The sequence below is a fragment of the Epinephelus lanceolatus genome, chromosome 23 (assembly GCF_041903045.1).
Source record: "Epinephelus lanceolatus isolate andai-2023 chromosome 23, ASM4190304v1, whole genome shotgun sequence".
NCBI lineage: Eukaryota > Metazoa > Chordata > Actinopteri > Perciformes > Serranidae > Epinephelus > Epinephelus lanceolatus.
In genome coordinates, this window is record NC_135756.1 from 29,738,458 (window position 1) to 29,799,405 (window position 60,948).

At 40.6% G+C, this 60,948-nt stretch overlaps 1 protein-coding gene and 1 pseudogene across 2 annotated transcripts; both read left to right on the forward strand.

Annotated features, from left to right (window-relative positions):
• Window positions 1-23,075: 23,075 nt before the first annotated feature.
• On the forward strand, window positions 23,076-49,581 carry LOC117249300 (NXPE family member 3-like; annotated as a pseudogene). The gene is made up of 6 exons (XR_013490372.1): window positions 23,076-23,499; window positions 24,886-25,345; window positions 29,840-30,132; window positions 36,058-36,128; window positions 48,119-48,325; window positions 48,407-49,581. The product of XR_013490372.1 is annotated as an NXPE family member 3-like (transcript).
• A 2,505-nt stretch (window positions 49,582-52,086) lies between these two features.
• Window positions 52,087-55,120, forward strand: LOC144461824 (zinc finger BED domain-containing protein 4-like). Its single transcript, XM_078165502.1, has 3 exons — window positions 52,087-52,221; window positions 53,697-54,372; window positions 54,615-55,120. The coding sequence occupies exons 1-3, from the start codon at window positions 52,087-52,089 to the stop codon at window positions 54,998-55,000; spliced, it is 1,197 nt and encodes a 398-aa protein (XP_078021628.1). The 3' UTR covers window positions 55,001-55,120.
• Window positions 55,121-60,948: the final 5,828 nt, after the last annotated feature.

Sequence of the window (60,948 nt, forward strand, 5' to 3'; positions counted from 1 at the left end):
AGACTCCATTGCTTGGCCTGAAACTCCACCTTTGCCAGCTCCTCTTTACTCAGTGAATACCAGTGATCCAGCTCACAGCACCTTCACCATTCTCCCAAGGAGGGGAGGAGGACAGTGGCAAGTAGGGGATCAGCTGGAGGTTATGATAACAATGTCTGACTTCCATGGTCATCCCAAGAAGTCTGGGGGGGACTTCTTACTCGCCCGGCTCCACAACCTGAAGCTTGGTGCAGGTGTAGCTGGGCAAGTGTTGGATCATCTCAATGGGAGCTACTCTGCTGTGTTCTCTTTACTCTGGGAAGGAGACGCACAGGTTGAGGTAATGCTAAAAGCTATCATGTTGAATGTGGTTGTACTGTAGGTGTGTAAATCTATCTTCAGTGGTGGCCCTGAGGGTCAAAACACAGAAAAACACATCATTTTAGAAACAAAATTACGGCATTTCACAAAACAATATTTCCCAAAACACTACAACATTTCAATCAGGAGATACTCATTCTAAAAGAAAGTAATATTTATTTACATATGCACATAAGTATGAGAAATGACAAGAGTCTTTGGCAATTAGACCCCATCGTGATGTCATCTATTCCAAGAGGGTGGTAAAGACATAGTGAATTAGGTATCTCCCCCCATGGAGTCTAGATGCTAGTGGTGGTGGTGATGAAATGAGATGAAAAGAGCTGAGGATCTGGATGTTAAGAGGAGTGGGCTTTTGATGAGCTTGTCCTGTCAGAGCATATGATGACAGCAAGCCAAACTGATTTTGTGACAGACAGAATTACAATCATATGAGTGCAGAGACAATGGGTATGAATAACAAGCAAAAAGGCAGCAATGACAGAATAATTGTCTTCATTAATGTGACTTAACATGACTTGGATTTGGTGAAAACTCTGGTTCTCTGTCCAATCAGGTGATGCTGGTTCATCCTGGTGAGGCCATCTCCGTGTTGAAAAGGCTGAACAGAGAACATCCTGACAGGGTTTACTTCAGGAGCCTCTTCCGCACAGGCTCACTCTCTGAAACTACTGTCTGTAACGTCTGCCTACGTCCAACCCAGCAGCCGCTGTGCAACTACATTGACCTCCGGACAGGTGAGCCTTGGTTCTGCTACAAGCCAAAGAACCTGAGCTGTGATGCCAGAATCAGCCACACCATGAAAGGAAAAGGTGGCTTCACCATGGCCTATGAGAGGAAGCTCTTTCGGAGGTGAGGGAAAAGAGAGACAGGACTCACATCTTTTATAACTTAAAATAACATTCTGCTTAAAGAGCAGCTGGAAACATAGCAGTCACTTGCTACTATTGATGTATAAAGAGACCTGGATATAGCATTGTCAGCAGGGCCCCAGTTATTCATATGAAAATTGCTCAGAAAGTGGTTTAGTTGTCAAATGATCACCCAAATGATAGCCAATGCTTACACATTGTGCGACCCATAGAGCAGGCACACTGGAGACTTCTGCTGGCTGAGCTGGCTACTTCTGGTTAAATGCACTGTTGGCATGAATTCAGTAGTCCAGCTCTTCTCGACTTTCTCATTGTTATTTGACTGAATGGATTTAATTCCTGTAGTAAAATGAGTCATTTAGCAGGGGTTGTGACAAAAAAATGTCTCCACTAGTTTACAGAGGTCTCTTTCTTGCTGTAATTCAATGAGAAAAAGTCTTTTTGGGCCACGGGGCATCATGTGACAAACCTGGAAGTTGTAATTCTACTGATTGGCCACCATGAAAACTGGCTGGGGTCCTGGTCACTACAGAACACCCACTTTTGGTGCCTACAAAGCCGCTACAAAAACAGACATGACTTCCTGTATCACAACTGGTGTCATTGTTTGTTGGCCTTGAACAGATATCACACCATTCACCATCTCCTCCACCTCCAGATAACAAAGTCATCTCATATACAAAGTTACTTTTGAAACATTGATATGATAGATATGAACCATGGAAATGTAGCATGTATACAGTGCCAACATTTTTCTTCTGGCCACTGGGCTGTTGTAACTACAGGCAGTAAAGACTGAATCTAAAGATGCCTCAAGTTTTAAAGATGATACAAATAAAACTCAGTCAGAATCACGCTAGTTGACTTAAATTAGGAAAACTTTACAAAGTGTTCTCCAGGAGAGAATTGTTTGTGGGTGGGATTTCATTGTATTTTCAGTTTGCAGTGTGTATGTGTTTTCTCTTTTTTGACTCAATTGAAATGCACCAGAGCAAATCATGCCTCCTGGGCCTAGAGGACCTCCCCTTGCAATTTAGTGCACCTGCAGATAATCACTAATCAGGAGAGGCTGCTTAAAATCACCTGCACCAAGACGGTGCGAGAGCAGAGCAGAGTTACGGCAGGAGGAAGTCGACCCTGCACGGTGTGATTGGCAGAGGAAAGGCTGTTGGCTGGGTGGAGGATCCAGCATAAGCGGGAGAGGCGAGTAAAATATCACATGAACTATTGAATGCTTTGTCCTGTGGAACTTGTAGCACTTCACCTTTTCCTCTCCCTGAGGTGGACACCAAGCTGACTTGCCAGCTGAACAGACTGAATCGGTATGCTGCATACCGCCATCCGCACTGGAGGAGCCGGACAGCGCACAAGGCCAGGGCCGTAACCACGCCATCCATACTCCTTAGCCACCCCAGCCAACCACCCCCAGCCTTCTTACCCTCCTGGACTTCACCCCTGGACCCAAGACTGCTAAGCAGGTTTCTTTATCGAGTTGGCCAACAACAGAAAAAACAAAGAACTTTATTGTGGTCCCCCCCCCATCTCCATCTGAACTGTTATAAAGAACATTTGTTGCTGTAGTAATTAAACTTTTTTTTTTTTTTAGAAACTGAACTTGGACTCACTCGTGTCTGTGTGTGTTGCCAGAGATAAAAAGAAACCTGAGACATATATTTTACAAAACTATAAAATTTAGCAGTTTAAACATTAAATATCTTATCTCTGTACTGTATTCAGTTGAATGTAGGTCAGAAAGGATTTGCAAATCATTGCACCCCGTTTTTATTCATATTTTACACAGTGCCCCATCATTTTCTGAATTGGGGTTGCATGTTTAATTGTAAATTCATACATTTCAGTTTAGGTGTGGTCTTCTCAGAAAGTTTAAGATGAATGTTTTTTACCACTTTTGTGCAACAAGCTAGAAACATAACAGCGATATATTACATTTGTTTTCACTGCATGTCATCGGTCCAGGCGTTGGCCATATTGATCATACTAAACATCAACAAAACAACCAAACATGTGACTGTACCCAATTTTTGTTGCTTAAAATGATATTATGTTGTTTTTGGCTTGATTAATCAGTTGGCTCGCAAAAAGCATCTGGATAACCACAGATTGCCAAAAGTTTTTACAAATCATGGAGAAGAGTGCAAAAACTTGTCTGAGGAAAGGAGGCGGTTGTGATTGCCTAAACTGTACCACAACTTCCTGGGCAAGAGCCTTGATGACATTTGACTTAATTTGCATTACTTGTCAGGAAGGTAAATATAAATAACTAATTTTATGGTGTCATAAAATGCAAGCATATTCATATGTTTCATGCATTCTTGACTGAATATCTGATTCTGATCCAATTTCATAGCCTACTCCTACTAGTACAAGGTTTCTATAGTTTTTGTCAAATTTTACTAAAATGTAGATGTTCAAAAGTGTGCTATATTAATATGTATATTAGAAATAAGATTCACAGTGTTGGGATAGAAAATAGGCAGGCTGCATTAGGGTCGTCATCTCAAGATGGACTGAGCCAGCTTGTAGGATCTTCAACACCTATTAACCGTAGTTCTCAAAACATCTGCCAGGTGTGTTAAATTCTAATGTTGAACCACTTATGAAGAATTAGTGTGAGATCTGTCACTAGGGGGAGCCATCGGTTCCAAACAGGTCAATTACAGTTTGCAAATTTGGCCATGAATCAGTGAAAGTTTGTTCCAGCATCAGTAAACTTACTGAACTTTTCTAACCAAGCCATTAAAGCATATCCTCAAAATGTTTCTGTAGTCCACAAATAGGATGCAACAATGTTTCCAAAGAGTAGCATGGCCCGGTAGAGACAAAGTTGTTGTGGCCAAAAAGCTTTTGAATGTCGATGGGAATATTCATGTACATAAGGATTAAATGAAAAATAGACAGTGACAGAATTTTACATAAAAGAACAAACTAAAGGCATGGCCAGTGCTTAATTTGTAAAATTAGAAGTAGGGGAACACTTTGGGACTCTGAGAGAGCAGTGTTCCCCCACTCTCAAAAGTGGGGGAACACTTTTTTAAGCGGCACCCGAGCCGTCCCACTGCACAACTCCGAATGGAATGGTTGTGACATCTAGTGTTGTCACGGTACCAAAATTGGGACCCACGGTACGATACCAGTAAAAGTATCACTGTTCTGAGTAGTATCACGATACCACAGCGAAATTGAGGCAGATGTGCCTTTTGTCATTTATAAAAAGATAAATCACTTTTCTATAATACATCAATGATATTTCAATGGAATAAATTACTTATTGACTTATTCATACTTCAAAAACAGCATCAATAAGTGATTAACATAGGGGGGATCAAAATAAAATGAATAAATAAAATAAAAATCAACCAGCCACCCTCCTCCCCCTGACAAGTAAAGAACAGTCCCTTCATAAGTAAAGAACAGTCCCTAAAGTGCGGTGAGGTTTGTGGGCCGTTACTGACACAGAGAGAGAAATGTGAGCGGCACGTTTCTCCTCAGACACGCCACATACCTGTGTGCCACCATGGCTCAGCTGTTCAGGTACTACTGGGCAGTCATGACGCCAACGAAAGAGGAAATTAGGCTACTGGACCTGGAGTCAGACTTCTCTGTCGCCGGTAAGCCGTTATTTTGCGCCGCGGAGCCACTGTAGGCTATTTGACCGCTGTATTCCTGTCTGTGACCCCCGTTCAACCCACAACCGGTAGGATTCGCCTTTCGTTTTTGCTGCTGGTTGAAATCTGTACTCGCACAGTGTGCTGAATGATTTTTTTTGCTCGCACAAAACTATTTTTAGTCGTAAATGCCGTTATTGGACGGCGCATGAACACTCACCCTCTTGTGATTGGACTTTGAACTTATCCCACAGTAGTGGTACCTGAGGCAACATAGTACTAAGGTACTCCTACTCCACCCTGCAACACTAGTGACATCAGCCAATACTGTATGTAGTTTTTAGATGTGAAAAGTTCTAGACCCATGCAAATTAAGCCTACTTTACACTACATGGTTCAAGTGACCCAATTCCAATTTTTTCCTCTCAAGTGGCACAGATCGGATCTGTAACATGAAAAATATATCAGATATGAATCAGATATCTGACAATAGGTCTGTAATCTAAACAGACAGATCGGATATTTCCTGGCAATCCACGTCATACGTCATGAATAATGCGACAACAGCGCATTTTGATGATGTGCTCATGAGCGAGGGAAAGGAAGGAAAGCCGAATAAATCGCACGTTAATCAAAAACTATGAACCAAAAAAAGCACAATCTATCCCGAGTGAGACAAACTGCTTGATCCCCGTCTCCAGTGTACCAGCAGAAAACCTGCAGAACCGAATCAGCGAAAAAACACACCAGGCTACACAGCCTCTCTACCTGAGCAGCTGAAGCTGCGGCTCGCACCCTCGACACACAGACACACAGACGGTGCTTCTGCATGCCAGCCAAACGTGTGCACAACTGTGAGAAATAAATATATGAGGTGTACGCTGCTTTTCTATCTTTTTTTAAATTTTTCTTTCTTTTTTTCTGTCAGTGACATACACTCCTAACACAGGACGGGCTGTTTTTATTGACTGAGTTAATTATTAAGCCATAGTGATGCGCGGATCGGCTCTGATAGCACCCGAATCAGCATGTACCTATCAATCATCCAGCCGCACCCGTCTGCAGCTGCACGGACATTCCCACCGCTCTGTGTAGGCTAAGTTACCTTTTAAATTATGTGGAGCAGCGCCAGCTTTCTAGGTGATTTATTCTTTAACGATTAACTTCAAATATTTAAAGTTAGTCCTTAAAATTGCTTTCAGTAATGTAAACATTTTCATGCGTGCAGTAATGTCGCTGTAGCAAACACCGTAGGACATTTACACCGTGGTCAAGAGTGCTGGACCGGAAGTGTCGCACAAAAAAAACGGAAACTGGCTGCGTTCTGTTTTGCCTCCGTGTCTCTGTGAAAAATAAGGTGAATAATATGTAAACAGCAGTCAGGAAAAATCGGCTATAGGCAACAAATCGGAACTGGGCATCAAGACATGATAATGTAAAGGCTGCCTTAGTTCCGAAATGCACCAGGGCCTTTTCTGAAAAGATCCTGGTATGCGTTCCAGTATGTTCCTGCTCAAATTAAGCACTGGGCATGGCAGCAAAACGTTTAAAGTAAACGGCTAAAGAAATTCCCCAACAAACTTTAAACAAACAGCCACATTACATTAAACAATTGAATTAGCAGCATTCAGTAACAAGACATTTGCATCTGGGGGCAAATACTCCTCTGTCCTGTTTTAGAATCTTACATGCTCATAATACAATCTTGTGTAAGGTAACTTTGTAGCTGACACCAAAATAAGGGAACAAAATCTTTAAAAGACCTTTCACCAAAGACAAAGTGGGTTTGAGGAATGACGTACATAAGTTGTTCACATGACTGAAGGTTGTTACTGATAGTTTTCGGAGTCAGTAAAGAACATAAATTAGAAGGCAGTTCATGTAATATGGCATTTATAAAGACAAATGTACCAGTGTTACCTCCTACAGTTGTTTCAAGAAGACAAATAAACTTTCTCATATGAACTGCAATGATGTGTGCAGAAACCTGAATCAGAGACGAATCACAGCACAGCATGGTATACTGAATCCAACATTTTCAAGGAAGATTAATTTGAAATATTACAATAATAAACTGCTGATAAAAGCGTCACGTGAACCATTTGTTTTTTCTAGCACCTAATGAGAAACAGAATTAATTTCTATAATAGAAACCAAACTTAATCCTGAGGGTTTTTTTGTGGGACATTGTATAATGTTTAAAAGACAGATTGTCTTGACCCCTAAGAATAACCCCACCTATTACTTCCTCTCAGGTCAACCGGAGGTGAAGAGTAGCAGTGTGACATCTGGACCCTCTGGCCAAGGTTGGGAACAAATTTGCCACAACAGATGTCTCCACTGAGTTTAATCAGGATTGCTCTTATACAACTTGAGTTATGGCCTTTTTTTTTTTTTTTGCTAAGCCACACCCTCTGCAAAGGCTTTTTGATTCATGGCAAAAATGTTGTTTGTCCAATCTTGCTTATCTATGAAACTGAATTGGGTGCCGTAGCATTGTTCCGACCTCTCATTGGTCCGACGTCCCGTTGTTCCGATATGTGATTATTACTGTATTTGTGTACCATAGAGGATCAGCAACGCGACAAAAGTAGGCTACTGGTCGAGATACAAGTGTCATAGAGAGGAGAGAATGAAACACCATAACCTCCTGTTATTAACTCTGGGGTCCGGGTTGTGTGGGGAGCTCTCCGCGGTGCTGAACGGCTCCCAGCGGGTGTATTTCTGCCTTGATGGTGCGCCGCGACCGGCTCTGGGTCAGCTGGGAGAGGCTTGAGGCGAAGCAGGCTCACGGCTTATGTGTTTGTCACTTTCTTTTTCTTTTTCATTTTAACCCACACCATGATCTTTTCCTGACCCTAACCAAGTGGTTTTGTGCCTAAACCTAACCAGACCTTAACCACAGGGCATCATGATGATTTCGGAACAATGGGACTTCAGAACAATGGGTTTAATATGGTCGGAACAATGGGATGTCGGACCAATGGGCTGTCGGAAAAATGTGCAGACCCCCTGAATTGAAACTATGTACATTAGCTAAAAATCAAAGATTTTCAAATATACTTTTTTCAAAATGGTTTGCTGTACATACCTATATGCAGTTGGTAATAACTCATATAAAATTAGTGCAAATAACAAACCTGCATGTCAGCTGTCCTTCTCTCCTGCAGGTCCTGCATCCTCCTTTGGTCATCTTCATCGATGTCTCTGTGCCTCACACTGCTGCCTCTCCCTCTCCCCCTCCCCCTGCCTCTGGATCCCACACCTCCCCTCCCCCTACCTCTACCTCTCCTCTGACTTCTACCTCCAGAAGCTGTTTCTCCAAAATCAGAGGAGGCTGAAGTCAAGGTTGAATCCTAACAATAAGACAAAAGATAAGTGTTGTAAAAACAAGCCTCAAACATTGTGACCAATGCATAAAGCGCTTTGGGGTTGCATTTGATGTATAAAAGGCGCTATATAAATAAAGTTTGATTGACTGATTGATTGATTGATTGATTGATAAATAAAACATTACACAACAAAAGTAAGGTTGTAAACTGTTTATAGACTACTAGCCAACAATGACATATAATGGTCTAACTCACGGCTAATTAGAAAGCAACAAACGAACGTTAGGGTGTAAAGTTGCATCCCAAAAATTATTATTCATAACACATAGCGGCGTATGTTGTAAACTAGAGCTATCTGTGTTATCATTGTATCATGTTTACGAGATTTCCTGGATGTCGGGAGTTATCTAATCCAACTTTGGTCGCTGGTTTACAATCAAACAAACAAACAAACAAACAAAAAAATAAATAAATAAATGTTACACCAGGAAGTTGGCTTTGTAATTGTCTTTCCACAGGTAGCCCAACCTTTACAAGTTTTGACCCTTAGAAACATATGTCAACCAGCAAGTAATAAATTACCCTCTCTAATGTAAATGCCGTGATGTAGTCGTGATCTGCAGACATCAAGCCAACATTTTGTTTACATACTAACATGCTCCACATGCAAACATTATGCTAATAACAGGCTAAAAATGCTAGGAAAGTCACATTTGTGCCAAAATCCGGTAATATTACTGTACCTTGTCAGTCGACATTGCTCCTCTTTGTATTTAGAGCGTCAGGTTGCAAACAAATACACAGTGTTTCTGAGTGGGAGGCGACGTCTCAGCCGGCAACAGCGCTCTGTGTGTTTTACGACAGTGGTGTTGTGCTTGTACTTGCTCTAGTGGCCTTTAGTGGCCGCTAAAGCGAACGGAACTGGATTTCTACATAATGGGGCTTTGAGCTGCCCTCAAGAATGAATGAATAAATGAAGAAAAAATGATCTGTTCACTCATCACTTGATCGTATGATTTAATACCTTGCACTAATTTCTTCAGTCAGTGTTTACTTTTCTTTAATCATCCATTGGAGGCCACTTCTTTGGGCCAGGACACACGTGGCAGACATGTGACATCTGCTTTGCAAAATGAGGTCCTAACATAATCTTGATACGAAACATATGTAGAAATATGATTAATCGGATTATATTCACAGGAAGTATGAAACAAATAAAAACATCAAGACATTACACTAAATTGTGAGGGAAATATGTGTATGTAAAATGTTCCATAAATGTCTTGTGAAAGAGGTTAAAATGTTAAAAAAGTGTTACAAGTGTTGAAAACGCTTAACAGTATAGAAACATTTACCCGCCGGATGAGTTAATTAGTCTTGCTTTCATAATTGCTTGTTTAAAGTGGAAGTAGAAAACTTTTCTACACTATAGCTCACTAGCTAATGCTCTCTGCTTATCAACTCCTTAATCATGGATCATTACAGAATATAGCAACTTTCACCACTGTTCATTTTAGGAGGATCACCACAAGGAAACATGTTCTTTAGATTATCAAATGGACAGTGGATCAGAGACATTTGTTTGTGGCTGCAAGTGTTAGGTGGCTGAAAAGTTGTCTTTTTCCAGTTGTCTATTTCTTGATTAAAACGTTGCCGTCCGTTGATACTATGACTTGAATTAGTGCTAAAATGGATGGTCCACAAGAACAAGTCTGCCTGACTGGAGGACAGGGGCACAAAACCTCCGGGTAAAAATGTGACAGGTGGCCTGGCACTAAGCCCCTAAGGATCTTCAAGCAAACCCTGCTAACTCGGGCTGATTTCTGCCTCTCTGCTACAAGGTCCAGAGGAAGGGCAGGATGTCCACACAATGTCCATGTGAACTTTGTCATTTGTTTTCCCTGGGGTTTTGTGCCCCTACCCTCCAGACTATCGATTCTAACATTAACCCTCGACAAAGTATGGGAACTTTTATTTTGAGGTGAAAAGCTAACTTAGCTAACAGTGCTAGCTACACCAGCTAATGCTGGAAGCCAGGAACAAACGACTATGATGCATTGTCTGTTAATCGTCCGATAATTTAAACAAAGAACACATTTTCTTGTGATGGTCTTTCTAAAATGAGCAGTGGTTGAAGTTATTCTCTTACAACTAGGGAGTTGATATGCAGATGCTAGCTAGCACTAACATAGCTAGCTATATAAATGTTAACTACGCCCACTACTGAAGTGATTAGGTATGAAATTAGTACTATTTATGCTCTTGAACTCTAATATATTTGCTAATGTTTAGTGTTTGCAAGTGTTATTTTAATTTAGTTAGATTTGCTCATTTGTATTCAGTAAGCAGTAGCCTAAGCCAAACTGTTTTTCCTCAGTGGTCGATACTTGTGTTCTTTTGAGCATAATAAAAAATGATGAGAGTGGATGAAATACTGGACACTGAGTATGAATTAAAGACAAAGAGGCCATACTTCATTCTTAAATCTGTCAATTTAATGCAGTATAATACAAAATCCCCTGTATGCAGAGGTGGAAGAAGTATTCAAATCATTAAGGTAAATAAAAGTGGCAATAAAGAGCGCCAGGAATTAGTCCTAACACCTGGAAATGAGTTAGCACTCCCGGTTCCCTTGTCTCAAAAGTCAGTGGGTTTTTAGAAAAGGTTTTGGTTAGGTTAGATGCCTGAAATAAGATCTGTGTTTAAAACAAGTTTAAGAGACTTTCAAATTTTGTTCCATGGCATAAGGTTTATTTGTTGTATATTAACATTGGACTGTTTTAATTATTGAAGTATTAAGCATCACAGAGACTTGTGATCAGTGAGATGTGAGGATTCTTAAAATAACATCTGTACAGATATGAAACCCTGACTATATCTGAGTGATCTTTAATGAAAGCTGATGTATTTTATGTCTTTCCTCTGTGTTTAACTGTAAGGCTGATGTTTTTAATTTATTTATGTAGTTTGAGGGGGGCAGGTCTGATATGATGCAGATGTACAAGAGAATTAATATAAAATAGAAGTTGAACCGTAAACACAAACTACAGATCGCCTGTAAAGCATTTTAATAGGTTACTCTGTCATAATTAAAATATCTGGAGATTGTAAACAAACTGAATTATGGGTCTGATAACATTTTAACAATTGGACAACAGGATGTGAGTGTTTCTGTGATTTCCTGTACACACTGAACGCTGCTGAAAACTTTCCGACTTCAACATGGCTTTTTGTCACCGCCTCCTGCTGCATCCTCCTACAGTTCATCTCAAATGAGCCCACGGCTTTACAGTCTTGTTATGGTGGTGATGTTAGGTCATGTGACCATAGTGCAATTAGCATGTTAGCTTCTTAACATCTTTCGATTGCACTTAGACTTCCATAATCATGAAAATGGCCCTCATTTGTAAAAAATTATCTTGCTGGCTGAAGAAAATGCGTCAATATCTGTTTGCCACAGAGCTTATTTTCAGCAATAATCCAAAATCCAACTGAAAAATCCCACAGGCTTTTTGATGACAGAACCAGTGCAATGCTAACATCTGCGTCAGCCAACAGAATAACGTCATCCCTGGAGCACTCTATACCAGAGTGTGAAAATACTGTGATACAGGTAAAAGTCTGGATTCAAAATGTTGCAGATACTTTGCAGATGAAAATTTTAATAACCAACATGTCAGGCGGGAAATATGCCAAATAAATGAAGAAATAAATACATTAATAGTATATACTGTGTAACCTTTAACATGATGCCCAAAGAGCCTAAATATTACTGATGTCATTGAGTGTGGTTACATAATGGCTTCTCATTCGGAATGAAATAAATCTGAATGAAATCATTCGGAATTAAAGTTTTTCCAGGTAGTTTACATGGGAAATATTCATTCCGAATGAGGGTTTACACGGGAGATCAGTTCAATCGCCTTTTAATCACACGCACGGTCCGCACAAGGTTTGGGGCAGGGAAGGTTTCTGATTGGATAGGGGGCGGGACGGATGTTACATGTTCACGTTTACTTGAATAAAACACTGTAGTCCTCGTTCTGGATAACAAGATGCTTGACGATGCTGTTCTTAGTGCCTTTTTCAGCTTTGTTTTGCTTATATTCTTGAAGCAGCAGTGCGACAACAACCTTGTTCTGCTAATGCTTCGTCTGTTGAGGAGGAGAAGAGAGGTAGAAGACCGTGCTTTGGCGAATAGAAACTGGTTAGTGCAACGAGTCGTGCGAGCTATATATATGTCATCGCGCCAGAAGGGCAAGGAAACGAGCATGCGCAGAAAGACCGGAATGAACTTAAAGGAAGGAATGAGTGTATACAAGTGCGAGAATTCTTTCATTCGGAATAAGAAACGGAATATTCCAGCCCCTTACATCGCAATGAATTTTCAATCGCATTGGCCATTTTCATTCCAAATTAGATGTTTACAAGATCACTTTTAATTGGAATGAACTTTCATTCTGAATGAAAAGGGAATTAAACTGTCCATGTAAATGCACTCATTGATTTATATTATGCAGACCAGAATTTCAGATATTAATTGCCAACAGATCTATTTATCCACCAAAGACTGTGTCCTTGCAGAGCAGAGAGCAGAATCACTCGCTGACCAGCGTGGAGAAATGCGTTTCTGGTGTGAATTGCCAGGCGACTGCTAATGGGCGGCTGTACAACAATTAACAATTTGGGGCGCTTCCGCATCCAGTATGAACATGGCCATGACGCTTAGTGCACCCAGTCCTTTTCCTCCTTTGCCTCTGCTACTGAACCTGTGATAAGTTACTCTGTTCAAGTGGCCGCTTCTTCATTTAGCATATTTCATTTCATTGCCGTTTAAATGTAAGCTGTTATGTGGCTATTTAAAACATATGGCGGGCAGTTGTTCTATACGGCCAGAATTCTGGAATATTAATGGCCATATTGGCTGATTAAAAAAAAAATGTTGGGTAAACCCTGACTCAGGCTTATTGTATTGTATTCATCATAACAACTTTATTTTGTGTGCGTCTTTGTAGAATTTCAACCAACTTAATGTTCTTACTCAGAGTAACTCAATTACTTGTAACACAGTTGATGTAATTTTATTTGTGTATCTGAAAGTGGAATAAATGCATTGTATTCGTACACAATATATCTTAGGACCCCAATTCAAGTTTTCTTTTTTAAAATTTGACTGGGAAAAAAAATTGATTTCAATACTGTTTTGTATGGGTTTACCAGACACGTTTTAATCAGAAAAAACCTTTATACAAACTGTCTTGTATTTGATTAGGTGGTTCAGGAGGATATAACGTAGCTGAAACAGAGCGTGAGGACTATTAAAACATCAGTGTTTATCATCAGGGAGGAGGAGGATCTTTTCCAGCCACTAGTATTGTTATTGAAGGGGTGGAAGTCCTTAATGTAGGCCATGTAATTGGCCTCAGATAGCTTCACAAATATAGAATGAAAGAAGATGACACACACAGTGTGCAGTCTCTGTCAAGCACAAATATTGAATTAATCAAAGAAAGACTTGTAGATACAGTATGTTATTTGTTTTGTTTTATAGTTTGTATTACAATTCATTCCAGGATAATGGGAGGGGTTGTTAAATGGAAATGAGAGAGAGAAAAGGACTTTAATTCAAAACTGACCCTAATTTCTGATTGGCTGATCAGAATTCTTTTGGTGGTATTAATATTGTGGCAAACACTCAGTATCACTGATGGCTGTTGGGATATACGTAGAGCTGCTTAACTTATATTAAACAGAAAATTTTTGTTTTGCTAACATGTATTTTTATTTGCACTTAAACCTATCAAACCAAAAGGAAGTTGTAAAAATACCATTTCGTTATTTGTTTTTGGAATTGTTGACTCGATGCAAATCTCAAACACTTGATATAATTGAAAAAAAAAAGATTTAAAACTAGTTGTTTAATTCTGATGTAAAAGGTTTTCAGAATAAATGTTATGAATTTTACTTTGTGTGCCTGTCATATGTTTTTCTGACAGTGAAAATGCATTGTATGCGTACACAATATAACTTTCTAGTTGTGTAAGATGATAGATAGATAGATTATAGGTTATAGGATAGGTTATGAATTCTCTATACAGTGATCTCAGCTCCTGTCCAAAAGATATTTACACAGACAACGACTTGGCGATAAATGAAGATTTATTTAAGCTAAATAGGTAACAACTGAATAAATGAATAGCAAATGATGATTATATGACACAACACAAAATTAACAATACATAAATGGAATGAAATGAGAAGTAACACTCGTGTGAGTTAGTTTGGCGATAGTGGGAAAGAGTATGTTAAGATATATTATAAATGGGGAACGCAGGAATGCGCAAAACCATTCACATAGGCCTAATGAAACCTAAATTACAATCAGGATAATTAACTAAGCCTCCTGCTCGACCTCACTCTTCACCGCACAGCGGCTCACTCAAGTTATGGAAGTTCTTTCCTACTTTTAGCAGCGGGGATCAAAGGCGAAGCTCCTCTTGGGGCCCCGGACTGTCGCTTCGCAGCTCCTGGTCTTTGCAGCAGAGTGGAACAGGCTGTCTCACGGCAGGGTGGGAGCGGTTGAATTTGCGATGTCCTGCGGGTGCCCCAATGGGTTTGTTCACGCTGCAGAAGGCCTTTGGGCTTGGCACAAGGACCACTGTGGTGAGTGGCTGGCAGCTGCTGGTTCCAATAAATCTGGAGCGAAGAGGTTGGTCTGCAGGTGCTGGTCTACTTCGTTCTGGTTACTTGCTTATAATAATGGTGAAAACAATATCGTTGGCCGTTCGATATTGTTGTCGATATTGTAAGTTATTATTACGCACAAAAATGTTGAAAACACTGGAGATAAAAGAGAACTGGATCGACAAAATGTAAAAGTTCAAAGTAACTTTGATCGTGAACACAAAAGATTTAAGAGAGTAATAAAAAAATTACGCACGACAAGAAGGTAAAACACAAATAAGCACGGCAGAACTAACAGCAAGAATAACAGGGAATAACTAACAAAAGACTCTAAGGAGAACTAAGAACTGATGAGGACCGGAAAAAGACTAAGAACAGAAGAACTAACTCGAGCCGCGCCGAGCGCACCGGTATTTGACTGGTCAAAAATGGGCGGATTTGATCAGGGAGGCTCCTCTTGTGATGAAAAATAGTCTCACCATGTGATATATCAAAGAAACTTAATGTTTTCCTTATACCAGGTCGTATACTTTGATATGTTACATGTGAGGGATGCATACTCTTCCCACTATGGTCAACATTGATTCTTAACATACAATTAGACATACAGATTAACATTAAATCGAAATACAATTATTATGCCGTGGTATCAGCTAGCCTACGTCAAATACACACACTCTAGATTAACTCAATGACAATATATAATGAAAACAAAATGAAGAAGCACATATTCATGCAAACAAGTTGATTAATAATCCCAATTATATCTTTATTCAAAATATATAAAGTTGACTTCCTTGGGGTAACTCTTCTTAACTCTGCCACAAGATGGCAGTATGACTTCATGTTAGAGAGGAGTTAACAGTTGAAACTAAATTAAATTCTGCAACTTATCAATCTTTTGTTTTAACAGGGTTAAAGCAAAGTATCATTCAGATAAAAACATGATTATGCACGTGTACAAGTCAGGACATGGTAAACAACCAACAAAGAGGAACAAAAAGAATAATCTCACTTCCAACATACATTTCAATTTTATCACACAGAAGCATTTGGTCAGAGAGGGGATGGCGTACCCCCCCCCCCTTGGGGTCACAAGAAGTGGCAGGGCGGAGAAGGGGGACCCTTTTATAGGTTAATGACTTACAAAGTCATTTGGACCATCTCAGATGATCTCTTTTTGGTGCCAGGAAGTCTGCATCTCTTCTGACTGGAGTAAGTTCAGGGGCAGGGTAATAAATATTTGACCCTGCTGAGGGTGGACTTTTCAATATGCCCCTACAATACATACCTCTCACAGCCAACTTTACTGCAGACTGACAAGAGGCTGGAAGTAGCGCAATACATCTCACAGTCAGCAGAAGGCCCAGTCACAAATACAGTATTCACACTACCAAGAAGGCTAACTTTGAAACAACAGAACAAGTGAGGGATTTTGGTAAAGTCACTAGATAATATAATAGAACACATACCACATTTCCGCTCATTTTTTAAATTTTTAAATCTGCTACATTCAGAAGAAAGTCGCGGCTCAGTCCATAGGGACTTGGGTTGGGAATCGGAAGGTGGCCTGTTCAAGTCTTCGTCTGGACCAAATATGGAGCATGGACTGTAGCTGGAGAGGTGCCAATTGACTTCCTCGGCACTGCCGAGGTGCCCTTGAGCAAGGCACTGAACCCCCCCCCAACCACTCGGGGCGCCCATCCATGGGCAGCTGCCTCACTCTGACATCTCTCCACTTAGTGCATGTATAGGTCCTGTTTGTGCATGTGTCTATTTCAGACCTGTGTGTAACTGACAATGGAGTGAAAGAAAATTGAATTTCCCCTCGGGGGATTAATAAAGTATATATATATATATAGATAGATAGATAGATAGATAGATAGATACGTATATGTTAAAAAAAACACACACACACACACACACACACACACACACACACACACACACAAAAAAAAACTCTGTACCACTACAGATAAATGTCACTGGTTATGTTGCAGATTCAGATTTTTACTCACAGAATACATCAAATAAAATATGATGCATTACTATGTATGAAACGATCCAGCATTATTTAAGAATCAAAAGGCCCATCTTGAAGAAACTTTAAGTAAATTTAGGTACATTGTGTTGATAATAGGTCGACCTCTCCTGACTGAGGGAGTTTGCTTTAGAGTAGGCCCTCTAATTCTACAGCCTCCAAAATTCAACCAATATTAACAGTTAGATAGAGGGTGAAAATAAAGCAAGTTTGTCCAGGGCCCCAGGCCCCAAAACTACTAAATCCTCCCCTGATAATAATAATGAAAACACAGCTAAGACTGAGAGTCTGACTAAAACTAAAACTAAAACTAAAACTAAAAGAAGCGCTCTGTACAAGTCTAAAAAAGTCACTTTCCACTGCTGAACATATGACACTTTTTTAAAATTCAGACATGTTGGTGCTTTGCCTGCCTCTCTCACTGCACATCGTGATCATATCAGCGGTTGCACATTCATTTTTCTCTGTGTGGAAAAATGGACGTGTGGTGTGCAACATGTGAGAAGTGTCAATTAACGGTCACGCATTGACCAGGAGACCGAGGTGAAGTTAGTTTGACAGTGGATATTCGACGGATATTCGGATATTCATTTTGGGTTCAACAGTGAGCACGGTTACATGCGCACAATAATCAGATAACTGGGAATAATCAGGTAATGGTAATAATCCGATCTGATGCGTTTACGTGCACTTCAATAATCTGATAATCAGAAAAACCTGGTTTACATGATTCAGTCCTTCAGTTGGATTTCTCCTCAAGTACATGACACAAAACTCAAACTTCCTGTTACAGTAGGTACTCATATCCTTGAAAAACCTCGAAAAGTACGCAAGTCATATATTTGCAAAATAAAGCACTCATCATGCTGACAGCTTATATTCTTACAGTACTGTTTGTTTTTATCATTAACAAATACATGTGAGAGCATTCTAATATGTAGTTTAATGTGGAGCCAATTTTACACACTTTGGGTAGATTCGGAGTAAAAGTACTGCAAAGTGCAATATACAAGTGTATTGTATATAAACTTGTCACACAAAGTGCATAACATATAAGTAAGATAAAATAAAAGTGACAATTTAAACACTGAGAATATAAAAATATATTATTTTGTGTTAAATCTTTATCTGAAAGGAAACAAAAGCTGTCAGATTAACGTAGTGGAGTAGAAAGTACAATATTTCCCTCTAAAATGTAGTAGAGTGGGAGTATAAAATAGCAAAATCCGAAAGAAACCAGATTAAAGGGTATACATGCACCGAATAATCTGACTGTTGGGGAAAAAGCTAGATGTGTTTATCTGATTTCTCATAATCAGATAATGGCTTTTATCTGATAAAGCCTGTCGGATTATGCTGTTTACATGACCACTTGAATAATCAGGTAACTCCAGAAATCAGATAATGATTGGTTTATTAGTGTGCATGTAAACGCACTCACTGATGTCCACCTCCCTCTCATAGGCAGAAAACAATGAGCAACATAGAGTGAATTTTTTAAACAAATGTCATAGGTTTTCAGTGAAAAAGGTCTATTTTCTTCAATAGCTTCAATTTTATACCTTTATTTTTAAATGGTGTTTGTTTAAAAAATTCATATAAGATAGAAAGAGCATGAAACCCATTTATAAAGAGGTGGACCTTATTAGGCCCACTTGGCCAAAGCATTCTACATTGTTGTGGGTTGTCTGGGTCCAGTAATGTCAAAGCTACTTAAGAAAATAGACTTTTTTCATAGCAAACCAAATTAATTTTTTGGAAATTCCTATTAAATAGAAACCCAGATAGCACACATACATCTGGCCGACGCCGGCCCCATGTATCAAGTTTAGATCGTTTAGAGGTAGCAGGGAGAGCGTTTGCTCATTGCCAATATGTCGCTGAGATGTCGGCCTTTAATCGAAAATGACCACCACGCAAAGTTCAAACGATCAATAAAAGAAGCTGCGCTCAGTGGGCGCTCCTTCATTAATATTCATATGCTTCGTTAACTACCTTCGTCGAATATCCAACGTCAAACTAACTTCACCACGGTGACCGAGCAGGTGCTACAGCAGCGGAAGTTTGCGGCCTGCAGCACAGAGAACAGGCATGATCCCGCACCAACCAGCCAGACATGAAACGCCGTGGAAGCGCATCATACTCAGTTATCGAATAGTCACTGTGGCGTGAGACTTGCCTTGGTTTGTTCAGAGCGTGAGACAAAGGTGACTCAGATATGTGACAGCTGGCAATCCTGATACGTGGCCTCATTGAATAGAGCCTGTTATACCTGTTGCCTCCACCTCCTGAGGTGATCGCTGATGAGATTTTTTTGGCAAACAACACTATTAAAAATCCAGCACTACGCAGAACAGGCACATAGACAACATTCTTGTTACATTACTCTGTACAATATGTCTTCTGTCTTTTATAAAGGATTTTTTATGATTACATCATCCTTCATTCAACATTAAAATGGGTTTAGTGTTTTATAGTCACAGATGTGCCTTCAAAAGCGACTCACCCCACTGAGACGCCTCATTTGGCACGTGGGAGTGTTTAATGTTAAAACAAGGTGGGATACTCTTGTCTATTACTGCTGTGAGCGTGCTCCAGTGCTGTCTGAAGTCAGACAGTGCAGAACCAGCTAAGATATCATCACTGTGTTCTCTCTGCACGATTCTCTGCTGAGGTAAGACACATTATATGCTCAATTAAAGTACATTTAGAGTTTACTTTTATAGATATGTGAAAACTAAATGTTGCCACCAACCATTCTAATATACATGTGAACTTCTGAGGTACTTTTATTTTACTTTCATACTTAAGTTTCATGATACTTTATACTTTTGCTCTACATTTCAGATAGATATTGTTCTTTGTTCTCAATTGCATGTCAGAACTATGTATATTATTGTATTACAATATATTAAAACATTATGTGCATATCACTTTAATATTGCAGCTGCTAATGGTGGGGCTAATTTAAATACTTTGTATAATCACCCACAGCGATATATTATAATGTATTTGATAAGTACACCTTGCATCAACCTGAACCTGTGAAGTAAGTAGGAACTATAACTTTGAGATAAATGTAGAGTAAAAACTGACACTTAAAGTACAATGTGCTGCTAATACATTTTTTTTTCAAACACTGGTTTGTCAGCAGATAATTCAAATTCCATTTATTTCATTTAGTGACTGGTTCAGAGAAAATGGGCTGTTTCTGAAGCATGATACCTTTATACTGTATACATTCAAGCACAAAGCTGCAGCAAGCTGAACTTCTGAACGTCTGCATTCTTTAGATCAGACTGTCTGATTTCTCTTACATCAACTGCATTTGTTGTCTTAGCAGAAATATGTTTGAACAATTTGCAGAAGGCTATTCTGATCTGTGTCATGAGAGGGAAAACACGTGTGCAACATATGTGTGAGACTGCAGTGTCAAATGGATTCAAATTTGACATGATGTTGCAAAGTGTTCCTTGTGGGTGTAATGAAGAGAGTTATCAGTGACAGTTTTGCCTTGTAAATATTTCACAGCTGGGCTTGGATACATGCACTTTATATGGACAACTTAACAAAGTGCTTCAGTGATTGTACTTTGGACTTCAGTTAATATCTTACTATATAATGACGAAAACTCTGTCTGTGGGTGTGTCTGTTCCACGTTTTTCTAATTTTTGGTATGACTAAGTCATGGTATGGTATGCTGTACATAATCATGGAAACTGTCAGTGTGTCATTCTGTCAGTCAGTCATTCTGTCTGTCCCACATTTTTCTACTCACTGACGAGGTCAATCTATGTGAAACTGCACATAGGCATTGAGGATTGGCATAGGCAGAAGGTGGCAAAGCTACCAATGGGTATGGACTAGTATACACTTTATTAGCAGGACTTGCACAGAATATTTTGCACATTGCATATTTGCACATTAGAATCAGTTAATTAATGGTTTTATTTAATGAATATCTAACGCCAGTATTTACAAAATAATTTAAACCATGATTCATTATGTGTCTTGTGTAAGGTGCTGGAATGAGTACTCGCCTCGCCTTAAAGAAAGGGCAGTTAAAAACAAGCTTGGATCATGCGGTGCATGTGTGCTCATAATTTAATAAGCATCACTTAACTTAATGAGAGTTTGTGTGGTAAAAAATAGTCTGCTATATTGTGTAACAAAGTTGCTCTATTGTTTAACTTATGCAATAACGCTAGACTGTAAAAGTAATGAAGGTAGCCACCGTGACATCACCCATTGCTTGTGGCATAGCACTTAGGGTACGTCCCAAGTCTCTTAATTTTATACTGCTAACTCCTAACTCCTTACTTGAACCGGAAGTCGTTCGGGGCCCGCCATCTTTAAGGCCGTCTCATGTCTCTTATTCCTGCCAGTAAGGAGTTGGCGTTAGGAGTTAGGCGGGATCTGTGCGATGAGTAAGGTAACATGAGAGGTTCTTAACAGGAAGTCTTTTTCAGCTTGAGGCTCTGACGTATAAATACCCGCCCTCTACATCTGGCTCATTTGAACAAGATGGCAGAGAAACAGCGTAAGTGTACACGTTACATGCATTCTTTGCAATGAAACGCTGTAATTCACATGCCTACGTGACTACAAAGAGTAACGTTAATGATATTTCCTGCAAGACTGTCATGTTGTAATTATGTTTATTTCATTCACAACCTGTTGCGGTGTTCAGCGGACTGTTGGTGATGTGTGGCTGTTAAATGTGCAGCTGCTCATGTCCAGAACCACACGTGTTGATATAACACCCCACACACACACCCACACACCCACACACACACACACACACACAAACACAAACACACAAACACATTTGCCTATCATTAATTGTCCTGCATGTCGTGTGAGTGGTAATATTAATTATTAATATTAATATTAATTAATATTATCACTTTATATATAACTTTCATTAATGTTGTTGTAAGCTACTGTCATCACCGTCTGTCCTGCATCTCTCTCTGTCTCTATCTCATTGTGTCATACGGATTACTGTTAATTTATTATATTGATCTGTTCGGTACGACATCTATTGCACGTCTGTCCGTCCTGGAAGAGGGATCCCTCCTCAGTTGCTCTTCCTGAGGTTTCTACCATTTTTTTTCCCCATTAAAGGGGTTTTTTGGGGACTTTTTCCTTATCCGCTGCGAGGGTCATAAGGACAGAGGGATGTTGTATGCTGTAAAGCCCTGTGAGGCAAATTGTGATTTGTGATATTGGGCTTTATAAATAAAATTGAATTGATTGAGGTAGACTGACAGGTCTGATATGTCTTATTCACTCAGCAGCTGACTTGTTGAATGATGGCGAGTGGATTTAATAATAGTGATAATAATAATGATGTTGATAATAATAATGATAATGATGCTCATCACAGTCACAGTAGCAGGGCTACGGACCGTTCTTTAATTGCGACAAACTCCGGCAAATGACTCAGTAATAATGGTAATACATGCAAAAGTGTGTGACCAAAGTCATGACGGCGGGGGGTGGGGGTTACGGCTTTGATCAGCGAATATAATGTGACTTGGGATGTACGCCAAACGCTGGCTCCGTTATGCAGCAGATCCAGCTGTGCCGGCATCATCAGAAAAGGACGCCGCTTTACGTGACGCTTCAGAGTAAGGCCGTCTCATTAATCAGCAATCCTCCCTCCTCACTCCTAACTCCTGACGCCTTGCATGTTTTCCTAAGTGGGAGGGACTAAACAGTTAGGTAAGGTGGTTAGCAGTAATTTTAAGGGACTTCGGATGTACCCTTACCTGTTTGCTTCAGGGTGTTCGTGTAAAAGAGTTCCCCGCAGGTACGAACACCAATATAAATGTTCCAGGAGGAACCAAAAGACAAGATGGGAGAGGATGGTGTTGGCAATTGGTGTGGATGTTTAAGAATTATTATTATGTTTATGTATGTATTTGGTGATGGGGGGTAAGTAGCAGTAGGCATGTCATGGTAAATATTATGTGTTAATTATGTCTAATATTTAGATTCTTTATGTTAAATACAGGGAAGACATAATATATTTGAATACCTGTTCATGGAAGATAGTAGAGTAGTGACACAGTATTATCGACGCCAGTTTCCATCAGTCTGTGTTGCTGGTTAGATCGCCACTACCTGTGCATATACCATGCCTGATTCAAATATTTACAGTACTGTACGTCATGTACAGTACATGATGTTGTACAATATTGGGTTTCCTAGCTGCAAGAGAGAGAGGCTGCTGTCTTTGGTTGTGGCTTTGATTGATGGTTGATCAAAGGAATTACCTGTAAGACTGGATCTAGTCATGATAGCTGAAAGTTGGACATGTCACACTACTTGTATAGAGAGAATTTCACAATTAGGTTCAATATTCAGCATAACAAGGTTTCAGTTACCTCTTTGTTCTTTGTTTTTTTTTTATGTTTCATTCCAGTACCAGAGGAAGTGGTTACAGTGCTGTATTACGGCCATAGATTGGGAGTGTCATGAAGGCCAGAGCTTGTACAAGAAGGCAGTACAGCGCCATCCTCCTCATTCTGGCCGTGGCTGTCTTAATCTTAGTGCTTCGCAACATGGACTTTCTGGAGGTGAGAACCTGTTTTTAGTGGGATCACTTGAATGATGGCTCCTATTTGAAATGTTTAATGTTACCCACGGCAACAGCAAGCGTGGCTGAAAGTGAAATTATTATAGTGGTTCCAAAAACATGAGCAGCTTCAGTGGTGTGGAATAAACTGTGGCATTGTTAGACCTGGGTGTCCTGAATGTTTTATGAACTTTACCGGACTTCTTTAGGGACTTACCACTCAGAGGGAACTCCCCTCTGGCAGCAGTACAGCATCTCTCCCTCTCCTCTCTGGCCATGGCGTCCAGTGATTTTGTCATAAACTTTTGGTAATGTAAACCTACGTGACGCTCGTGGCTCAACAAAAAACTACACATGTGAATGTGCGATAGTTATGTTAGCATAACAGCCTGTCACAGGTTACAGCATGATGATAAGAGGAGAAATGGCAGAGCATAAAGGTCCAGGTGGAAAAAACACAACTCAGTCATTTAAGATTTTGCTAAAGGAGAAGGAAAATTGCCTGTTAATATTGTATTGTATTTGTATTGTATACAGAATCTGAATCCCACCCTGAGTTACTGTTGTTGTTTACAAACTAAAATATACATTTTCTCCATGGATCAATAACCAACAACAGAGTAAGGGCCACAGGGTAAGTTGGGAAAGGCAGAAGTTCCTGCAGCTAACAGATCAACAGTTCTTATTAACTCCTAATTGTTTGTAGGCTTATCTCTATGACTGTGTTCAGTATTCTGTCTGTGTTCTTCCTCATTTCATGTTCATTCATGTTTAAGCTGTTTCCTGTTTGGTTTTGTAGATTCACTCCTCATGTGTCATGTCTGGTTTTACTTCCTGTTTTTGTGTGTTTTCTGCCTTTGTCTTCGTCAGTGACAAATTAGTTTCACTCACCTGTTCTTATTTCCCCAATCGGTGCCTTTCCCTCATTTACCCAGCTACACACCTACCCTGTGTAAGCCTCATTTGTCCTTGCCTGCTCCTGAGTTTTTTCCCAGCCAATCAGCTCTCTGCCTGTTCTTCCTTCCTGCCTCATCACCTTATTCCCCTCACCTGAGCTCCTCTGCCCTTTTCCTCCACCTGCACCTCATCCCCTCGTCAGACTAGTTCGTATTTAAGTCCAGGATTACAGTTCAGTCTTTGTTGGGTCCTTGATTTGGTTGTGTGATGTTCAGTTGCTGTTTCCCTGGAATAAAGTGATCTCTTTGAGCTCCTGTGGCTGGCCATCACCTGTGTTTGGGTTCACCTGCTCGATAACACTAATATGACCCTAAAATTATATTTCAGTCATTTTGAGCTTTGGCCTTCTTGACCCTTTTGCCTATTTAGTAAATTTGCTTACCGTGTACTTATTTGATGCATATTTGTCACTATTTCTTTCTTTACCCAGTTTTGGCAAAACTGCGAGTTTCAACAAAAAGTGAACTCCACCGTCATCGTCCAGAGAGTTACCACTCACCCTGACATGCGTCACGACTCCTGCAACTTCCAGCCACTCTCCCCTGAGGATGCTCTGGAGGAACACATCTTACTAGACCATTATTTGGCCTGAAACTCCACTTTTGCCAGCTCCTCTTTCCCCAGAGAACTGCAGTGATCCAGCTCACAGCACCTTCACCATTCTCCCAAGGAGGGGAGGAAGACAGTGGCATGTAGGGGATCAACTGGAGGTTATGATAAAAATGTCTGACTTCCATGGTCATCCCAAGAAGTATGGGGGGGACTTCTTACTTGCCCGGCTCCAGAACCTGGAGCTTGGTGCAGGTGTAGCTGGGCAAGTGTTGGATCATCTCAATGGGAGCTACTCTGCTGTATTCTCTCTACTCTGGGAAGGAGACGCGCAGGTTGAGGTAATGCTAAAAACTATCATGTTGAATGTGGTTGTACAACAGGCGTGTAATCTATCTTCTACGGTGGCCCTGAGGGTCAAAATGCAACAACATTTCAAAAAACCATTACAGCATTTTCACAAAAAAAAATTTAAGAAAACAAAACAACATTGCTGAATACACTTCAACACTTCAGAAAACAACAACACTTCAGAAAACAAGACAACTCTTCAGAAAACACTACAACATTTGGTGAGACTGAGACTGGAAAAGGTAGGTACTATTTGAGAATGATTCCTTGACCCTGATTGAATACACTCTCTGTCAGTCTGTTTTATTTCCAGTGGACTGGATGCCTTGCAGAACATTGCTGCCTGTCACAGGTTGGGACAGGGGCGTAGCCATCATTTCAGAAGTGAGGGGGAACATACTGTTCAGAGGTCTATTGAGTGATGTATCATCCTCTCGCATTCAATTGCATCTCTCCTTAGCGGCTAAAGAAGTTCTTTAAAATTATATACTATCAATATCTAAAGTTTTAGATGAATTCACACAGAATGACCCTCGAGCATCTACAGGGTAAGTAGCCAGATAATTAAGTGCCAAATACCTGCCTGATTTCTCCCTGTCCCTCTTTATCTATTGCAGTAATATAGATAATAAATGTGCAAAGCAAAATTCATGAATAGAATTAAGAATAGTAGTGGTGACATAGCTGTGGAAATTAACCTCAAAGTCACTTTTATGCTATAGATATTTTCTCTCAGCCAGTTGTATTCTCTTCTCACCTGTGAAGACCCTGCATGATTGTCTTTGCTGGCCTCTGGTCCACTGTCTCCTCCCTGACCCTGCTCTTTCTATTGTGGCAATAAAGATTTAAAAAAATATGTGCAAAGCAATAGTGAGCACAAGTTCTGCCCAGCAATTAAGGAGGAGTGGGTTTATTCCTAGCATTAAACTTGCTAGCAAGCGATTTAACATAGGTAACAATAACATTATTATTCTTGTAGCTAGCTTAACTTGATATATTGGCATCTATTAATTAGTCATCATTTAGCAAACATTATCTACATGCAACAGCATTACTCAACTTTGTTTGGAAGAAACTGTGCAAGGTTTTTTTGTGTCTTGCTGGCTAGTTTGCTGAACATAGTTAACACACAGCAGTACTGCCCAGCAGCACACCTCTCGTCTGTGTGATTGATTCAGATCACAACACGACAGCATATGTATGCTGCCTGGCGCCGTCTACTTGTGGTGCATTTAAAGACAGCTTGGAAAAACACATTACCACATGTTAAAAACGAATTGAACGGTTATAAAAAAGTGCAGGGCACAGAGGACACAGATACGGGAAGTGCAGGGGACATGTCCCACGCATACCCCGCGTCTGCTACGCCTATGCATTTACGGATCTGTTTTTTGGAAATTGCCGTCTAGAAGTCTGCATAGCTGATACCCACGGTATCTCTCTGCCAGACTCCCGTCTGTTAGAATGCTTTTGCTGTGAAAAGAGTTGATGGCACCTGAGGGTCCATCTCCAAAGCTGCTGTTTGCTCTTCTTCCAGCTAAGTAGTCTCATGGGCAGGAGTGAGGTGGAGGGACCACAGGGTGCAGTATGCTCCATCCAGAATATGACTAACGTCACAGTGGCTTGAAAAATAGCAATATGGAGCACTGAATTTGATGAATTTACAAATTATTATGGATGTCCACGTCCAGAAATATGTGGATGCTACATGTGAAAGGAGGGAGGCAATGGTGGTGGGACAAAATGTTGTTATTAAATACACTCTGACAGAAATGAAACCATTTTACATCTTTGGTGAATTAAATTCAACAAAGCATTTGAATGGCATAGGAGCTGTGACATTTAGTGTTTCTGTCAAAGGAGTCTGGCAACTGTGGACGGGGGGAGCAGCAAAATGTATTTTAGCCACATATAGCCATATTTAGAATATTTTCCCTGCTTCACCTTGCTGTCAGACAGCCTTTACAATGGGAAACTGATATTGTTATGTTCTGCACTTGTCAAAGCCACCAGACTTTATTGGCAGATATAGTAATTTTACTCCACAGACCACGATGAGTCTCTGGTCCACTGCCTGTTGATTGGGGATTTGTGTTATTGTGTGACTTTGGAAACTGACCCAACTGTACCCATTCTCTTGACTGCTTGTCCGAACTGGGAGCATAAGATCGATAACATGAATATATCTCGTCTTTTCCCTGATGGTGTGATGTTATTTATGTTCTAGTCTGGCTCTGTGAAGAACTTTGGGCTCCATAATTGTATTAAAGGTGCTATATAAATAACATTTGATTTGATTTGATTTGATTTGATTTTGATTAAGTTGCTGAATTTGTTGCTTTTTAGAAATGAAGTCACTAAATCTAGTGAAAAAGTCGCCAAGTTGGCAAAACTGTTTAGGATTACATGAAATGTAATTTTATCTTTTGCTCCCGACCTACAAGGCCTCATTTACACTGTAAGCAATGTGTTCGGGAAGCGGTCACAATACAGGTCACAACATGAGTTTGCGTGTGTTGTGATCTCTCTCATTTGATTTGATTTGATTTTGCTGAAGGCCTAAGAGACGCAAACTCATGTTTGCGTGTGTTGTGACCTCTCTTGTAAACAGCAACCGTTCGCAAGCTTTACGCGAACACATCGCTTGCGGTGTAAATGAGGCCTAAATGTCCTGACACACCAAGCCGACGGTTGGCCGTCGGTCAAAGTCGGGCCATCGATGAGCGTCTGTCACTCTAGTTTTTGCGGTGTGTCCCGCACCATCGGCACTTCAGCGACGGCGGCTTTTCGGCCGATTGAGCATGCTGAAGCGATGGCGTAGCTTGTCGGTGAGAGAGATCACTCTGGCTGTTCAGGTTTTATTTCCTCACCCCTGTAGCGAGTAAATCTGCCTATAGTGAAACCGGGGCTAACCGGTGCTTTCTCCTCAGGCTCCACTTCACTCAGCTGCCAGACCTGCTGCTTCTTCCCACTTTAACCTGAATAACAAACCGGGGCTAGCTGTGAGGCTAGCAGAGCGTTAGCCGTAGCATGACCAGAGGGAAGCACAGCCAGTTAGCCTCCGCTAGCTTCCCAGCTAGCCCTGGCTCTTCGTTTGGATCCAACTGGAGCACCGAGCCCCGGTTTGTTATTCAGGTTAAAGTGGGAAGAAGCAGCAGGTTTGTCGGGCAGCTGAGTGACGTGGAGCCTGTGGAAGAAACACCGGGACCGTCTGGATGTAATAGTCCGTGGAAGTGCTCCGGTGCTCGGCTGCACAGATAGGAAACCCCTCAGCTGATGTATCACTCTCTCACTCCGCTACATTGTTTATCTCATGCATTCCTCGGACTTACGGTTTCCCTTTTTGCGTTTCCTCTCACACAGGCGCAGAACGTACGTGCTACTTGGCCGTCGGATGTAGTCTTTGTAGTATGTTCAAATGCAACTGACACAGGGCGACCTGAGGCGACGTCGACAACACAACAGTTGTCTTTTGTTGCCGCTAGTTCTTTGATGTCGGTTTGACGTGTCAGCACCTTAAGAGACAACAATGTGCTGCAAGGCATCCAGTCAACTGGAAAACAAACAGAAGAAGAGGTACTTACATTTGTCACAGACTGACAGACAATGTTTCCAATCAGCGTCAAGGAATCCTTGTCCAATAGTAACTACCTTTTCGGTTTGAGTCTCACTTTTGTACTGTGAAATGTTGTAGTGTTTTCTGAAATGTAGTTGTGTTTTGACCCTCAGGGCCATTGTCATCTTCTATTTGATTGTTTACTAAACTCCGTCTCCTGAAGTTACTGTTGCTCAACCTGTCAACTTTCAATGGCAGATTCAGCCCTCACATTTTAACATTTTAGAAACAATGGGACTTTTTCATTTTATACGAAAGCTGGACCTAAGCTGATTGTAAATCTTCTCAGCTTCAAATTTTCCCTAGCAAAATGAAGGAAATGAAGTAACAGGTTTGTTCTTTTATTGCAGTCCTAGTCTTAGGGGTATGATAGAGAAATATAAGATTGGAGTGTTTCATACTAACATAACCCTGTTTGGGTAATGTGTATGGTGTACATGTTGTCTGAATAACCAGATAAAATCCAATTGAACAGGACAGGACAGGGCTGCTAATATCACTAACTAAAAATAGCAATTATATCAGAGCAGGCAACCACTTAATTATAGTAATTCATTTCTTACACTTTTCCCTATTATGGTTTTAGTCTTGAAAACAAGACGACCTTCTCTAAACGCTTTAAATGCAGAGTATTTCTCTTACTATTCACACCACTTCAAGTATGGAGAAATGCAAAGCTTGACAGATCTGAAATTCCTAGTTACAGTTGCCAGGCTATGATTGGACAGTCACTATTTGGGGGAGTGGTTTAGTGAATTTAGACAGTTTTTGAGAGATTGTCATCTTTGAGTGGTTTTGATTTTGTCTTTATTAATATGACTCAACATGACTTGGACTTGGTGAAAACTCTGGTTTTCTATCCAATCAGGTGACGCTGGTTCATCCTGGTGAGGCTATCCCAGTGCTGAAAAGGCTGAACAAAGAACACCCTGACAGAATTTACTTCCACAGCCTGTTCCGCTCAGCACTCTCTGAAACTGCTGTCTGTAACGTCTGCCTACGTCCAACCCACCAGCTGATGTGCAACTACACTGACCCCCGTTCAGGCAAGCCTTGGTTCTGCTACAAGCCAAAGAACCTGAGCTGTGATGCCAGGATTGACCATGCCGGGAGACAAAAAGGTGGATTCATCACAGCCAATGAGGGGAAGCTATTTCGAAGGTAGTGGAACAGAGACAGGACTGGCATTTTGTATACCTTCTATTAACATTCATCCAGTGCTACCTTTGTAACCAACCCAACTGCCAGAAAAAAATGTTGGTTTTGTGTTTCCGCTAACCACTGATACACCATATTTGCATGTTGTAGCAAATATGTCAAAGACCACGTTTTGGCTTAAAATACCAGGTTTGTGGGGCACTATCCAGGCAAGAAAACAGAGACCTTGATACAGCATTGGCAGAAGGCCCCCTATATTCATATGAGTATTGCTCAGAAAATGGTTCATCTGCTACGTATAAAATTACGGGGATAAAATAATTCAAAAGTCCGGCTCTTCTAGACTTTCTGATTGTTATTTAATGTTAGTGAAATGAGTCATTTGTGACATTCAAAAAAATGTGTCCACTGATTTACAAAGATCTTTTTCTCATTGTAAGTCAATGAGAAAAAGTATTTTTGGGTCAAAGGGCATCATGTGACAGACCTAGAAGTTGAAGTTCCACTGATTGGCCACCACGAAAATTGGCTAGGTGCCCGCTCACTGCAGAACACCCAACTTTGGTGCCAAAAAAAGTTGGGACTCTGTGTAAAATGTATATAAAATCAGAATGCAATGATTTCCTAAAGGTATACAGATATTTCTACAGTCTACAAGATATTGAACGTTCAACTCATAAACTTTTTAATAAAAACATAAATACTCATTCTGAATTTGATGCCTATAACACATTCCAAAAACCTTGGGACAGAGGCATGTTTATCACTATGTTACATCCCCTTTATTTAACAACACTTTGTAAGTGTTAGGGAACTGAGGACACTAAAGGCCAAAACACACTGGTGGCAAACTCCAGGCAACAAAAAATAACCTCCTATTATTTTTAATATCCAACCACACGCTGGCAGTGGCTAGACATGTGTCGGCGCTCCTGGGTGCGCTGCCCAGCGGCACTTCACGCCACTGTCCTATTTCCAGCCTTGCTGCCTCAGGAATTAAACACATTTTTCTCCCACGCGCTCTCTGCTTGTACATACCAGCTCCCGTAGCAGCCCTGTTACTCTGTTCCTGTAGCAGCTCGACTCCTCTCCTTACCATTGGTGCAAAGAGAACTCTGTAATAGCTCAGGAAATCGGCTCTTCAGATGAAAAATAAAGTTTCATAATGGGCTGTCCACACATGATTTTTAAGCTAATGCAGAGGTGGAGGAATTATAGATCTGTCCGTAAAAGTCAAGATAAACCCGATAATTTTTGGATCATCCAAGGACATAAGGACATATTCTTTCACCTTGAAAGAATCCGATTTGCAATCAATAATAAGTTGGAAGATTTTAATAAGATCTGGCATCCTCTGGTTTCCCACCTAGCAGGAGACACAGGACCCTAGCAGCCCTGGGAGGGATTATTTTGTGTGTGTGCTCATTTTTTGAAATGATTTGATTATTATTTTATTTTATATTTTATTCTTATTTTTCTCATGTTTTCTTTGTTGTTATCAAGAGTGATGGTGCAGTACGGCTGTACTGTTTTCCTACCTCTATTTTTTCATTTGGAAAAGAAGCATGTGAACACAGTTTGTACCTTGTACATTTGAAAGCTGCTTCACAATAAAAACATTTGAAACAAGGAAAGGCCAGGTGATGCAAATTGTGATGCAAATGTTAAAGCTTTATAAATACTCTTGACTCCTTAAACCTTGTCCTGTCAATCAACAGCCATGGGCTCCTCCAAATAGCTGCCTATCACTCTTAAAACTAAAATTACTTATGCCCACAAAGCAGGAAAAGACTATAAGAAGATAGCAAAGTGGTCTCAGGTAGCTGTTTCCTCAGTTTATAATGTAATTACGAAATGGCAGTTAACAGGAAGTGTGGAGGTCAAGTTGAGGTCTGGATGACCAAGAAAATTTTCTGAGAGAGCTGCTCATAGGATTGCTAGGAAGGCAAATCAAAACCCCCGCTTGACTGCAAAAGACCTGAAGGAAGATTTATCAGACTCTGGGGTGGTGGTGCACTGTTCTACTGTGCAGTGCCACCTGTACACCTGTGCCTTTTGGAAACAGGTCCTTTGGACTGATGAAGTCAAAATAGAACTTTGTGGACGCAGTGAGCAAAGGTATGTTTGGGGAAAAAAAGGATGCAGAATTTCATAAAAAGAACACTTCTTAACTGTTACACATGGGGGTGGTTCGATCATGCTTTTGGCTTGTGTTGCAGCCAATTTTGATTACATTTCCTATTTACATCTAGTAGACATTTGGCAACAATAGCATTCTTTTAGAATGCTTTTAATGGCAAATGTGAGTGTAATACTGATTCTCCCTTTAGTTCTAGTTTAGTCCCCACCTACTCCAGAGTGAAATATCTGACTTAGCTGCTAAATGCTCTGCTGTGTTCACCAATTAATTGCTAACTTTGTCTTTCCGCTGTTCAGTAGTAAGTAGTGCATAACTGGATAATTTGGGGTTCTTTGATGAAAACAGCTGACTGCTGCATCTGATAAAATATGTTGATGAGAACTGTGAAAATCTATGAGCTGCAAAACTGAACAAATGAGCTAAAAGATGCTACAGTGCTCTGTAGAGCTCAGAGAAAAAAACGTCCACAAAACTTTTATAGAAAGGTACAAAATAAAAGCCTCCATGGAACAAAAATTCATTCTAACATAATTGTCCTTGATTGCAGCTCAAGGTGTCCTGTTAACAGTTTAATAGATGTCTCTTTTACAGTGATGGTCTTTCGAGAAATACTTTTGGGACTGCAGGGAATTTTTTTTGCTGCAGTGCTTTAAAACCTCTCTAACTCCGCCATGACGCCGACGTCCTCGCCCCCCCCCCCCCCCCCCCCCCCCTCCCCCCCTCCCTCCTCTGTTAAATGGTATCTCCCAGGCGCACTACGTCATCACACCATGTGTTGTTTCGTATTGCCAGATTCAGGAAGCTCTCGACTCAAAAATAACATCGTTTTTCTTTTATTTATTATGTATTTTGCACCAGAGCAGCCTAAACTCACAAAGTCCAAAATCGCGATGAGTAGTGACAAGTCATGTCATGCCGTTTTTCGACATGAAAAGTTAAAGGATTACTCGCGATTTTATGTGGAGCCGTTAGCGGGGACTTAGCTCTTTTATAAAAGGTAAGAGTCTCACTCTCACTCTCACTACCGTCTAGAAAGTGGGATCATAACTTGGTTTTATTTGGTGATATTTTATGATGTTTGTGTCAAAAACAACATCAGCTATGATAATCACACTTGATTTCAATAAGGTACAATGTTTGAAGCTGTAGAACACCGTAGAATGGTCATACTTTGAGCAGTCTTCTTCAAATTTGAAACAAATGTTCATTGATATTGTGCCTACAGCCCCATAGTGTCATTTACCTGCTCAGATGAAGCCACAGACAAGTTATTCATCCTGAAAAACAGTTTTTATTTTATTTTTGGCAAAATCTTCAATTTTTTACTGATTTCAGAGGCCCATTACTCTGTCTCTGTATCACCTAGAGTGTTTCTGACACCTTCACAAGGAACTTCAGAGAGTTTTCTTTCTGGCAAGACCTCATCCATGCATGTAGTCAGAGCGGTTCAGAAGCTACAGTCATTTAATTTGGGTATGTCATTTTAGGCGTTTTTGCTACAAAATGGGGGTGGAGTACATGCCCACTAGGAAAACTTGGAAGTAGGGCTAAGCTGTGTTCCCAAAGGCCTGGTTTAACGTCTGCCTAGTTAGCAAGAGCTAACACAACAGCAGCGGCTAACATCTGATACTGAGCAGTTAAATGGTCTCAACGAACTCACACCAACACTAAAGCTGCTCAACTTTGTTGCTAAACCCATAATAACCATTAAGTAATATTAGTGTGCTGGTAACAGTTAGCCCTGTGGTTATGTTCATGGATGTACACAGATTTTTTGTGGGGCATATGCTTGAGTAATAAAAAGGCAGTAGTAACACAAATAGGTTTTGCATGTGAGGCGAAATGTTGTTTTTTTTATGTATGCTTGCAAAGCCTGCCCCGCCGTGAGGTTTCAATGTGTCTGCCAGCAACAGAGGGGCTCCTAAGGCCTAAGTACATACATTATTTGTACATACAGCACACTTATACATAGGGACATTTGTACATAATATACAATAGTACATTTGTACCGTATGTACTTAGGCCTCAGGGAAATTAGCTCCTGAGGCTTACGTGCATACTGTATATTTGTACTGCATGAACACAGACCTCAGGAGCACATGTGCAGATGTTTCATTTTTCTTTTTAATGTATGCTTAAGATCTATACTATTTGCACCTAGCAATTAGTAAAAATAGCACCATTCACTACACATCATTTACACATCATTTGTCTTAGGTAACAACAAAGAAAATAGTGCTGCACTGTGCACCGTGCGTGTGGATATTCTCATTCATCCAGGTCATAGTTATCTCACGGCAACTGAATCGAACGCAACTGGACTTGGTTTTGTCTTTGAAGACGTTTCACCTCTTATCCAAGAGGCTTCATCAGTTCATGCTTGTCTGACTAGGCTGGAACTAGTCTGACAAACTGGTGTGGAAGCACCCAGGTATTTAACCTCTGGGGAGGTCTTCACAAGGCCAATGATGTCACTGGTTTGTTAGTGCTCCAGTGGTGTGTCAACGACAGTCATTGAAACTCCTGCTGCAACGGTTGTCACTGGAGTCGTCAGAGTCACATGAGGCCATTTGTGAACGACCGTTGTTTTTAGAGGTTAAGTTGTTAAGCCTCCTGGGCAAGGATGAAAGGACAGCATTATAGGTGGTGTCGCAGACCTCCTCCTCTATTGAGAGATGGCTTTTCCAATTTCACATAGATGGCTTCCTTTTTTTTTTTTTTTTGCTTTTTTCAAAAGAAGCCATCTAAAAACAACGGTCATTCACAAATGGCCTCATGTGACTCTAACGACTGTAGTGGAGGTTGAAGACAGGGGCAGGGCTAACCCAAACAGTTGTCAGGCATACAACACACTTTTAACTGAGAATTGGTGCCATGGGCCAAATGAAAAAAAAGAAAAAAAACAACAACTTAGAATTATTAGAATAATTAAAAAAACATGTCTTGCAAATGGGCGCTTATCCAGTCAGAGGCTTAAAGGGTAGGTGCTTAGGCATTACCTGGGTTCTGTCTGTGTACATGAGTGATTGTGTGTGTGGGTAGACTCTCTCCCCACTATGGAGCTTACATTTCTGCAGCCATAGTCTTCTAGAGGAGGGAGAGGCAGAAGGACAACAGGTTTTATTTTTAAAAAGAGAGTGAGAGCAGTGCACGTCATGAGAATAACATTACTATAGGTCGGTCCCAGAAATTAGAGATGAAAAAAGAAAAAGGTTTTAGCCTATTGATATAAAAAGCATTTACTTTCCTTGCCTGGAGTTCAAATCAGTTGCCTTTCTCCCTCTCAAATATGATGACATGTTGAACCAAAAAGGGTGAAACTTTATTTTTTGCCATGGCACTTGTTACCTAGCCATATCATACTATTACTGTAATGCTAGATTATATTACATAATTCTTGTAACACCACCACACAACCTAAATCTGTAGTTTATGTGTAGCTGTACATTCTATAAAATTAATTCATTACTCAGCCATGAAAGATTCAGCCCTTGACATGACTGAGTCTGTCTGTCAACTCGACCATGAAATATGCAGGCTGTGGAACAAACTGGCAATCACTTGTGCTTCAGGCAACAGCAATGTGTTGACAGTAGTGGATGGAAGGGGTAGTGTACATCTAGTGGCACCTTTTAATAAGTGCAGTTTTAAATCACAAATTTTTAGAGGTTAAGTTAAGCAGGTGTTTCCATTTTAGTGCTTAATTTTTCTAACTTTATGAAATGATTTTAAATTTGTGTCCACCTTTGTTGTATTCACCTTGTTCATGTGTGTGTGCTTTTCTTTAGTGGTGTCAACTTAAAAGTCTACATTCAAGCTTCAGGACCTGCCAATGTCACTGTGTTGCCAAAAAAGACAGGTAATGCTCAATTTTTACTACTGTCACCATGGTCTGTAACTCAAAACTAAATTTGCTACAGACAATGTAAAACAGCCAGCAAAAGCCTGTTTGTACACAACTTATGATTGTTGTCTAGCTAGCGTTCCCCTGTAGGAGATGTATTCAGCCAATTTGACAATGCTGGGAGCATGGAAAACTACACTGAAATTTGATGAACGTCCACGGGGAACATAAATTCAGGGCGTCACCAAGGGGACACCATTAAAGTTGTAAATTGGCTATCGGAAATAATTAATAATTATTAATAATTATGTTAAATAATGTGACTTAATTAACATTAAATCACCTCGTGGGGCACCATTCCCATAAAGGGAAAATGATAGCCAGTTAAAGATAACAGTCTCATAAAATACGCTAAACTATTAATTTGGAGTTTTGATTAATAATTAAATTAATGACAATAACGAAAATTAACAGTCAAGCCTGAAGGATTTCTGAGTTCTTGACACAGCAGAGGTTGACTATTCATTCACTCTCGTGCAACATTAAACAGGTATGATTCCAAAGAATTATATTTATTCAGAAAGTAAGCACAGCAAAACAAAAACACACAAATTCTAACTAACTATATACAAGCTTGGTGTGTGTGTGTGTGTGTGTGTGTGTGTGTGTGTGTGTGTGAGAGAGAGAGAGAGAGAGAGAGAGAGACAGAGACAGAGACAGAGAGAGAGAGGTGGGTGTGGTGATCAAAGAGCCGTTTGGCCTACAGAACAAAATGTTTGACAACAGAGAACTACAAGATGGCCGAATCAAAGCTTCAGATCAGGTGAGGTGTTTGTCTAACCGTGTGGTCAGGACAAAGACAAAGACAAAGGAAAAGAAGCGGGAACTTTGAGATGCATTTTTGGGTGTAGCTCTGTTATGTATATTAAAGTTCTTGTTGCCATCATCATTTCTTTGAAGACCACTTGTCCACATTCATAAATTCTGGTGAGTCAACAAGACCTGGATGAGTAGTGTCCAGGTTGGGCTCTGCCCAAATAACTAACATGGAGCCACCGCCCTGTGGGGCCCATGCCCACCACCCACAGAGACAGGAATTGGGGTCAGGTGCCTTGTGTGCCAGGTAGCAGGCAAGGCATTACAGACTAGCTCAGGGGAGATGGAACGTCACCTCCCTGGCAGGGAAGGAACAGGAGCTGGTGCATGAGGTGGAGTGGTACCAACTAGATGTAGTTGGGCCCACCTCCATGCATAGTGCTGGTTCTTAAACCAAACTCCTGGAGACGGGCTGGGATGGTATTCTCTCTTTTCCGTAGTTGACCAGGGTGAGAGTCTCCAGCTGAGTGCCACTGTGTTGGAGTCCTCTGCGGGGGACAAAGTGTCACCTCGGTACGACTGCGGGTCTCTAAGTGGAGGTCTTTGATTTTTTTGTGTGTGTGTGTGTGTACGAGCTGAACAGCAATTCTGAGTACCCGGATGTCCTTGAGTCCTGGAAAGGGCACAGACTGGGGACTCCATAGCTCTTCTAGGGGACGTCAACGCTCACGTGGGCAACAATGGAGAAACCTGGAGGGGGGTGATTGGGAGGAACAGTCCGCCTGACCTGAACGCGAACGTTGTTTTGTTAATGAACTTCTCTGCAAGTCATGGATTGGCCATAACAAACACCATGTTCGAGCACAGGGAGGTTCATAAGTGTACCTGGTACCAGAACACCCTGGCCCAAAGATCAGTGATTGACTTTGTGTTCGTATCATGGAATCTGTGACTGTATGTCTTGGACACAAGGGGCGAGGAGAGGAGCAGAGCTCACAACTGATACATGTAATGAGGGTGACCCGGGAATGTCTGGCTGATGCCTTGGTCCATGGGGTCTTCAACTCCCAGCTTAAAACAATTTTTTTGTGCATCCTGGGGGAGGTTACGGACATGGAATTCAAGTAGTCTATGTTCAAAGCCTCCATTGTGGAGGTGGCTGCTCAGAGTTGTGGTGAGAAGGTCGCCGGTGCCAGTTGTGGTGGCAATCTAAGAAGCTGCTCGTGGACACCAGCGGTGAGGGAGGCAGTCAGGCTGAAGAAAGAGGCCTTTTGGGTTTGACTGGCCCAGGAATCTCCTGAAGTAGCAGACAGGTACTGGTTTGCAAGAAGGACTGTAGCTGTGGTGGTCGCTGAAGCAAAAACCTGGGATGTTGGAAGAGTTCAGGGAGGCCATGGCAAAGGACTTTTAGTTGGCCTCAAGGAAGTTCTAACAAACCATTAGACACCTCAGGAAGAGAAAGCAGGGTTTATCTCAGGAGAAGGAGAACTGCTGACCCAGACTGGAGATATTGTCAAGTGGTAGAGGGACGACTTTTAGGAACTCATGTACTTCTATATCCTTGGGGAGGAGGCTTGAGTCTTAAGACTCAGGGGAACTCTTGTTCATATCCCTGGCGGAGGCTGCTAAGGTAGTCAAAAAGCTGCCCAGTGGCAAAGTGTTAGGAATGAATGAGATTTGCCCTGAGATGCTGAAGACTCTGGATATTGTTGAGCTGTCTTGGCTGACAAGCCTTTTGAGTGTTGCCTAGAGGCCAGGTACATTCCCTGTGGAGTGGCAGACCAGGGTGGTGGTTCCCATTTTCCAAAAATGGGCTTCATTTATCAGGGTATCACACTACTCAGCCTCCCTGGTAAAGTTTATTCCATTGTGCTGGAAAGGCCGCTCAACTGTGTTGACAAGATTCAGGAGGAGCAATGCAGCTTCCATCCTGGCCATGGAACAGTGGACCAGCTCTTTACCCTTGCAGGGCTGCTGAAGGGGTCATGGGAGTTTACCCATCCAGTCTACATGCGTTTTGTGGACTTGCAGAAAGCTTATGGCCACGTCCCTCAGGGGGCCTTTGGGGGATACTGTATGGGGTACTGGGGTCTTTGATATGAGCCATCTGCTCCCTTTATAATGAAAGTGAGAGCTGTGTCCACATACTTGGTATAAAGTCAAATATGCTCTCAGTAGGTGTTGGACTCTGCCAGGGTTGTCACTTGTCACAGATTCTGTTTGTAATATTCATGGACAGAATCTCAAGGTGCAGCCTTGGGGGGAGGAAGGAATCTAGTCTGGTGACGTCAGAATTGCATCTCTGCTTTTTGCAGATGATGTGATTCTGTTGGCTTCATTACCTTGTGACCTCCAGCATTCAATGAGGAGGTTTGTAGCTGAGTGTACAGAGGTCGGGATGAGAGTTACCACCTCCAAATCTGAAGCCATGGTTCTCTGCCGGGAAACGGTGGATTGTCTCCTCCAGGTTGGGATGGACTTACTGCCCCAAGTGAAAGAGTTCAAGTATCGTGGGGTCTCGTTTGGGGGTAAGGGTAAAATGGAGCATCTGCAGTGATGTGGGCACTGTGCTGGACTGTCATGGTAAAGACGGGCTGAGCCCAAAGGTGAAGCTTAAAATTCACCGGTCCATCTATGTCCCAACACTCACCTGTGGTCATGAGCTTAGAGTAGTAACCAAAAGATTGAGAATCGCGGATACAAACAGCTGAAATGAGTTTCTCTGTAGAGTAGCTAGACTCAGTCTTAGAGATAGGGTGAGGAGCTCAGACATCAAGAGGGAGCTCCGAGTACAGCTGCTGCTCCTTCATGTCAAAAGGGGCCAGTTGAGGTGGTTCTGGCATCTGATCAGGATCCCTCCTGGACGCCTCCTGTTAGATGTGTTCCTGGCATGTCCCGCTGGTAGGAGGCCCCGGGGCAGATCCAGAACACACTGGAGAGATTATACTGTATATCTTAATGCCTCTGGATCCCCCATGAGGAGCTGGAAAGTGTTGTTGTTACATCTGGAGTACTTTACTTAGCCTGCTGCCCCCACCACATGACCCTGTATAAGTAGATGACGATGGATGGATGGATGGATGAGGTTGGTAAAGTTCAGTCACATTTTGATCCCCAAAAAGGCACATGCTACAGCATTTTCACACCATTTAGGTCTATAAACAGTAAGTTTGATGACAAAAACACAGAGTATTGCCTTAAGGGATAAAAATGATGAGCGTTCAAGGCCAGGAAGGTAAGAACACTATTTTATTAGGACTCAAGCACTTAACAGTGCAGGGACCCTATTGAAACTGAAAGAATTATTATTATAAGTCAGGGGTCATACTTTATCAAACTCCTCTTAGAGATTTAATCGGATTGAATTCAAAATTTGTCTGTGTACAAAGGGCTGAAAGTCTTTCGTTACTGTGCTGCTTTATTTATTTTTTCTCAGGAAACTTTTTTGCAAATTCCAGTGAGATGATACACTGTAGACACATGATATTTTACCAATGATTGACAAAATTAAATTTTGGAAAGGCCACGCCTTTTACACCACAAGTCAAACTGACTTGAAATTCAGCACACATATTCAGGTTAATGTGCTCTACAAAAAAAGCCAAAGAACCACTGAGGTCCGCCTGTAAGTTTTTCCATCAGTTTGAATTTTTTTGAAATACTCATTTTACCCATCTCCCCCTTAGTTGCAAGTCCAATTTGTACCAGATTTTATGTGGATCACTATTTGGTGAAGTTTACCAAAAGTCATTGAAAGCTTGTTGATATTATTGCATTTTGAAGATATTTAAGATATTATAAATAAACTATAGAGGGACAATGGCTCAGCACATAAACAGACCTAACTCCATGACCATTGAGTCATCACAAAATTTGCAGGAGTTGGCTACAGAACTACTAAAAGAACATCCTGAAAGTTTCATGTAAATTAAGCACTAGGGGGTGACACAAATGCCAAAACGGGCATGGCATAACTAGAGTCAAACTGTAAATCAAAAATTGTTCATCCAGTCATTACAGAACTACAGAAGAAATGTAGTAATGATGTTGAACCAAATTTTTTAGATTATATTTGTGGGCTTTTTGCCTTTAATGGACAGGACAGTGAGTGAAATGGGGAGACAGAGAGAGAGTGGGGACTGACACGCAACAAAGGGCCGCAAGCCAGAACCGAACCCGTGGCTGCTGCAGCGAGGCAATGCCTCTGTACATGGGGCGCCAGCACTACTACTATCCACTAGTAGCTACCGACACCCCGTTGAACCATTTTTTGAATTTGTGCATAAGGTGCGGCAACACATCATCTAGAATTTTTTGAAAAACACATTTTCGTCATCTCAAGTGTAGATTTTATTTGTATGAAATTTTCAGTGGACAATCATCAGATAAAGCTAATCAAAAGTTATCAAAAGTTTTGAAAGAAGTTTTGAAAATGACCTTTAAAAGGGGCATGACTTAGGACATTAATAGACCTATTTGACCTATGGCTAAGTCCCACCCTCAAACGCGATGAGCCAATCACAGTGCATATAGCCATTCCCATACACTTGGACATTCTCTGACTGGATGTTCATTGAAGTGCTTTACAGAAAGTCAGTTTTGTTCGGTTTTATGAGCTTTTTGGAGATTTGAAGTTTTAAAATGGTCAAACAGTGTGCATGGGATACATGCAACTCCGACACAAAGTATCCTGAGTTGTATTTTTTACACTTTAAACCACATCTCAACCGAGAAAAGTGTCTCCTTTGGATAAAGTTGTGTGGTAAGGTTAGACCACAACATCAACACAACGTGAATAAGATTAACAGTGATGTCTACATCTGTTTTAAGGTAGGTCAACATCGTGTTTGAGGCAACATATTTTTTTTCACTTTGCTGGAAAGAAATATAAATTTATCTTTAACATCTCTAGCTAACGTTAGCTAAAGTTAGCCTAACTTTAGCTCCTAGCTGCGTTGTTCATCATGTCAGCTTGTTTGCTGGGAGTTCATTAGCTTATTATGTTCTAGTTTTGTATTTTGGTGATTGTACATCATTGTTAGCTGTTGTCCAAAGGGCTCTAGGGCTGGTGTGGTGGCTTGCAAGAGGGTTCCTGGTTAGATCCCGGGTGTGGGAGCCCCTCTGTGTGGAGTTTGCATGTTCTCCCCATGTCTGCGTGGGTTTTCTCTGGGTACTCTGGCTTCTTCCCACAGTCTAAAGACATGCAGATTGGGGATAGGTTAATTGGTGACTTTAAATTGCCTGTAGGTGTGAATGTGTGTGTAAATGGTTGTCTGTCTCTACATGTCAGCCCTGCGATAGTCTGGCAACCTGTGCAGGATGTACCCTGCCTCTCGCCCAATGTCAGCTGGGATAGGCTCCAGCCCCCCCATGACCCTCAAGAGGACAAGCGGTTAGAAAATGGATGGATGGATGGATATATTCATTACATCTTGGGGATTAGGTGTACCAAAGCATTTTGAGCGTGACCCATAGGGGGTGCTACAATTGCCACAAACATGTACCTCAAAACCCAGTGGACAGAATTTCAATAAATTTGGTAGGTGTGAGTATCAGCCATTATCTCAAGTGTCATACTAATAAGTGCATGTGGGCATTACCAAGCCATTACTATATGCTACAGAACACCCAAAAATGTGTTGTTTTTTCTTCTCATGCTGTCAGTCCAGTTGACTTGAAAATTGGCACACTCATTCCACAAATGCCCGCTGGTTATTAAAATATGTGTTTTTGGGATGGGTTTAGCTCAAATTACGTTGGTAGGTCTATTACAACACATACTGAAGATATATATCAAGATTTACTTACGATGATTGGTTAATGAGTTTCGGCCAATATTGTGAAGTCCAACCCAAGACTTTATGATGAATGGCATCCATATTTTTTGATCACTCTTGCTTTTGAAATAGAAATAGAAATATCTCCCACAAGGCTGTGTCCTAAATTTTGCGTTGATAGTCTAAATAAAAAAAAAAGTCTATTTTTTTTAACTGTTTTTCACATTGTGAAAATTAGCAAAAAAATCCATCATGGCCACCTGTCATGGTCCAAGACAGGTGGCTGGTCTTAACAAAAGTGGCGATATTTAGCAAAGCAAACTAAACACAAACACACACGATAGTCACACAAGAAATCACTTATCCATTCACAAAAGACCAGAGAAACGATGCGCTGCTGCCATGTACGGGTCTCGTCTCCCAGCTTCTGTGTGCCCCGGAGTTATGAAGGCCGAGCCCCTTGCTCAGCCAATCCAGCAGTGGTGACGTCACGCTCGTTATCCAATCACCTTCACACCTGTCAACACAAAACACACGATCTCTGGAAGAAAGAGAGGTCTAACTCTCCACTAAAACATACCGATCAAATGCATATACATATCACATACACATAATGAATACACAGGTGGCCGGGGGACGTAACAACTTGTGTGAGAGAAAGTGTGTGAGCACTTTAAGCTGTTACCTTCTGCTGCTCCCAGCTGTGACTGCTGCCAGCTGCTATTACAACAGCAATTTTCCAAATCTATTAGTGCCACCCACCAGAGGTGGGGGACTCGATTCATATGACTCGGCTCCAACTTAAGTCACAAACTTGAGGAATTAAGACTTGCTTGACTTACAGTAACGAAAGACTCGACTTGACTTTGACTTGATGCATACTAGCAGTAGTAGTAGCACTAGTATTTGTAGAAGATATAAACTAATAAACTAGAAAATGCATTGCTTGCAGAACATGCAGTGTGAATGCTGACAGCTGAAATGCATCGCTGTAAATACTTTACTATGAAGTGAACTGCTTGAAATATCCTGTAGCCTGACTGCACTGCATTGCAGCAGTCTGGAGTTGAACCACTGATCTTGCAAGATGTGTGATCACTGAGCAGCACAGCTCTCCATTCGTTTGGCTTTGCAGTAACAACTGCTGCAATTATATAACTTTTGTTTTTCTTGGTGAAATACCGGGATCTGGTAAAAAAAACTCAACTCTCCCGATCAGAAAATTTAAAGGGAAATTTCGGTTTATTTCAACCTGTCTCCTATCGTCCTAAATTTGTTTCAAGTCACTAGTGACATAGAAATAATAGTTAGCATGTTAGCCATTAGCCTAGATACAGCCGTAGCATCAGACCTGTTAAAACATAATTGAACGGACATCCCTTCAAGTGCAAAGTTAGTCCACTAAACAAGCTTTTTCTCCACAAAGACCGCCTCATATCATTAGGATAAATGTCAGAGAACATATAGAAAACGACATGTAAACGTGTTGTCTTACCTTACCAGTGTGGTGCCATGTTTGTTGTTTACCATTTAGCTAAGGCTGCAACCGGTCCCATTCCTTGCAACAGAGGCATTCCTCTTCTGTGGGCACTGGGGCACAGCATTCACAGGTAACGTTACACCACCGATCTCCAGAGCTAAAGCCTTCCAGCAGCCAATCCTCCTCTGTCATCCTCTAACGTTACCTGTTTTGCCTCTCTCTCTCTCTCTCTCCTCCTCCGTTCTTCAATTTCACGAAGCTCTTCGTCAGTGTATTCTGGCTCAAATAAATAAGGGCGGCCATCGCCTCTCGATGTGAAAAGCCTATATACTAACATTCCACATTTAGGTGGTCTTCAGAGTTGTTGTCTTACCTTACGGTATGTTTACCATTTACCTCTGCTTCCTAAAGCACGGCCGAAATATCGCGAGAACAAGCAGCGATCTCATAGCGTGTCTGAAATCTTGCAAGAACAAGCCACAGCAGCTGCAAGGCAGAACCGGACAGTAGCCTAAAAGGTTCATTCGTTTATTTTATGAAAGATTTACAGAATAATGGCTGACTTTTTGCCAGACTAAGACTTTGTGGAGGAGGAATTTGATTTTGCAGAGTTTGATGGCCGCCCTTATTTATTTGAGCCAGAATACACTGACAAAGAGCTTCTTGAAATTGAAGAGGAGGAGAGAGAGGCACAACAGGTAGAGGACAACAGAGGAGGAATGGCTGCTGCAAGGCTTTAGCTCTGGAGATTGGTGGTGTAACGTTACCTGTGAATGCTGTGGCCCAATGCCCACAGAAGAGGAATACCTCTGTTGCAAGGAATGGGACCGGTTGCAGCCTTAGCTAAATGGTAAACAACAAACATGGCACCACACCGGTAAGGTAAGACAACACATTTATATGTCGTTTTCTATATGTTCTCTGACATTTATCCTAATGATATGAGGCGGTCTTTTTAAATTTAGGACGATAGGAGACGGGTTGAAATAAACCGAAATTTCCCTTTAACCCAGGTCAGTCATGTGACAAGCAGAGACACGTTCCAGTCTGCCACTCAGCATCCTGGCAGAATTTAGATCCGCTGCAGCAGTGAAATAATAGAAGCTGCAACAGCCACGATTAAAAACCATGATTCTTGTGAGTTGTTTGAGCAGATGCTTGGCCAGGACATTTTGGCTATCTAGGTAGGCTAACCTGTTAAACTAACACCCAGGATGGAATAGGATGAAGAACAGAGTTGGGTAAGGCTTACTTTAAAAGTAATCAAATTACTTTACTGCGTTACTTTTTTGAAAAGTAACCAGTTACTTTACTGCGTTACTCCCTGAGTAAAGTAACTCAAGTACTTTTAAAGTACTTCCAACATTACTTCCTAAGAAAAGTAACTCAAGTACTTTTAAAGTACTTTTGAGTATTCTACATTTCCTATTGGGCAATGGACCACAGGGTGCTAAGCCTACATTTTTTGTCTCCAAAATCAAAGTTATGGACCACTTGCCCTTCACTGAGATCCAGTTCTCCCATCACAGCCGTCACTTTGACCAGTGGAAACACAGAATGATCTGCTGCCGTAGACAACTGTATGACAACAACACCCCAGCGTTTCTAATATTTCCTCTAGGGATGTTACCACACAGAGTAAAAGGGGAAAATGATGGTGTGAAACAGCAGAGGCACTTTGTCAACCCGCTGAGTACTGCCATTAGCATCAAGCTAGCAAACAATGTTACGTCCTCATAATGGAGACGGACATAAAGTAATAACATTAACAAATAGTGGCGGGGCTTTTACTCACCACAACTGCAGAGGCCGCCAGCTTCATTTGAAACAGATTACATTATAAAAGGGCCGTTATTTATTAATCCCTCTGTGTTTTTATATATTTACTTTTTATCCGCTCCCGTCTTTAAGTTAATGCATCGCGCTGTCATTTCAAACTCAACACTTCCTGAATTTGTTTCAAATTAAAAGCCCCTTATAACCTCGGCTGAGAGAATCCCTCCATTTTCTAAATAGGCTTTTATTGTGAAACATTAGGAGGAACTTGGTTGTGGAGGATTCAGTAGCTTGAATGTTTACATACAGTACCTCAAATGTAGCTCCTGCCATCTGCTGGCGCTTTTTAGGTGGCTACAACATTTCGGCTGGCGCATGAACAGACACAGTGACTGAAATAATAGTGAAAGTAATAAAAATAGGACAAGAATAACCCGATGACATGAAAGATGACCGGGGATAATTGGTGAGTACCATCGTGTAGTGCGTCATGTCTGTCTGCCAAGTCACGGCACGATTTTACGACTCCACAATCGTGTAATGTGAAATAGTGACTTTCAGAATGGGCAGAAAAGTCGTGTAGTGTGTACGAGGCATAATGCAAGTCCTGAGTCTGACCTGTCTGTCAGCAAGTCCTCCTTCATCTGTTGAGTTGTGGGGATTTTACTGACGATCCTGCGGAATGTTTTAGACTCCACCGTAGACAACGGCAGCATTTCTTCTACCACATAGCTAGCTACAAGCTCTGATGAAGAAATAGGATGAAGGAAAAATACATGGCTAATGTGGTCAATATTATAAAACCAGTTTCAAATTATAAAATGATATGTCAAGACTTCTCTGTGGACCCTTGGTTTACTAAGCATGGACTTATCTTAATTTAAAGTACTAGTCCATACCCATTGGTAGCTTTGCCACCTTCTACCTATGCCAATCCTCAATGCCTATGTGCAGTTTCACATACATTGACCCGTCAGCGAGTAGAAAAACGTGGGACAGACAAAATGACTGACTGACAGAATGACACACTGACAGTTTCCGTGATTATGTACAGCATACCATACCATGACTTAGTCATACCAAAAATTAGAAAAAACAAACCAACATTCAGCCACAGGGGGAGCCACAGCGATCGGTTGCATTTTAGCCATTTTCAAGCATTTTTCTGTTGTTATAGCGCCACCCAGTTGCCAATTAGAGTTAAATTTCTTCAGTCACCTTGAGGTGTCCTGTTCTATGTATCTATAAAGTTTACTAAAAATCGATATGGCGGTTAGGCCTAGATAAGAAATTAGCTCTCTAGCGCCCCCATTTTGTTTGATCGGGTCAATAATGGAGGGGTCCCCTCAGATTATGTGTGGTCATATGCCTACAAAGTTGCGTGGTGATCGCTGAAACCCTTGAGATGTTACACACCTTTATGTGATGAGCCACGCCCTCCGCAATATTCATTGCATTATAGAAACTCAGTTTTAGTAAGTTTTCCAACTTTTGCCAAGAGGGAACTTTAGATATTGGTCCCTAGATTATTTTCACCGAGTTTCATACAGATCGGTCAAACTTCCTAGGAAGAGATCGATTTAAAGTGTTTTTCAAAAAAATTCAAAATGGCGGAAAATCTATATAACCGGAAGTTAATGGGTTCTTGAGGCAAATTTGTTTCTCATGAGGAGAGACATCTCTGTGCAAAGTTTCATGTCTCTACGACATACAGGGCATGAGATATGCCCATTCAAAGTTTGCAATTTCAATCACTTGCTATAGTGCCCCCCTTTGGCCAATTGATGTAATATTGCTTCATTCACATCCTCCCATGACCCTCTACCACTGCGCCAAATTTCACATGGATTGACCAAGTCAGTGAGGAGAAAAACATGGAACAGAGACACACACCCACAGACAGAGTTTTCGTCATTATATACTAAGATAACAACATCAAACACAGTTTGAATTGACGGAAAAAAGAACAGAAAAATAATAATAATAATAATAATTATAATAATAAGAGAAAAAAAAGAGAAACACAATCTGTTTCTACAACAGAAACCCAACCAAAGTCTTTGTTTTTTTTGTAAGACACTGTATGATGTCTTCAGATTGATCGGTTCAGATTGTCTTGACCCCTAAGAATAACCCCACCTATTACTTCCTCTCAGGTCAACCAGAGGTGAAGAGTAGCAGTGTGACATCTGGACCCTCAGGCTATTACTACCAGGGTGCATGGCGAGCGCTAGATGGAACCACAGTTCACCAGTTCAGCACCTCCTCCGCCATCACAAAGTGTCTGAAAGGCAAGATGATCCACCTGTATGGAGACTCCACCATCAGACAGTGGTTTGAATTCCTCAACAAAAACCTACCAGGTACCTGATTGGCAGAGATTTTGACAATAGTTTGATTTTGTTCACACTACAGCTTAATCTGTTCCCTTTGTATATTTTCAGATCTTAAGGAGTTTAACCTGCACAGCGCGAGGAAATTTGGACCTTTCATGGCCATAGACAATGCAAACAACATCATGGTGACATTCCACTGCCACAGTCCTCCTATAGTCAGTTTTACCACGACCCCAACTACCAAGCTTCATTACATTGCAAATGAAATAGATGCCTTAACAGGAGGCACTGACACTATCGTAGTTTTTGGCATCTGGGCTCACTTCACCCCCTTCCCCATGGAGGTGTACATCCGGCGGCTGCGGGGCATCCGCAGGGTGCGACATTTGATCTTTCGCTAATGTTCAGTGACTGGTACTCGTTGCAGCGTTATAAGGTGCTCAGAGCCATGTTTAAAGGAATGGATGTTCATCTGATCGATGCCTGGTCGATGGTCCTGGCCCACCACCTGCCACACAACATCCACCCACCACCTCCCATTATTAAAAACATGGTTGATATTCTGTTGTCCCATGTGTGTCCTCAAAAGGGCAGCTAGGTGTGTGTTTGCTTGGGGGAAGGAGTGTAAATTTAAGCATACACTGAGTTTACATATTGTCTCTGTTTTTACTAAATGCTACAGTCCATGCACAAGCTAGACTAACTACACTGTTGGTATGTTATGTTATAATAACAATGTTTAAAAATGTATTTATGACAACAGTCTTAATGATACACGATATCTACCTATAATGCAACAGTCACATATTAATTAATTTTTCCCTCAAGACATATGAATTTGTATTACAGCTTTAAAAAACTAAAACAGTATTTTAATCATAACAGTAAAACAAAAACAACAAGTAGCAGTCCCGGGTCTGCTCCGTTTCACAGCCAACAGAAGAAGGAGGCTCACTTGCCCAATATCAAAGCAGCATGCAACAGCAAGTGGTTTTCAAGCTTCACAAAGCTGACCATAGTCACTTTAGCTGGGTGAATGTTGTCTAAAGGAGTTTGACCAACCACACATGTTTGATCATTACATCACATGCAGCATTTCAGTAAATGCACATTCAGAGTGCAGATGTGAACAAAACTCAGTGGATACATGCAGGGCACAATGCAGGATGTGTTGAGGATTGTTGTGGAGCTGATTAAAGTTAGAGAGAGGACTACGATGTTCAATTGCTATAAACATCAAGTTCTGTGTGGATCAAATGTTTAATAAATCTATGTGTGAGTTATATCTGTAATTGTGTGAATTGAAACTATCAGTAAAAAGCAAAAGAAGAATGGTCCAGGGATATTAGAGGATCAAGTCTTCAGTCTCTTAAGAAAAAAAAGAGTCAGCCCTGCCAGAGTGAGAGGTGGAAAAGAAGGAGACGACTGGACCCAAAGGGGCTGTATAGCAATGCGTATAGCTGTAAGCCACTAAAAGTCTACCATAGTGAGGAGATGATGAGAGGCGAAGGGAAGGGGGGTGGTGAGTGTGAACTACTGATATGGTGATGTGCAGGTGAAACACTGTGCAGCTGATGCATTGGCCAAAGTGCTGATTGAAAGTCTACCATGTAAAAGAGATGTAGGAACATTATGCCAGGCCAGACCTCATGGGTCCTCATTAAGCAATGATTTATGCTGACTCAAATAAAAGCCACAGCAACATTCACAAGATTTGGCTGGACTGAAAAGAAAAATGCGAAGACTTCAGCCAAGCAGGAGTTTTTTTTTTTTTTTCGTGGTATGTAAGACATAGTCACAGGGCTTGATGCTAACTTTTTTCCCAAGAAGCACATGTGCTCCTAAATTGAAAAAGTAAGGAGTGCACAAAGGGTCTCATTCATGAAAAGTGAGTAAATCTTTGTGTAGATTTGCACATAAAAGCCTACGCTACTTAAAAACCTACTCCGGATTCAGGAACGCCGCGGGAAACAACCTGGGCTGCCTACAGAGACCGGACTTTTTCACAGCATATTCAGAGGACATGAAATCTGCAGCTAACTTAAAGAAGACTGGTCCAAGGTTGTGTGGACCAGCAGGTTTTTTACTATCTAACTTGAATATGGCTGTTCAGTGGTGTTCAAAGCATCAGAGTTGGAAACAGAATCAAACAGTGAGCCACAGGACACGTGTCAACAACATATCCATCTTTAAGACATTCTGCCAGCTTAGTGGGACGTGTGCTCAGCCCAGTAAGTGGCCATGGATTTTCATCGGGACGGGGAGAAGACATGCTCAATCAAGAACTGTGTTCCATCATCATTGTGTGGCACGGCTCTTCATTTGATTGGACCTAGAAAGACAACACAGTACTTGAGCATCAGTGTGATTATTTCAGCCAATCACTGTATGCCAGGACTATTCAATTACAAATTCAATTGGGCCGCAACCAGACAGTGTCAATGGAACAGACATTTTTAGCAGCAAGCAACCCATTGTAACCTTTTTTAGTTTTTATATCTTATTATATAATGACGAAAACTCTGTCTGTCTGTGGGTGTGAGTGTTACATGTTTTTCTACTCACTGATGTGGTCAATCTATGTGAAACTGCACATAGGCATTGAGGATTGGCATAGGTAGAAGGTGACAAAGCTACTTTTTCCAAAAATTACACTATTATTAGTATATTCTTTTACAAAGTCAATGCATTCACCCTACGAGTTACTGCACACGCGTGTTGATATATGTATCCACCTCAAACGGACATCAGCTGTAGCCGAGCAACGGAGTTACACTGTGCACGCGCGTTAATATATGCATCCACCTCAAACAGACATTATCTCAGCTGCAGCCGATAAAGGTAGGCTTATCTTACTATATAATGACGAAAACTCTGTTTTTCTGTGTGTGTCTGTGTGTGTGTGTGTGTGTGTGTGTGTGTGTGTGTGTGTGTCTGTGTGTGTGTCTGTTCCACATTTTTCTCCTCACTGACTTGGTCAATCCATGTGAAATTTGGCACAGTGGTAGAGGGTCATGGGAGGATGCGAATGAAGCAATAGATCCGTTTCCACCGCAGGAACTTCGGGGTAATTTTACGGGGCCGGGGCCGTTGGTGCGTGTCTCCACCGCAGGAACCACCCCCGAAGGACAGAGTCCCGGAACTTTTACAGGGGCTAAACAAGTCCCTGCCTCGGGGTAGGTACTCAGAACAGCCCCGAAAGACTCCTGGCTGGGGCTTGGGGATTACTTGGTGCTGATTGGATATACTCAAGGAGGGATGTGACGTCAACAGAAAGCAACAAAATAGCCGGCATTTTTAAAACTCAGCAGACGAGGGTTAGCTCATTCATATAGCTTCTGCCACCATGTAAAAAAAAACTCAGTAAATGGCCCGTGAAAAAAATATTTTTTCCAGCGGATATCTTAGTTACCAGAGATGGGGACTCGAGTCATTGGGACTTGGACTCGAGTCGACTCGAGTCGCTGTTTTGATGACTTGTGACTTGACTTGACAAAAAATAAAAAACTTGAGACTTGACTCGGACTTGGAAGTTAAAGACTTGGGACTTGACTTGACTTGAGACACAATGACTTGAATGACTTGAGTGTTATTCACATCATGTTTTCGGTTACAATATAAAATTAATAAATTAATTGAAAAATTAATGTTGATTACCCGGTAGGAGCGCAGGCTGAGAATGGCATTGTCATGACTGGATCACTACCCTGTCAATCAGTCATGCCCTCTCTACGTACCTTACGTGTTTATTGGAGAAACAGGCCCTCTTATATCAGGTAGGCATCAACATGTCAGCGGGAGGGGTACCGAGAGTCATCGTTTTCGGCTTTCAAAATTACCACCATGACGGCAAAAGACGCACAGCACAGTGCAAGACATGTGGCATCAACATCGCGGACAGCCAGACGACAACATCGAACTTTGTTCGTCATTTGAAGAGCCATTCTGCCCAGTAAGTGCTTGTCAATTAGCTAATGTTATCATCTGGTTAGTCGGTAGTTAGCTAACGTTAGCTTGATACAATACGGGAGTGGGGTGGGGGGTGGGTCGGTTTGGTGGAACTTGTTTTTTAACTTATTTGCTAACATGAACCCCAGAAAACGTGAGCGAACATTCCGACCGGTTCATCACAAGACCGACTGTATGTTTTATGAACGAGCAACACAGGGTTAAATGAGCTAAATGGGTGATTTTGGCCACTGCTTTGGTTAGTGTGTGTGTGTGTGTGTGTGTGTGTGTGCAAGTAACTTAGGTTGTAAAGTTGAGTGAATACTGTTTGAGATGGACTAAATGAAGTAATGGTTTTAAAACTGAGTAATTATTACATGCTAAAACACTAGTAAACAAAGTAGATATTGCTTAAAAACAGATCATGACATAAATGTAGGTTTAAAACTTAGCAAAGTAAGTAAATATAATTTAAAATGGAACAAATATGTTAAAACAGTACATGAAATAAATATGATTTTAAAATGAAGTAACTTTTAGTTAAAAACAGCATATGAAGTTGATTTGGGTTAACAGCTGAGTTAATGAGGTGTATATATAGCTTTAATTCAATGAATATGATGATAAAACTGAATTAATTAAGTAAATATGATTTAATATGGACCAAATTAATAAATAAAAACTACAATTAAGCCTCAAAGAACTAATTTATTTTTTACCATACAGTCAGGTCCATAATTATTTGGACAATGATACAGTTGTCATCATTTTGGCTCTGTACACCACCACAATGGGTTTTAAATGAAACAATGAATACCTGCTTAAAGTGCAGACTCTCAGCTTTCATTTAAGGCTTTTTTCAAAAATGTAGTATGAACCGTGTAGGAATTACAACCATTTCTTCACACAGTCCCCCAACTTTAAGGGCTCATAAGTATTTGGACAAACTAACATAATCATTAATTAAACAGTCAGTTTTAATACTTGGTTGCAAATCCTTTACAGTCAATGACTGCCTGAAGTGTTGGACACATAGGCATCATCAGATGCTGGGTTTCTTCCCTGGTGATGCTCTGCCAGCCCTTTACTGTAGCCGTCTGCACTTCCTGCTTGTGTTTTGGGTGTTTTGCCCTCAGTTTTGGCTTCAGCAAGAGAAACGCATGTTCAGTTGGATTCAGGTCAGATGATATGACTTGGCCATTGCAGAACATTCCACTTCTTTGCCTTAAAAATGTCTTTGGTTGCTTTTGCAATATGCTTCAGGTCATTGTCCAACTGCACTGTGAAGCATCGTCCAATGAGTTTTGAAGCATTTGGTTGAATCTGAGCAGATAATGTAGCCCCAAACACTTCAGCTTTCATCCTGCTGCTCTTGTAAGCAAGACAAGACTTCACTAGAATAAATACAGAGGTGGACCGGATGATCAACAGAGGAAGCCCTAAACGTTAGCAATGCTTTGCCCATATGCTGCAATTAACTGTTGGTGATGGCCTCAAGGATGCACGGCTCATGAACAGCACCTTTGCAAAATGCTCCAAACTGAGCTCTCTCCTGCATACATCTAGCACCTTTAAAGATGCATTTGAAGATAAGTTTGGGCAGCGAGGGATCCCTGCTGCTGTGAACACACGGTGGAATTCAACTCTCCGCCAAGTCAAAGCTGTGCTGTCATTCAGTCATCAGGAACTGTGCAATGTTGCTCAGGTCACAGGCCACAACGAGCTGGTCTTCTCAGTTAGGGAGTGGAATATGATGAAGGAGCTTTGTGATGTACTACAGCCATTTGCTGAGGCCACAGATCTTACTCAGGGAGAGAAGATTGTGACGGTCAGCTCTGTCCTCCCCTGTGTATTGTCACTAAACCACCATTTGGAAAAACTGAAAAAGCAAGTGCGCTTCCTGGGAAGCATGATCCAAAGCCTGCAGTGCTCTCTCACGAAAAGATTCCGGGGGATCTTTTTTAATGTGAAAATGTTATCAGCGGCACCAGGAGAAGAGCTGCCATTTGCAGACCCGCTCTACATCAGAGCAGCTGTCTTGGACCCAGCTTTCTCCATGATGTGGCTTCAGCATGATGTGCTTGTCACTGATGACATAAAGAATGACATTGCTGACATGGTGAAAGGTCAGTGAATGTATTTTTTTATAACATGATATACAGTTAGGCATGTCTTTGTGTCACCATTATCAAATTATGGTTAACATTAACATTTGTATAAATAGCAATATAATAAATGTTTAGAGCTTTTTTTGCAAGCATATCACTGAACTGTGAAATAATGAGGAAGTTCACTTTCTAACAATCACGGGCTTGTTTTCACACTTTAAATTAAATTAACTCTTGTTTTTTGTCTTTGTTTGTATTAGATCTGATTCTACATGAGGTGCCACCTGACACAACACCCCAGAGTCCTGGATTCCAAGAGGTTGAGAACCAGCAGGAAGAGAGCACTGGGTTATTCTCAGAGTACAGAAAACGTCGCAAGCAGAACACAACCAGCAGTCCAGAGACACAATTAAATAACTATCTTGGTCTTTGTTGTGGGCAGGCTTGTCTGTCCTTTTGGGATGCAAATAGGGGTATCCTCCCTGCACTTTTTCCTGTCACATCGAGAGCTCTTTCAGTCCCAGCCTCAAGTGCCCCTGCTGAAAGGGTCTTCAGCCATGGTGGGATCATCATGAGGCCACATCGTGCTCGGCTTGCAGACAAGACCCTCTCAAATCTTATATTTTGCAAGTGCAATACCTTGTAAAAAGGGAATGACTTATTGATATACTCTGCAGACAGACAGAGACGTGAAATGTAGCAAAGTTTAATGTTGTATCCTCGCTGTGAGGGAATCTTTTTCTAAGACCGATAAGCTGTTATTTGTTTTTTCTATGGACTCAGTGTTGAAAATTGAAGTGTTTAGAGCTCTGGTGTCTCAAGATGATACAGATGAAACACATACAGATGTTTCTGATGCTCTATAGGTTTATTCTTTCAGATTTTTATGTTTGCCTTTTTTTTCTTGGCAACTAAAATATTTCAAACACTGTTGGCAGAAACATCTTGTTTAGATTGAAAGCCATCCAGCCAATAAATAACTTTATGAAGTTATTTCTGTTTTGTTTGATTCCATGATGTATTTTACTGAATATCAGTAATTACAATGCAAATCCAAATTATTGTCATATTTTTTGAACAGGTTGGACACATTGGCCAATGATGTTTACTGACAGTTACTTCTATCTTGTCTTTTCACTTTATTAAGATCAGATTCTGCAGGTAAAATTACAATAATAAGGTGACTTGACTTGGACTTGACTTGATCTATTACAGGACTTGACTTGACTTGACTTGACATAACCTATGACTTGACTTGCCCAAGAAAAAAATGACTTGGGACTTACTTGAGACTTGAAGGTTAAGACTTGAGACTTACTTGAGACTTGCACATGTGTGACTTGGTCCCATCTCTGTTAGTTACAACATGATTGAGCTAGCAAAGCAGTTTTGTGTTGATATGTGTGGTATTTATTCAGTTTTGGGAAATCACGATGTCTAGAAAGCATCAGTGGCTGCAGCTGACAGGGACAGCTAAAAGCAGCAGCAAAGCTAACATCAGGGCGTCATCTGTTTAAAGCCTCCCATTGTCGGATACGACATGAAACTACTCCAGTTAGCTCAATCATGTTGTAACTAAGACATCCGCCGGAAAAAATATTTTTTTCACGGGCCATTTAGTGAGTTATTACAGACACCGCTATCGGCTAACAGCTAACGGCGTCCCTACGTCGCCCCGGTCAAAATGGTCGCGCAATGATTACGTCACATCCAGAGCCCGGTAACTTTACAGGAACCTTCCTCCTACTCCACTCTCTCAGTGGAGACACGGCGGTGGAGAGGGCCGAGCGAGAGGACGTTCCTGTAGTAGTTCCTGCCCCCCAAATAGTACCAGGAACTTCTTCAGTGGAAACAGGCCTAATATTACATCAATTGGCCAAAGGGGGGCGCTATAGCGAACGACTGAAATTGCAAACTTTGAATGGGCATATCTCATGCCCCATATGTCGTAGAGACATGAAACTTTGCACAGAGATGCCTCTCCTCATGAGGAACAAATTTGCCTCAAGAACCCATAACTTCCGGTTATATAGATTTTCCGCCATTTTGAATATTAAAATCGATGAACATAATCTAGGGACCAATATCTAAAGTTCCCTCTTGGCAAAAGTTGGAAAATTTCCTAAAACTGAGCTTCTATAAGGCAATGAATATTGCGGAGGGCGTGGCTCATCACATTAAGGTGTATGACATCTCAAGGGTTTCAGCGATCACCACGCAACTGTGTAGGCATATGACCACACATAATCTGAGGGGACCCCTCAATTATTGACCCGATCAAACAAAATGGGGGCGCTAGAGAGCTAATTTCATATCTAGGCCTAACCGCCACATCGATTTTTACTAAACTTGGTAGATATGTAGAACAGAACGCCTCTTTTGTTTTTTGGGGGGGGGGGGGGGGGGGGCAACAACGGCTAGCCACACCTTTCCCATGTGAACTACCAGTGCGCCCCACTTTTAAGTCAATACAACATATAAACACTTCAACTATGTGCCTTTCAACGTGCTACCTCATCTACTAATGTACAGTTTTAGCCCACTTAACTATCCCACTATTGGCAATGGTACTACTGTACTTTCAATAAAGCAATCGGACAATCAAATTCACAAAATCTCTGTCTGAATAGATTGCTCTTCTTAATGGCTTCAGTTGACTATTTAATCTGCAATATATATCTATCTATACATATATATATATATATACATATACATACATACATATATATATATACACACGCACACGATATATATATATTATGTATACTTTAAAACAGTCCAGTGTTAATATACAGTAGACTACGTATAGTTTATGATGAATGCATTCAGTCTCTGACAACTAAACTTCACCATCAGTCACACATGTTTTCTGTTACAGAATAAACCTTCAAATCAGACAAATAAAATCGACATCTAAACCAATCAGCTGTTAGATCAGGTGAGAACTAGTCGGTGGAGAGCAACCTTTTTTTTTTTTTTTTTTTGGGGGGGGGGGGTATTGTCTTCCCTTTTTTTTCTTTATAAACTTTATTGAACATTGGAAAAACTACAGACTCTCAAAGAGGATTTTGAATACAGATTAAAGTTAAATACAATATAAAAATAAAACTTTTTACAAACAGAGCAGAGACACAAGAAAGGAAAGGAAGTCATAAATTAAAATAACAAATAGCGAGTGATGTCTATACATACTTTTCTTGCAATTTTGTTTGTTTCAATTTTTTTGAGACATTAAAAAAACATTTTAAAATCATTAATAAATCCAGGGAAGGAGGGCTTACAGTTTCTCCATTTTGCACAATGAATATGGTATTTACCCAGTAATAGAATTATATTAATAATATCTGAAACAGAAAAAGCCAAATCATCCATGTAAAAAATAATAAATAATAGGGTCGCCTGTTCGATTCCCTGTCTGGACCAAATATGGAGTGTGGACTGGTAGCTGGAGAGGTGCCAGTTCACCTCCTGGGCACTGCAGAGGTGCCCTTGAGCAAGACACCAAACCCCCCTCACTCTGACATCTCTCCACTTTGTGCATGTATAGGTCCTGTTTGTGCATGTTTGTCTTTCGGACCTGTGTGTTAATGACAATGGAGTGAAAAATTGAATTTTCCCTCGGGATTAATAAATCTAAATCTTTTCTTAAGGAACTCTGCCATTTATTAAATTTAGAATATGCTTTGTTCAGTGTAGCCGAATTAATCAAATTAGAACCCTGCCAAATGATCCCTCTGCAATACTCGTGAAACATTCTGGATTTCAAGACAATACTAATAAACTTATTACTACATTTTTTATCAGTAAGATTACATTCTCTGATCAATAGATTTGGTAATACTGTTAAAGCATTTTTGTATACTAAAAAATTCTGAATCAAGTGAATCAAAGGTAGAGGAATCACACTACATATTTTGTTATATTCTCTTTGACAACAATTTAAATTATATTTTTCTATAAAGATAGAAGATACCATTACTATCCATTAAATCAGTTACAAATATAATGCCTTTTTCAAACCAGTTACTTTTAAAAACTGATTTTCTATTAATTGTAATTACTCTGTTGTTCCATAAAGTTGAATTATGAGGAGAAAAATTGTGGGTAAATATCATTTTTCAAAAACAAAGAATCTGTTTATGAAAGCTTTATAGGGATCCTGTTCCTCCATCCTATTTTCTTAAACAAGGACCTTGGAATGTGGAACCACATGGAGTTTGGCTGTGACAGACAAGATTTTAACCAGTTAACTCTAAAGGTGCCGACCATAGATTCAAATTCTGGAGCTTTAATACCACCTTTGTCATATTCCTTAACAAGCTGAGACCTTTTAATGTAATGGTTTTTATTCCTCCACAAGAACTGGAAAATAACTGTGTTGGCTTTAGTAATATTTTTTTGAGGAAATATAAAGGGAGTGGCAAGGATAAATCAGTTTAGAAATGCATTCTGCTTTAGATAAAGTGATTCTGCCAAAAATAGTGAGGTCTCTGGTTAACCAGTAACTGAGTGATTTCTTCATATCTAATATACTGTTAGAAATATTAGTGTCTTCTCTTCTAATTAAATTTTTAGATATTGTCAATCCTATTGTAAGTATTTAACTTCAGTTTCAACTCTAATTGAAGCAATAGAGGAGTCAGAGCTTGTATGGATAGGGAGTAGGCCTAGTTCACATTTTTTAATATTGAGAGATAATCTGGATGCTTTGGAGAAGACAGAGATAGTATTGAGAGTTTTATCCACCATTGATTTATTTTTTTTAAAAATAGATGTATCATCTGCAAATTGACTTATCTTAAATTCTTTATTGAAAATTGTAATTCCTTGTATATCATTAGAATTATTAATAAGCAATGTTAACAATTGTGTTGCCAGTATAAAAATTTTGGGGAAATAGGGCATCTCTGACGAATACCACGTAACATTGTAAATCTAGGAGTCACTCCAGGGTTCAGAGAAACAGAGCTACTGATGTCAGTGTATAGCATTTCAACAATATTACAATTTAACCCCAAAACCCAAGAAGTGTAGCGTTTTCTACAGAAAGAGATGTTCAATGGTATCAAACACCTTGAAGAAATCTAAAAACAACGCATAACTGCCTGATTTAATATAATCTCTATAATCTAACAAATCAAGAATCAGCCTAGTATGGTTACGTATGTTTCTACCTGTTACAAAAGCTGATTGACATTAATCAACTAAATTTGTTAAACCCACATCTAATCTATTAGAGTATATATGTGCTAACAGTTTGTAGTCGTTACATAATCAAGTTATTGGCCTCCAATTATCAAGTGACATTTTATCCTTATTGGGTTTTGGGATTAAGGTGATAACACACTGTTTCACAGTAGAAGATGAATGAAATAGATGAAATACATTCCAAAAAAGCATTATAAAGCATTTCCCTGATTTCTTCCCAAAAAAAGATGTACAATTCCATAGTTAGACCATCAAGTCCTGGTGACTTCCCTTTTGACATCCGCTTGATTGCTAGATCCAACTCTTCAATTCTAAGCTTTGTGAATTTACACATAAACTATGGAAAGACATTAATTCATTTGTCATCAATAATATTTTCCCAAATTTTACTCTATACCATCAAAATGTCATTTTTGGCTATGTTGACTATAATAAGAAGCACATCGATGCTTTCTTTCTCACAAATCTAATCTTATTTGTTGCCAAATTCCACATTCATAAGTGTAAATTCTCAAAACAAAAACCTCTTTTTTTGGTATTTAAATCAGAAATAGAACAATACATAGCAATTCTATCTCATTCGCAAAACAAAAAAGCTCTTAAAACGATCAATGTCTGTACTATGTTTAATGTCTTTATTTGAAAATACTCTTGTGTTTACTAATTATTTTTAGTTCTTTATTCATTTTTACTTTTGGGTACTTATTTTACTTTTTTATTATATATTATTTATATAATTTTCTCCTTTTCTATTCTCTGCTTTCTCATTGGTGAATGTTTATTTCCTTCTGTAATTGACTGTTTGAAAGTCTGCCGGAGGACCCCCCTATAATACACCGGGCACCTTCTCTCCTTCTCTCTCTCTCTCTCGCTCGTATTCTATTACTGCATCTTGCTAACTCGGCCATTCTGGATGTCACTAACTCGGCTTCTTCTCCGGAGCCTTTGTGCTCCACTGTCTCTCAGATTAACTCATATCACAGCGGTGCCTGGACAGTGTGACGTGTGTGGTTGTGCTGCTGCCGTGGTCCTGCCAGATGCCTCCTGCTGCTACTGCCATCATTAGTCATTAGTCATACTTCTACTGTTATTATACACATATGACTATTGTCACACATGTATACTGCCAGATATTAATACATATTTTCAACATATTGTACCACAGTAGCCAGAACTATAACTATAATATTATTACTTTCAATAATGTTGTTGTAACCTACTGTCATTACCTGCATCTCTCTCTCTGTCTCTCTCTCTGTCTCATTGTGTCATGCGGATTACTGTTAATTTATTATGCTGATCTGTTCTGTACGACATCTATTGCACGTCTGTCCGTCCTGGAAGAGGGATCCCTCCTCAGTTGCTCTTCCTGAGGTTTCTACCGTT

What these genes read in the sequence shown, in the direction of transcription:
- LOC144461824 (XM_078165502.1), top strand. Translation starts at nt 52,087, where the DNA reads ATGTCAGCGGGAGGGGTACCGAGAGTCATCGTTTTCGGCTTTCAAAAT. An exon ending in AGACGACAACATCGAACTTT is followed by an intron (nt 52,222 to 53,696) that starts GTTCGTCATTTG and finishes CCTAAACGTTAG; the next exon opens with CAATGCTTTGCCCATATGCT. An exon ending in CATTGCTGACATGGTGAAAG is followed by an intron (nt 54,373 to 54,614) that starts GTCAGTGAATGT and finishes TGTTTGTATTAG; the next exon opens with ATCTGATTCTACATGAGGTG.